General features: G+C 43.8%; 3 protein-coding genes, 2 long non-coding RNA genes and 1 pseudogene across 7 annotated transcripts; 4 read left to right on the forward strand and 2 right to left on the reverse strand.

Moving 5' to 3' along the window:
- Positions 1-5490: 5490 nt before the first annotated feature.
- Positions 5491-12398, forward strand: LOC120670583 (tRNA(adenine(34)) deaminase, chloroplastic-like). 2 transcript variants are annotated; one of them, XM_039950719.1, is made up of 4 exons: positions 5491-9967; positions 10063-10150; positions 10612-10739; positions 11828-12398. In XM_039950719.1, exons 1-4 carry the CDS (start codon positions 5658-5660, stop codon positions 12099-12101), a joined length of 4800 nt encoding a protein of 1599 aa, XP_039806653.1. In that variant the 5' UTR covers positions 5491-5657; the 3' UTR covers positions 12102-12398. The 2 variants fall into 2 exon arrangements, 1 of the variants encoding a protein (XP_039806653.1); XR_005673256.1 differs by having other exon boundaries at positions 5537-9967; positions 10612-11266; positions 11828-12329.
- A 5016-nt stretch (positions 12399-17414) lies between these two features.
- On the forward strand, positions 17415-21103 carry LOC120670079. Its single transcript, XM_039950067.1, has 8 exons — positions 17415-17669; positions 17826-17902; positions 18418-18521; positions 18642-18905; positions 19815-19985; positions 20073-20179; positions 20320-20569; positions 20656-21103. Exons 3-7 carry the CDS (start codon positions 18468-18470, stop codon positions 20567-20569), a joined length of 846 nt encoding a protein of 281 aa, XP_039806001.1. The 5' UTR covers positions 17415-17669; positions 17826-17902; positions 18418-18467; the 3' UTR covers positions 20656-21103.
- A 446-nt stretch (positions 21104-21549) lies between these two features.
- On the reverse strand, positions 21550-25622 carry LOC120670081. Of its 2 annotated transcripts, XR_005673044.1 has the most exons (3): positions 25005-25606; positions 23382-23501; positions 21550-23281 (listed from the first exon to the last, which is right to left on the reverse strand). It is a non-coding gene; the product is annotated as an uncharacterized LOC120670081 (long non-coding RNA). The 2 variants fall into 2 exon arrangements; XR_005673043.1 differs by having other exon boundaries at positions 23382-25622.
- Positions 25623-25747: 125 nt separating this feature from the next.
- Positions 25748-28684, forward strand: LOC120670080. The gene is made up of 3 exons (XR_005673042.1): positions 25748-26520; positions 26749-27341; positions 27598-28684. It is a non-coding gene; the product is annotated as an uncharacterized LOC120670080 (long non-coding RNA).
- A 2363-nt stretch (positions 28685-31047) lies between these two features.
- LOC120669162 lies at positions 31048-39737 on the reverse strand (annotated as a pseudogene).
- On the forward strand, positions 32129-37207 carry LOC120669615 (phosphate transporter PHO1-3-like). Its single transcript, XM_039949414.1, has 14 exons — positions 32129-32489; positions 32699-33035; positions 33588-34002; positions 34085-34133; positions 34230-34301; positions 34402-34531; positions 34611-34731; positions 34840-35089; positions 35178-35282; positions 35370-35414; positions 35658-35810; positions 36147-36425; positions 36512-36648; positions 36731-37207. The coding sequence occupies exons 1-14, from the start codon at positions 32175-32177 to the stop codon at positions 36816-36818; spliced, it is 2496 nt and encodes an 831-aa protein (XP_039805348.1). The 5' UTR covers positions 32129-32174; the 3' UTR covers positions 36819-37207.
- Positions 39738-71634: the final 31897 nt, after the last annotated feature.

The following is a 71634-nucleotide window of genomic DNA, read 5'->3' on the forward strand; positions in this document are numbered from 1 at the left end:
TGTCAAAATGTTCTCAAATTTTTACAGTAATCTATTCATCTATGTTGTAGTACACTGTCCAAAAACTAGCCTTAGTTCATGACTACAACAGGAGATACATTTGTGTGCTATTTAATCTAATCTTTATCCTAGATTAAAATAGAAGCATAACATGAACATGTGACTGTAACAAAAGTTGTAGGTTTTGACATAAGGATTCCAAAACATTTTAGTTTGCATTTTTATGATTTTTATACGATTTTATATGGAATTTACAAGTTTGCTGTTTTTGAAAACAAAAGAAAAAGAAAACGAACTTTTGCATCTAGGCCCCTGGATTTCTGTTTCTTCTCACGGGAGGTCCTTGGTGGACAGAACAGAACAGGGGAGGGTCTACGACGCCATTTCCAGTGAGGTTCGGCCCCGGCGGCGAGGGGGAAGTTGGGGAAAAGGGTGAGGGGGCTCGTGCGCACCTGCTGGTGGTCTCAGTTGGGGCTGAGGTGGCCTGTGGTGGCTTGTCCGCGGGCGCCGGCGGCCGGCGGCGGCCCTGTGTCGCGGCTGCGCCGCTCCGGCGAGGGAGAGAGAGCGAGGAGTGGTCGGGGAGCTTCAGGGGGAGGTCGTGGAGCGATTCCCGGGTTTAGTTTGGGCGAAGGGAGACCGGAGGTGGGAGCTCCGCGGGAGCATGGCGACGGCGGCCATGGGGTGCCGCGGCGGCAGCTCGCCGGTGGCTTGGGGTGGTGGTGGAGGGGTCGGGGAGGACCAGTGAGCCAAGAGGGACTCGTTCCCGGGGGTGGCTCGGGTCAAGGGAGGGCGGAGGAGGGGGCTCCGCGTGGAGGCCGTGGGCGGCGGCGCCATGGGCGCGACGCGAGCTTACCCGCGAGCAGCTAGAGCAGGGGTCGGGCTGCCATGTCGAGAGAGGGGAGGAGAGCGAGATGAGGATGCAAGCAAGGAAGGGAGCGAGGGCACAGGGGAGGTGGAGAGAAGGCGCACGACACGGCTCGGCGCATCGTCGTCGTGGCGCGTCGAGCGGCCATCCTCGACGTGCGCGTAGGGAGGTAGCGCCGCGTGGAGGGGTCGAGAGCTTTCGGGAGAACCCAGGGATGGGGAAAGGCTGGGGGCGCGTGGCCGACGGCGAGACGACGACGCCGTCACGGCAGGAAACAGAGGAAGGGGATGGAGTTGATGGCAATATCGTAATTAACTCGAAGTTCCAAAACTTCATTTTGTAAACTAAATTTTTATCCATTTTCTTTACATCAAATGAAAAACTCTTGAATACCAAAGTTGTTCAAAATTTCGAGATCTACAACTTTCGTTTTAGGCAAAAGTTCATTTGAAGCTTCCTTTGAAAGTTAAAATTTGAAACTTGAGTGCATTTGAAAAGGTACTATATACTTCGAAATTCAAAATTTCCTCCCATGGTTGTGTGATAACTCGAAAAACTTTGAACACAAAAGTTGTTCGTCTTTTGAAAACCTATAACTTTGGTTTTGGGCAAAAAAATTCGTTTGAGCTATATTTTAGAAATTATTATCACAGCAGATGGGTTCGAAATTTGAAATGTAGTTTAAATCTTTAAAAGCCATGATTCAAAAGACTTGTCATTTCATGTGTGAAATTTCATTTTCTCACTTTGACTTCAACTAGACTTTGGTTTATCATGACGTTAGTGACATGCTAAAACAATTTCATATGTAAACCTTTATTGGTTTGTGAGTTATGGATTGCCAAAGTGCATAAACATGGGCACATACATACACACATACACATGCATGCACACATAAATGTATTCGATTCCATTTTTCTTGGTTGATTATGTGTAAAATCATATTTAATATTTCTCGCTTAGTCTTTAAAATTCTGGGATGTCACAACAAATCTTACCCATAAAATTTGCTAAAAACCACACTAGCTACACATTTACTTGTCATGATCCTTATCTCATTATCACATAAAGCATCTAAAGAAATCATTACTAATTATTTTCTCACTTCCTTCCTATCCTCTGTTCATCATATTTAACTTCATCTTTTTTGGATTCATCAATAAGCTTTTTGTAAGTGTTGTTGAGGTGAACAATAACACGCAATAAAAAGAAAGCTCAAGAATAATGGCACCATCCGACACATACTAGAGAATAATAAGTTTCCTTGGCACTTAAAATATGTCAAAGTTTGATGGTATATCAGACGATTGAGTTTAGGGATGCCTTGTTTGTGATTCACCATGTGAAAAGTTTGTGATATATATTCTCCATTCCACAATATCAAACACAATGATCACAAAGATTATTTCACCATGTTTAAGAGCATTAGCACCTTCAAAATACAATCTCCTCCTTCATCCACCTAACCAAACTCCAATGTAAAACTAAACCCATAACCACAAAATTGGACCACATAAGCCAATAACACCTCTATTAATGAAATGTTAATATGGATGTTACAATATTAGCTAAATTGCCTAATGGGAAAAGGGGTTGCGAAATCAAAATCAAGACCCTCAGTCTGAAAATCTTTCAACCCTATGTCGGAAGGAAGTTGGTCCTTCACCCTAGAACCTAGAAATTGCACTTGGAGAGCTTGCTTAGAGTAAGTAATATAACAGGTTGTAAGCAGACTAAATGCTGATGTGAAGGAGAGAGGAGAGGAGAGAGAGGAGAAGCAGACTATTGTGGGGCTTGGCAGTTTGACTGCCAACAAAGAAAACTATATGTTAGAGATGTTAGAGTTTCTAAGAATAGGAGGCGCCTAAGTGGGGTACAGAGGTAGGAGGCGAGCTCGTCAAACCGCCAGTCACTTACAATCTGACCCCACTTGACAGATTAACACCGTTAGCTTCAAATCTGTTAAGAAGGGCATAGAGGTATAAAAAAGTTTGCGTGAGGGTATACTAGTGCGATCAACTTTGTAAGGGTATGAAGGTAACCATAAATTTTCGTAAGAGTATACAGGTAACCACAATAGAACCAATCGTCTCGAGCATCCCTATCGTGCTCGAGTGATCAGTCAAAAGTGGCAGTTCAGTTAGGCTGTGTTTAGTTCTTGATTTTGGAGTGCCAAAATACACTATAGCACACTGTAGCACTTTTCATTTGTGTTTGATAATTATTGTCCAATCATTGATTAATTAGGCTCAAAACATTCGTCTCGCAAATTAGAATCAAACTATACAATTAGTTTTTGATTTATCTATATTTAGTACTCTATGCATGTACCTCAAGTTCGATGTGATGGAGAATATTTTTTTAGATTTTTGGACTTTGGAGGCAACTAAACACAGGCTTAGGCCATGTTTAGATCCAAAATCATAAAATCCAAAATTTTTGTAAATCGCCTGCATGCTATACTAAATATAGTCGAAAAATAAATCGCATTACACAAATGGACTGTAAATCGCGAGATGAATCTAATGGCCTAATTAGGATGTGATTAGACACTAAATTACTACAGTAAAGCTACAGTAAACATATGCTAATGATGGATTAATTAGCCACATTAGATTCGTCTCGTAATTACTTCAAATGTTGAAAAATTCCCTTCCAAAATCCAAAGTGAACTAAACACATCCTCACTGTACGTTTGATGAAATCTATGACGTGTTTGGTTTGGGGTGTAAAAGTTTTCGCGAAAACTTTTTGGCCCTTTGACCACTAATTTAGAGTATTAAATAAAGTCTAATTACAAAACCACCTCAACAACCCTCTGTGTAAATGTTGTCGGTCGAAACCCACCGGCGAGCAGCAACAGGCAACACGAAGAGCCGGGAGGTCGCCGGGGCGCTGGCAGGCACTGCTCCCTCGTCGACGGCCCGCAATTCCAGCAACGCGCCGCGGCTTGTGAAGACGCAGGGCGTGCCACCTGACCTATACCCGATCAGGAAGGTGTAGACGTGCTTGCGATGATTGACCTGCACACACAAACACGTGAAAACGTAAGTCCGAGCCGTGGTCGGCTTCCCGGGACGACTCTTGCATCGGCTTTAAAGAGCCGATCGAGTCCCGGTGTCAGATTGGATCTGTATTTATCCGGATATTGATGAATAAAGCAAATAACTGTAAAGCTACTTCAATTAAATCTAATTGATATAATCCACAACGGTAAAGGCTTCACTGCTAGATCGGAACATCCTACACGTGACTGGGCCTAATAAACGTAACAGATAACTAAACCATAACCAAAACAGAGGCCTAAGAACTAGCAAGAGCCGATTCCCAGATCAATTCCCTGTTAAGACTAAAGCAAAGCATCTAAGACGCCACCGGATCGTCCAATCCGTTTGCAAGGCCTAACCTAGCAGATATTACGCCAACTCTTAAGAACAAGAGCAAACCGTAACAGATCAGATCTACTAAACATGAAAGAAGCAGGGTGTCGTCTCTGTGCAACTAATCCTATATGACAAGAACTAGCATAAGATTGAAACGTGACTGCACAGAGACAACATGATATTCGTAGATGATAAACAACAAGGCGCGATAGATCTACTAAAAGTCATGCTACGAACATCAAGATAACTAGCATTACTCGCCATAAAAAACGCTTCAGTACGAGTAATACCAAGGTAAAAGCAAGAACAACGCTGCCCTGATCACGAGAAGCGATCAGGGCAGCATGGCGCTTACTTGGATGAAACCCTAGGATTAGGGGTGGCGATGCGCCGAGATTGTTGTTTTCGAGACATGATGACGCTCTCTCTTCATGAATAACATAGGGTACATATTTATAGTCCGGAGACTTGGGAAACAATTTAAACTAATCTTGTCCCGATCGGACTCTATCTCTAATCTTAAACTAAATCTAAGATACATGACCCATGTGGCCCAGATGCTCACGCAGGAGCCGATTTACAAGTCTTCTTCAATCTTCTGCTTTAAGGCCATCTTGCTTTCGGCCCATAAATTAATCCTGTTAATTTATGACGATAACAGTAAATCTCGTGACGAATCTAATGAGGCCTTTGATCGCGTGATTAGATGATGGTTACTGTAGCATCACTGTAGCAAATAATCAATTAATTACCGTCATTAGATTTGTCTCGAAAAATTACACCCATCTCTGAAAAGATTTTGCAAATAGATTTCATTTAGTACTCCATACATACGAGATTCTCTTCTCGAAAAACGTACGCGAAAAATTCACTGTAGAAACCAAACAACGCCTATGTCTTTCAGATCTGATGATAGGGAGTTTGCAGCGTGCTAGTGAATAGTGACAGTTTAACCGCTAATTATGGTGTCAAATAAAGACAGTTTACAAAACCAACTTCAGAACCCCGCGCTAGTGACCCTGAAGAATCTAATGAGGCCTTTGACCGCGCGATTAGAGAATAGTTACTATAGCATAACTATAGCAAATCAGCAATTAATTAATGTCATTAGATTCGTCACGAAAAGTTACACTCATTTCTAAAAATTTTTTACAAATAGACTTCATTTAGTCTTTCATGCGAAAAAAATTCTCTTCTAGCGTTAGGATTGTAGCGCCAAACCAAACAAGGCGATGCTACTGCAGTGGGCACGCCACCACAGGGCCCCACGGCGCCACGTCACAGAGAATCCCGCGCACGGCACACACCGCCAGCTGCATCCCACCCAAACCCCCTCCGATACTCCGGCGGTTGCCGGAAGCACCAGGCCGCCGCCGGCGGGGGCTGCCGCGAATCCCTTTCCAGCCGCCATGTACAGCTCCTACTCCGCCGCCGCTTTCGCGCTCAGGGCAGCTAAGCCGTCCTTGCACGCCCATTCCTCCTACTCCTACTCCTACCTCCCCTCCCACCACTGCCACCGCGACGACGCCGACGAGCACCGCCGCCGCCGCCACCACCACCACGAGCTCCTCCAGCAGAGCCCGTACCTCGCCCCACGCTTCCTGCTCGACGGCTGCCTGCTCCGCCATTCGGCCCACCTCCTGCTGCTCTCCGCGGGGCTCCGTCCCGCGCCGCCGACGCACCCGCATCCGCCCCGATGCTGCCGCCGGCGAGCGTCTGCGAGCTGCTGCTGCGTCGGCGGCAGCGTGAGGCCGGTGGCTGGACAGGTTTCGTGGCAGGTGGAGGCGCGCGGGTGCCGGTGCTGCGGCCACGGCGCTGAGAGGCCGGATCTTCCGGCGGTTTGCCGGCGATTGGAGGCGGGCAGGTGCCGTCGCGGTGGCTCCGGAGGTGGGAGGTTGCTTGGAGCTGGTTTTGGACGGCGGGATGCACCGAGGTTGGTAGGGAGGGCAGTACGGCAGGAGGTGTGGGAGTACGAGGGGGGCGAGTGGCCGCGCAGGAGGTATTTGACGGAATGCCATGATGATTGGGAGGACGAAGAGGACTGTGATCGTGGTCAGTTGGAGGTTGTGCGTTTAGTTAGGAGGAGAAGGGAAGATGATGATGATGACGATGACGATGTCTGTCGATGTAGGGATTGTGTTTGGAGAAAGGGCCTGGGAAGCTATTACAGTGGTGAGGATGCGTACAATGGCCGGCGGAGGGAGAGAAGAGATGTGGATGAGGACCGGCGCAGTTTCAGGGATTCTGACCGGAGGCGGCGGCAGCAGAGGGGGTACCATGACGACGAGGATGATCTTGACTTGAGGCGGCAGAGGCAGAGATGGGAAGGGAGAGATAAGAGGGATTTTGACTTCGATGATGCAGTAGACACGAGGAGTAGAAGGTACCGTGGTGATGGAAGGGAATATGACCGGAGAAGAGAAAGGAGAGACTTTGACTCCGATGATACGATTGATATCAGGAGGGCTAGTCAGCATGCTGAGGATGTACGGAAATCTGATCGGAGAAAAGGGAGTAGGATTGAGATTGATGATAAGGTTGATGACAGGAGAGAAGGGAGGCGCTTTAGCAATGATGATTACAGATATGTTTTGAGACACGAGAGAAGTGAAGATGCTGATGGAGAGGATGTTTCACTCTTGAGATCACATCATCGGAATAACGAAGAGATTGATTATGATGAGCAAGACCTTGCTGAGCGCAGGTACTACTCTGGAGGGAGGTCTCAGAAGTCTGCCAGAGCAACTTCATTCCATGAGGATGATTCAAAGAGGGCTTCAAGTTCGAGAAGCACAGTTGAGGCAAGACGTGCAAGGCAGGAGGAGAATTCATCCTCAAGGGTGAGGTTGCATGACAATGTAGACCGACGAACTGAGCAGACATATGAAGAGAGAAACCAACGGCATTCGGTCGGTCGGTCAAAAGATGAGAGAGATACATATGATTATGATGATGCACGGTTTGTCAGAGTAACGGATGCTAGGACAAATACGCAAGATGTCAAGGTTATAACTGAGGATGATTCTAAATTGACATCCAGTTCAAAGAACACGTCCATTTTGAAGCACAGCAGCAATGTAGATCAGCAAGCTACAGTACATAAGGATGAATCAAGGAAGAGCTCGCAGAAGATAATGGAGATATCAGAAGTCCAAGATTATCGCACTGAACATGGTTCTAGCTCACAGAATTATCATCAGGAAGATAGAGGAAACTATATTGAGAATAGATCTTCTGTTCAAAATTCTGCGAAGATGGCTAGCGACTGTAGAAGACAAGTTGATCAGGAGAGCCTCATAAATGTAACAACTGATAGCAGTCACAATGTCAGCAGTGCCTCTCACTCACAGAGAAATTATGATGAAGTAAACCAGACGGATATTGATGGCAGATCTACTTCCTTACAGAATATAATTCACGTTACAAGAGATAAGAAGAGGATTGTGAACCAGCAAGTAATACATGAAACAGATATAGACGTACAGAATATTACACATGTTGATGTTTCGAAGATTCGTGCTAGTGATACTTCCACGTCTAGAAGTTCACAAAGTCACTCAGAAACTAAATCAGATGTGAACCCAACTTCCAACATGAGTTTCATTAATAGCACAAGGAGCCAGGAAAAGGAAGTGTACCAAAATAAGATCTTTGCTAGTAATAGTGCCATGGTTAGGGGTTCACAAAGTCATCTCGGTTCTGGACTTTATGATCAGTTTCACTCAACGTCATCTACTAATATTGCTGACAACAGAAAGGAAAGTCAAGAACAAGTTGAACTTAATATTGCCAATGCTAGTAATGCTGTTGTAGCCAGCACTTCGGGCAGTCATCTCCAAACCAGAGTTGATGATCAGTTTCAGTCGACTTCAGATGTAAATACAATTGGCAGTAGGAAAGAACAAATTGATCCTGCTAAGATCCATGCTAGTGATGCTGCAGTTGTTAGCAGCTCACAAGGTCTTGTGACTAGAAATGGCAATCAAGTTCATACGGCATCAGCTGTACATTGGCCAAGGGAGAAACAAGTAAACAATGATAAGCAAATTACACAAGTTTCTAGTACAGAACGAAATGATGAACTAGGAAGAAAATTTTCTGAAACCTCTCATGATTCAAGAGATAGGATGGTAAGATCAGAAGATACACATGATAACATGGATTTGATCTGGCTACAGGCAGACACCAGCGGGATCTCTGATGACAAAGGCATCACTGGTCTACTGTTAGAGAGCACTGGACAGGGATCATCTATGGTTACTGCAGATATGGCACAAGGAGCAGAAGTAATGGGAAGAAATGGACAAGAAGTAAGAACTGAAACTACTGCAGGAATTATCATGCCAAGTGGTTCAAGTTCCGGGCAGTCTGTCAAGGAAAGCATGCTAGAGTCAGCTGCTCGATTAGAGAAATCTTCTACCTTTCATGTTGGAAGGTTTGTTGATGAGCTTCAAAAGGGAGTCTCAGATGCAGACAATACAACAAAGAATCATGAGAAATCCATAGTGGAAGGTACAACACGCTCTTCATCAAGGTCTAGAATGAAGGGACCAGCTGATGAGATGTGGGATGTCCATAGTACTACTTCTCAAGAGACCTTCAAGACAGCCGACAAGGAGGAAGGTTCATCAGCTGATGGAGCTACTAATTCGGCCTCCCAGACACCCAAAAATGAATCTGCTCTTGCTAGAAAAGTTCACAGGTCACTCTGGGCTTATGTTGCTGACATAATCCGTCTTGGATGGATTCAACGTGGCGACTCTCATGATTCTAGTGACAAATCAGTTAAAAAAAGTTCATCCAGTAATTCTCAGAGTACAGAGGGTTGGCTTTCTAGTCAGGAACGTGATACTGAAAGCACAAGGAAGAAAAATAAAGCAAAAGATCAGCAGTTGATAATGTCACACAGCGGAGAATCAGAACCTGGAGTGGCTTCAATGTCAAAGGAGGAATATTTTCACTCTGGTACACAGGAACTGCGAATATCAGAAACTGTTATTGAACCTAAAGTACGTAGATCTGAGGGAGACTTGTTGGCTGGAAGTTCTAAGGATGATCTACATGTATCAGAGGAGAGAATAAAACAATCTGATGTAGGTGAATCACCCGAAGGAAATATCATAGATGATAGCACACCGACTTTGATAGATGTCACAATAGGACATTTACCAGAACATAAAACTGCTACTTCATCCAGGATCACAACAAAGGGTTCAGGTGAGTTTAATACTGGTAAAGGAATGTTGGCTGGCAGCTCTTCTGTGACCATAGGTGCAACGGAAGCTGGTCGCAGTGGTGATGGAGCTGATTGGATATATAATCCTTCAGGTGTTATAACTCCTTATCGTCACCCTCAAACACAAGCAGTAGTGCCACACGAAAGTACCTCAACTAGCATCCATGAACCACCAGCATTACCTGTGGGAGGTATAAGGTTTGAAGAGAAGAATGTTGTGCAAGAGGCTCCGGAAATTATTAAAACAGGGGGGAAAGATGCGGAATTGAAGAGGAGGAATTTTCAAAGAAATAAACAGGTATTGAAGGAAACATTTGATGAATGGGAGGAAGCATACCAGCGTGATGCTGAGCAGAGGAAGGCTGATGAGTTATTCATGAGGGAAGCTTTACTTGAAGCCCAGAGAGCTGCAGATATTTGGGAGGTACCTGTTGGAGCAGTGCTAGTACAAAACGGCGAAATTATTGCTCGTGGCTGTAATTTGTAAGTTGTAGTAGTATCATATTATATAGCTAAGCATAGGCTAAAAAATTGAAATATTCACTTTGCTAACTATTCTGTGCCCTCCTTGTCTTCAGAGTTGAAGATCTCAGGGATTCAACTGCACATGCTGAAATTGTTTGTATAAGAGAAGCTTCTAACAAACTCAAGACATGGCGCTTGGCGGTAATATTTCACATCCATATTTTTCTGTTTTCTGACCGAGAAGCATAAAAAAATCCCCCCATATCGAATCATTTCTTTTTTATATATATCTTGATTTGTCCTGGGAGATATCATCTCCAACTGGTTATGACACTTAGATGGATAGCCATCTATGACAATACATAAATGCTTACATGCTATAGTTATTAGTTCATAGATTCGGGCTTCTCATATCCCTAGGCTATGCTTAATGTGTGTTGCAGTTCTCATTATATTAAAATTTTGAATCAGAAGGATCATTGCTTTTCAGCTTTCACAAGGACATCACAAAATATATTTTTTTGTGACATTTTTTGAAATGAAGATCCATTTTTAAATGCAGAACTTTGTGACCGCGAATGCACAGAAAATATATGAATCCTTTTATGCATTTATGTGTGTATAAAATTTCTATTTTAGAAATCTAATAAAAAATATTGCAGGAGACAACGCTTTACGTGACACTGGAACCTTGTGCCATGTGCGCTGGAGCAATTCTTCAAGCTAGAATCGACACTGTAGTATGGGGTGCCCCAAACAAGCTTCTTGGAGCCGATGGCAGCTGGGTTAGGTATGTTATACCAGCATGAAATTTTATACCAATCCACTTTTGTAGTTTAGGATCTTTAATCTTTGAAGCGCGACTGCAGATATTTGGGAGATAATATGGTTGAAGCAATGCAGAATGCACCAGTGACATATGGCTATATGTATGGAACAGATAAACTATCGAAATATTATTTTATTATAGAAAACAATAAAAATACTGTCATAGGATAAGAACACTAATAGGGTTCTAACCTGCAAATAATGGCAGAGTTACACATAAGACCTTGCAAATCTCGGGTGGGACCTAGGTAAATCCAACCAACCATACACTAATGTCAAGCAACAACAGAATGGTGGATGTCATGGGGAAAACTAGTTAGATCACGGCAGAAATTAGATATAGGGCCTGGTCATGGGCGTGGCTGCTATTGCATGCTGTATATGCTGACTGCAACCAAGAGGCCTGGCCAATAACAGAATAGTGTCCTAGTTGAAAGGAGATGGAGTTGCCTCTTCCTTCTTCAACAACAATTAGCATCTGCAGCAAAGGTTAGCTTTTGTTCACTTAAATCTCTGTAAAAGACTGATAAATTTTTTGTTAGGTAGCATATATGGAAGTCAGTTAAAAATGGTGCAGCAGAGCTTCCCTGATGCTGTTTGGTTTCATCTGTTTGGCCAACCTTTGGTAACCTCATGTAGTGTCAATAGGAACTGGGAGTTAAATTGTTTTTTTCTTACTTCCATTAGCAATTTAGTACCAATTGTATACATTAGTAAAACAAAAGCTCTGGAAAGGTACATTAAACAGTGTTTATGAACAGTTGCAGGTTTGTCAATGATACTGCCACGCACTAGCTTAGCTGTTCATTAGTATTATATGCCCAATGTCCAGACCAAATTTGTTGATATTGTGTTTCTCACATTTGGATGAGTCATGACTCATGAGACCTGTAGCTTTACACTCTAGTAGGGAAACAAGGTTATTCCCAATTAAAATGTAGAGTTCTTTTCATATTTCATTTTATTTTGTTGAACATAAATTTCCATTATTAAGGTGAGGATGGAAAACTCAAAAACCAAAAAAGAACTGTTCTGACACTTGTCTTTCAGGCTGTTCCCTGGGGATGGACAAACAAGCACTCTGGACTCAGCAAACCAGAGTCAGTCCGCGGGGCCTATCCATCCTTTCCATCCGAAGATAACCATCAGACGTGGTGTGTTGTCGGCAGAGTGCTCGGAGATAATGCAACAGTTCTTCCAGCTGAGGCGGCGGAAGAAGCAGAAGGCGCAGTCGCCACCGCGCGCCCACCACCAGGGGCACCACCATCCTGTCAAGTTCTTCAGTAAGATGCACCACATGTTTGGCACCATCTTCTGTCTGTAGTAGCTTTGCCTCTCTTTTTTCAGTTTTCCAATTTTCCGTATTACAAAAGTCTAGGGTTAATGTATTTCGTTCTGTGCGGTAAGTGGTTTCCACTGAGAGCTTGTAGGTATCAGTTAGTATTGTGAGATGAGGGAACCATCGTCAGCAGTTGTATTTCCTTGTGCTAATAAGGGCTGGAGCTGGTATTCCAATGTGCAGACGCCAGGTGCGCTGTATGCGCTTGTTGCATTTTTTTTGTGGCATTTTCTTGCTCACGACTGGAGGAGAAGAAATGGTGTGCGCGGTACATTTTCAGTATGGTCGTTTGCCCTTTATTTTTTTTCTCGAACACGCAGGAGAGCTACGTATCATTGTATTGATAGAAGAAGAAAAAGGAGTCATACATAGACCCAAACACACCCAACACACCCCCTTAGCCCTTCGCTACTAATCACCTGCTAAAGAAAGACACTATGACCGACCCAAACATCTAGACCTCACCCTGGATATCAAGCAAGGTAAGGCCCCTAGCTCCTGCCAAGCTCCACAAGTGCGCTTCCTCAGATGCCAAAGTAATGGCAGCGGCAACACTTGGGCTGGACCCATTAAAAACACAATTGTTTCGGTGTCTCCAAAGGCACCAGGCACCAAGGATGACTAGAGAGTTCAGACCCTTCCTTAGATCCCCCACAACTGAAGCTTCCGCCTTTTCCCACCAATCATCAAAGTTAATGTCCTGGGGCTGAGGGGCAAGCAAGATGAGGCCAAACCGCTGAAAGAGGGAGAACCAGAATTGTCTCGAGAACACACACCCGACAAGCAAATGTTGGATATTTTCTTCCTCTTGATCGCAGAGCAAACATCTGGCTGGATGAGGGAGGTCTCGTCGAGCTAGTCTGTCGGCTGTCCAACAGCGATTATGAGCAACCAGCCACATGAAAAACCGACATTTAGGAGGAGCATGAGACTTCCAGATTCTCTCTGCAGGTTTGAAGTAAACAGCACCCTGAAATAGGACCTCATATGCTGATTTTGCAGAATATTCTCCTGAGTTGGATAACCTCCAAATGTGTTTATCAGGAGTCCCAACTTGCAGTTCAACCATACTGATTGTTTGCCCTATATGCCTGATGGCTGCCGTATTATTGAATAACTGAATCATGTTCAGTACAAGAGGCAGTAATAGCACGCAATAGTTATTACTACTGAAATTTTTTCTTCACTAATTAGTTGGATGTAGCTATACCCTATCTAGAATTACACACTGTTGTTTAGATATTATTAACATGTTTAAATTATCATATATATATATATTAGTATAGTGCCAGTGCGTTGCTACATGTAATATAAATTTTCCTAAACACCTACTTGAAATCACTAATTTTTGCTTTTTCACTTCGTGTACAAGCTTGTGACAGTGCGAGGTATTGACTGTTGGGGTTAAAAAAATCCCATCACCGGTCCCGTGTGCCAAAGCACTAGTAAAGAAACGGCCCAGGTCGGCCTGAGGACCGTGTATGGCCCAGGTAGGTAGTCTTACGGGTAACGCCTCCCAGTGTCAGGACGGGACCGGGGTTCGGGGGTTTTCTCGGCATGTGTGAAAATGTCTTCTTTTAAATGTAATGCCGCGGGGGCAGCTTGCCCCCCGCAGGATCGAGTTTTTTGTGACAGTGTGAGGTATTGACTGTTTGGTTCTGATTATGATTCCGAAAATTTTGTTCGGATTTCAATTATAATTCCGATTGATTTGTCCGAGTTCCAATTAGGATCCCAATTGACCAATCAAGGAATTATTGGTTGCTTTAGAAACAGTATAGATTGGTTAGCATCATCTTTATTTTTTACATTAATGTAAAATAATGCTCGCTTGTGAGCATCTTTGGAACGAATCGAGTCAAAATTAACTTTTTTAGCTCGTTAATCTTAACTTGCCGAGCTGACTTGTCAGCCATACCTAGTAGTTTAATTTTATGGCATGAAATTCAAGAGCTAGGCAGGTCTTTTGTTAATTTCGAAATCTCACATGTAAGGCGAGAGGCAAACGCAGCAGCTCCTTCATTGCACGCCGGACTGGCTATTGGAGGTGTCGTCCGAGGATTGTAATCCTGCCTGCAATAAAGCTCTTGATGTTGCCCTAAAGAAATGGCCTTTTTGTTGCAATCTGGAATTTCCATGGTAAACCAGTGGTAATACGCCATCATATCTTTTTTTGTGAGGAATAATATCTTTTAGGAAATACCTCCCTCCTAATTATATTAATCAAAATGAGAGGACTGATTCCTTAGTACACTGTTGACAGGATATAATAGATGGGCTGTCGTCATCCCAACTATGGGACTGTTTCCACGGGTAGCACCGTTTTAAAGAGAAGAGAGATTATGTGTATGAAAAAATGATAAGTATTAAACTGAGCATCCAAATTAAATTCATATTGCACCATTATCTTTCTTATAATAAGATCTTCAAAATAGGACTACACTTGCCTATGTGTTGCACGATTTTTTTAAAAAGTATTTTTAATATTAATTAATTAATTTCGGCAGTTGGAAATAAATAGTTTAACAACATGAACAACTAATTATTTTCTACGAACAAAAAAATAAACATCACGAACATTCGATTGTATGTGATACTGATGAAAAATGAATATCGCGAACAAATGATTCCATATCACCGAACAATTTTGCCTATAAAAGCGAACAAATAATGTAGAATTATAAACAAATTAGTTACGCGCAGATAAATAATTTTACATGAATAGAAAACCCATAGCAAAAAAATATTTTTTATAAGTATATATACACGTGCTAAACAATTTAGCATAAAAAATAAATCATTTCAAACACAAACTTATGAGTCTATAATACACATAAATTAGTAACATTGAGCATAACTCGCGCATATATATATATATATATATATATATATATATACATATATATATATACATATATATATATATAAACCAACTATAGTAACATATAACCGTAGGTATGTGAACATTTGATTATATAACAGACAAAAACATAGTTGATATAAATTTTGTAAATACTAAATTATAATATGAAATAAAGATTATGTACAATGGTTATATATTCAGAAAAAATAAAGAGAGAAACCAAATAAATAGATATAAAGGATTAGAAAAAAGAAAGAAAATTAAAAAAAGAGGAGGAAATAGGAAAGAGAGATAAACATAAGAAGAAAATAAATAGAAAATAGAAAACATAAAACATAAAAAATAAAGATAATAAATGAATAAATAGATACAATGGATTAGTAAGAAAATGATTAAAGGAAAATAGAAATTCAAAGCAAAGGAATATGAAAGAGAAGAAAAGAACATGAGAACTAAAGAGAAATAGAAAATAGCTAGAAAAAATAAAGCATAAAAAAGAAAAAAGGAACATCTATAGTAGAACTGAAAAAAAGAAGAATGATTAGCACATAGTGAAAAAAGAATACATTTTAAGAAGAGAAAGAACATATATAGTCGAACCCACAAAAAATATGAAGGGAAATAAAAAGCAGAAGAAAAGATAGAAAGGGGAAAAAATACAGACATGGTTGCATACTGCTGGCTTTGCAGTGCAATTGCTGCTGCATGCATGATAGTGGACTTTCGACGTGTCAGAACAATAAAATCAAGTGAAGTACTTAAAAGTTATTTGGGCCAATTAGCTTCTGGGGCCTGCTCGTGCATCCTTCGGGTGATGGAATTATGATTTAGAGCACGCGTGATACATAGCCACGCATCACGATGAGCACTTTGCAGATGAGAACTTGTACATGGAAATGCAAGTGATGAAAAGAACTCAAATAAAAAGAAGTTTTCTAGGAGGAACATTTGTTTTTGAAGTTAGCAAGTTTATTGTGAAGTTAGAATAATGTTCTGTCTTCATAATAAATTTATTCCGTCTCTAAAAAAAATGAAAAGTCCATCTAAACATGGTCAAGTGAGGTTTTATTTTGAAGATCTAGTTGTTAGAAATACAATAATGTATGAGAATTTAATTTAACCATTTGGTCTCAAAATTATAGATTTTTCTGCTTCTAAGGTCAGTCTCAATACGCAGTTTCATGGTACAGTTATCTAAACTAGAAACTATGTAACTGTGTCAGATGAATTTCATGGTGATGAAACTCTTCTAATATCCCATGAAACTCCACACTTATCTCTTTTTGCTATGGTTGCAAAATTTATGATATTTAATGGGAACATATCTGGTGAAAACCACAATTTTCATGAAAACCCGTGCAAACCACGGCAAACAAATTTGTCTAAATTCACCAAAAAAATCACACATGTAGATGATATGATAAATCACAACCTTGTAACATATCTTGTCCAAACTCGACCTCCTTTGTGAGATATGAAAATAACAATTTTCAAGTCAGAAAAACTGTCCAAATAATTTGTTAGAAATCTATTATTTTTATATCTCACAAACGAAGTCGAGTTTGAACAAAATATTTTACAAGATTGTGTATCATCATTCATCTACATGTGTGATTTTTTTTGGTGAATTTAGATGATTTTTTTACCATGATTTGCACGGATTTTTACGAAGATTATGGTTTTCACTATATATGTTCTCATATTTAATACCATGAAACTTTCATTAAAACTGACTTAATCTTCCTTTGCACTGAACCCGATGCTTGTGTCTGCATGCTGCCTTCCCATTTCTCTGCGGTGACCGATGCATTGTTTCAAATGTATGGGCCGCTAGTCCATCACGATGAGCTGCAAAACTGGAAGATGGGACATGTAAGCTGGCATTTGCGAGTAACTGCTGGGAGTGGCGCGCGGGGGCTTCGAAGATTAGAGCATTTTCACCAGTCTCTTTTTCCCTAATAAATTATTAATATTTGAAAGAAATATGCTTCAACAGTTTTCTCAATACCGCTTCTTTTCCCCCAATATTTATTGGGTTGTTCCAATATCTCATCTCAACTCCCCTCAAATAAAAGGAGAACTTTGACTCTCCCAATATGTTGTTGTATTGGGTCGAGGTTATTGGAGAACTACAAAAGCATGTCTCCCAATAGCCTATGAAAATTGTATTGAGACATTCCAATAATATATTATTGAGAGATGTTTGTTGGGAGACCGCTGGAGATGCTCTCCACCTTAGGGCCACGGTGGCGGGCTCAAAGATAGTCCAGGTAGACTCAAAGCTATTATAAAATTTGGCCCAAATAATTTTAGTACTTCAAATTTGTAGCCCAAATCGAAAAATGGCCCAATAAGCGAATCCTAAGCCCAGTTCCGTCTCCTACGCGGTCACGCCTGACCTTCCCGTACGGCCCGCGACCGACCCTGCCCGCCTCTCCCCGACGGCCGCACTACTCCGCTTCCGCCCGCCGCCCACCCTCCCCTCCCCGGCTCACCCCAGCCGGCCACCGCCCCGCCGCCCCCTCGCGCAGCGCGCCTGCCCTTTGCGCGGCCGGCGCCTCCACCCGCCGCCCTGCGCGCCGCGCGTCTGCGGCCTGCGTCTGGTTGCTCGGTCCAGCCTGCGCCTTGCTGTGGCCGCCCGTCACCTTCCGCCGCCGTCGCCCACTGCGGCCCTCTGCCCGTCGCCACTGGTTCGTACAATCGTGCTGCTGCCCTTTCCCTTCGCTCCAATTGCAATCAGCAGTAGTGATTGATTGGTGTGTTGTGTGTTACCAGAAAGTTTAGCTACGAAGAACGGAAACATTGCTCTAAAATTTTTGGCTAGTGATTTAGAATTGTTTTGCTAGGCCTACTCTACTTTCAATTCCTGGGTTTGCCACTGCTCGCCGCCATTGCTTCGTCGGGCGCTTCGCTGGCCGACAAGGTACGTCCGCCCTTCCCCTTCCCTTCCTTTACTGCTTTGCGAAATCCAACACCCAAACCCCCTAACTTGTGCTACTGGATCTACCATGGATTTTACTTACCTACGAACTTCAACTTTTTTTTAGCAAAAGTTATTATGTACACCCATGTCCTACACTGGGTCCGCCCCTGGCTGGTGTGGATGGATATTCGTATTCCCATCCTTGCTGTCCCGTGGGAGGGTTTCTTATAGGTTATAGCACTTCGTTTCCAGTTCCAATTCAATTCATGCACGCCCCCTGCCCCATGATTTTTGCAAAATTTGGAGGAACATAACCATGCGCGCAGACCAAAATATTGCAAGGGTTGTGGTGGAAAATCGAACACGCCACATGACGTTACATGTTAATGGAGTGCGATGGTTTGGCCAAGGATCATAATTGTCTGTGCAGGGAATTACGAGCCCATGCTCTGTAGACTGTAGTGTGTACAACTTATTGCAGTTTTACATATGCTTACCGTCCTTGTTTGTTTCAGAGACACCTGACTTGAGAAGCTTCGGATTCTGGCATTCTGCTAGTCTCGCAATGAGAATCTCTGAGCAGCTGGGTAGCAGCGCCGTTGACATGCAAGTATATCAGGTTCTCTTCCCTCATGCCTTCCTCAAATTTGGTTGTGACTGTTCCAGTTTCCTTTTCTTGAACGGATTTGTGGGACTAGTGTGGTTTCTTCTCTTCCAGAATCATAACTTGCGTATACAGGGAGAGGTAGATGAAGATGGCACACTTGATAAGACAGATGAGCAGCCGACTCAATGTCTGAAGCTCGAAATAAGCGACTCCTTTCTGACATCCATTGCGCTCATGCTGGCTTGGGACAGGAGTGCTTTTCTTCAAAGCAAATATAATGATAGGATCAAATATGAGGAGCTCACAACTGCACAGAACCAGCATACGAGTGCCAAGAATTACAAAAGAGTTTCGACTGAGCTGCCTCTTCTATCACTTACCATCGGCAACAAGAAGGTATGTATGTTCAGAATATATTTCCTGTTTTGGCCTTTTTTTTTGGGTTTTTTGGATCCATACCATTACAATTATCGCACTTCGGAGATATACCATTACTATTCACGATATTGAAAAGATACTATTACCATTTCACTGTTGTTGGAGAAATGCCATTACATACCTCTTCAATGTGTTTACAAAAATTTTTGGACCAAAATACCCTCATCTTCAACCTCTGGTCTCTATCTCATTTGCCCCATCCTCTCTCCAAGCCAAAAGCTACATCACGTCGCCATGTCCGCTGCCCGTCCGTGCGTGCGTGCGCTCGCGCACGGGATGCTGGCTGGTCGCCCGTGCGTGCGTGCGCTCGCACCATGGCCGCATGTGTGGGCTCGATCCATGGACCTGGACGCAGCAGCGGCAAGGTGTCCATGAATCCATCCGTGGAACATGGCCCCCGTGGCTTGTGCTCCTCTACTCCGCCATCCTGCTTTGCTGCCGCTAGGTGAGCTTCTCCGCCGTGGAGCGGTGGAGGCAGGCACGAACAGAGCAGGGGGAGTAAAAAACACGGACGGTGGCGTCCCTCTGGCCCAGCCCCGCCCGTCAGGGGAGTGGAGGGAGAGGATGGTACTGGAGAGGAAAGCAGCGAGCGGAGGCAGCGAGCATAGCAGAGCAGGAGCTGGACACCATGGAAAAGAGGGGAGGGAGGATGATAGGAAGAAGAAGATGGGGTATTTTGGTCCATGAATTTTAAGAAACAGATCAAAGGGGTAAGTAGTAGTGTATCTTTAGGAACTGTGAAATTGTAATGGCATCTTTTCAATATCGCGAATAGTAATGGTATATCTCCAAAGTACGATAATTGTAATGGTATTTTTCAAGATCAGTGTAATAATATGTTTTTTGATGTCTCTAACCTATATGTAGTTCATTCGTACTGGTGACTGCAACATACTCGCTTCTTTCTGCTACGTAACACAGCTAGTCGTGTGCAAGTTCTATGAAAAGCTGACTAGAAGGGTTGATATCCCCTTCTCGAACATCACATCTCTTATTGTCTGTTTTGACAATGGAGGATTTGATACCTTGAGAATAAAGGTGTGGACTTTTCTACCTGGAGAAAATTAATATTGATCCTCTTTCATTGTGTCAGTACATGAAGATCTTGATGAGTCAATCATGCAGGCGAGATCTTCACTCGAATATTTCTATGCTGATAAGCCACTTCCTGGAAAGTTTACTAGCTGGAAAGTGGACGACTCCAAACAAGATAACTGTTTTCCTGAGTCAAAGTAACCGCTCAACTTTTATTTTCCCTATATTGACTCATTTTCCATTTTAACAAGCATTGAATATGGAGTCATGGTACAGTAGTTGTTACAGATCCACTTCTCTTTTATGATTCTATTGTTTCGTCTGAATCATATTTCAGATTTGTCTTCCTTGAGATAGAGAAGGGGAAGCTTGAAAAGGGTCTTGCAAAACTATTGTATATTGATCCAAGATTACAGCGTACAGTGGAATTTGCAAGGGCTACTGGTGACCAACACATGTACCAAGGCCAAGTCCAAGCTCACACACAGCAAACCAACATGTCTGCTCCTCAGCCGTTCCTATCTGTCAATGTGCTCCCTACATTGGAGGGAGATTATAGTATGTTCTTATCAACTCTTCATTCATAGGTAAGGTAGCCATCTCACTAACTATAAGCATCGTTTTTTTTTCTTTCCAACACCAGTTAACTCTTGATTTCACGCATAATTTGTAGGATCAGACCAGCTTGGGTGTATGATTCAGTTAAGATATCCTTGAGTGTGAATGATAATGCTTCTGAGCACGTAGATAAGATGATGAAACTTTGGAAATGCAATATATACTTTTTGGTAGACTAGGAAATTTCAGTTTTGCATCAACTGTATAGTGTATTGGATTCCATTATAGATGAACCAATGAATAATGCCAAGGAGACAAGAAACTTATTAGTAAATATGTCTTTGTATACTTCAGCAGTCTTGTCAGCAAGATGCAACACCTTAAATCTTCATCCGGGTTGTCAGCCATACTTGTTCACAAAAATATTTACATCCTTGTATGAGATTGTATGGAATGTCATATCATGTATGCCAGTGGAGCCATTTCATTGTGTTTGAGCTAATTTGCTGCTGTAGTATACTGGAAGGGAACTATGTATTGTGATCCACTGGACATTTTCTGTTTCTTACAGGAGCATATCAGCATAAACTGTCTGTTACCCATATGGTTTGCATGTCAGCTAATAAAATCATTTTTTATGGTTGGCGGTCGCTGTTGTTATGCAAAGTCTGCATGCACTGTTTACGGAATGCACACTCCTGGTTTGTAGAGTGCATGACTTCAGTTTGTGGCGCAATCTGGTCGGTCCCGTGTTTTCTGTGTGAGAGCACTAATGTCAAATGATTTTCCAGAACATAGGTCCCTCAGATAATGGTTTTTTCTGCTACCTCTACCAGCTGCGCACACGGGCATGATTATGGTTTCCTCTCATTTGGGGTACCCTCAGTATTTGGGTATCTGGACAGGAAGGAACAAATCTCTTTTCCGCTCAGCTGCTTCCTCTGCTCTGTATATCTGATGAAAAGTGGGGTTACCAGATAGCAAAACAGAAAGGCCACACATTACACGGTGTTGCAAATACTGACATGCATGTTGGTCGGAAAGGAAATCATAAACTGCAGCAAGAAGAGCGGCAAATCGAAGGTTTCATCATTATACTAGTAAACGTGAACTTTTTCCCTTGTGCATGAGCTCTTGCCATACTCCACTTGTACTTGTGCATGTAATCAAAAGGGTAGCAGATGATCAAACCGGATCCCACTCTAGTACATGTGAGAAATCTTCTTTCTCATATGTGCAGCATAACCAAACTTGTAGTAGAACGAAAGAGATTTGTAAATCTTGCATATTTGAAAAAAAAAAGAAGAACCAGAACAGAATGTTATGCTGCATTGCTACTCCTTTTCTCGTCTGCGGCTTCAGCAGCGTCCTCCGTGAACCAGCGCTGCCTGAGCGCCTCCGCCGGGGTGAGCCTCTGGTCATAGCTCAGGCAGCAAACCACACAGGACCTTGGGCCGACAGCGGTTCCAGCAGGCTCTTGAACACCTCCGGGTCGGCATAGTAGACGATCTCGTCCCGCACCGAGATGAGGACGCTGCGGAGGCTGCTGGGGCCGACGAACTCCATGACGAGGAAGAGCCTCTCCTGCTCTCTTTTTTTTGTTGTTGCTGCTTTATTTTTGTCTCTCTCCTTATCAATTTTGTTTCTGACCTACCTCATTTCCTCGTATATTAAACAAAATGTCCAGTTCAGAAGTCAAGGATGCGCACCCAAAGATCCAGTGTTGTCTTAGTGACTTGGCTGCCATGAACCATGAAATCGACCTGTCAGTCACGTTATCTGGATGCAGTCATATAATTTGGAATTTTGGATCAGACCATCGCTGCTGATCGGTGATCTCCTCCCTAAAAGAGAACTAATTCTAGATCTTGGCCTTATGCTGAATTCATTTTGCATTACATCTGTTGCCTCTCATGCATGCATTTTTAAGGTCCACTCAAGTCTACAAATTTTGTCCAAGGTTCACCCGAGATGGAAATGTGAAACAGCATGCCTTATTGTCCGGAAGTATATTTGTGAGATTCTCTCAAATACACAGGACTAAACAGGACTGAAAAAAGTAGTAATAACTGGCACCCCAAATTGTTGCCCATTATTGCAGAATATCTTATCACTTCGATAATTCTCGAATCAGGAATTACTTGTCATGCCTGCCTGCTTGTATGTTTCCTTCCACTTTCGTGGCACGCCCATAATTTCCGGTATTTCTTATCACTGCAGAACTAAATAGATACTCGATGTTATCAAGAATAGAATAAATATAGTTTATTCTTCAGTATATTACTGTCAAAATATGCTGAAAACATGATATATTATTGTAAAAGACAAAAGTTGCTGGCAAAAGAAGAACCAAGTTGGTTCATTGCATCACATGGAGCATAGACACTGGCGAGCAAGTGACGGCCAAAGCCCAAAGGTATGGTTAGAATTTAGCTTCACTTGTTGGCTGGCACACATGGCTTTCTGCAAGTATGCTTCAGATTTATCTAGACCAACTATATGAAGGTTAAAATACTGAGGAATGTGAATTGTGTAGAACCAAGTTACCAGGCGCCCGGGTTTATTCAGATTTATATCTGTTAGTTTAGCTCGATCAGAATTAGAATCTTCATTGATAAGGTGGCAGACCATAACTTGTGAACAGATTCTGCAGCTGTGGATATCCATATTCTTATCAACTCTTCCAGTACCACAATATTTAGCACATGTTCGATCCGCACCGATGGAAATGGCTTAAGAACCTACGCACAGTATAAAACAAGAAATCTCCACAATTATTCATTTGATGTTCACTACAAATTTGGCATTATTCTCGGCATATTACCTTGCCCTTGCACTTACAGTATTGTAGTCTGCTCAGGATTTGAAAAGTGTATCTCCTTTATGGCGAGTGGTTGGGAACAAATCATCTTATCCTTCATAGGTTCATGTTGAATATCTCTTCCCCAAATATATTTATTTCTGAAAAAAATAGAAAAGTAGGACTTTTTTTTGTCGGCATTCAGCAGTCAAACTGCACAAAGGAAATATGGTTTATTCTTTGGCATATTAAGGTCAATACTGTATTCAAATTGTCATGTCGATAGAACAGATGATTTATCTGATGAGCTGATAAGAGTTCAAATTGACTATGCCATTCTGATATGTACACACACACGCGCGCGCGCACACACACACACGCTTCTGATAAATGTGTTCTATGTTAGATGGAAGGGGAAAGGAGGAAGATGGCTGAATGAAGATATATATTCAACATCCCCAAATGGGGTATATATAGTACATGAGAGCCTAAACCCTATACTAGAGTACAATGACAATAATACCCTTAACACCCCCTCAAATGCAAAGCATATACAATTGCATTTCATTTGGAAGAGAGAGAACACTAAACACTAGACTTAGACACATTACAACACTAAGATAATTGAAAACATCCAAATCCAAGTCTCCAATATGTTGCAATGGCATGCGAGTCTTGAAACCTTGCCAAGAAGAGAAGCACAAAGGTAGAGAGTCGTGACGATGAACGTGCCTTAGTCAAAGAGTCGCGAACTCACGGAGGAGGTGATAAAGAGCAGCAAGGTGCAAACGGATGAGCCATCGCCGCATAGATCCAGACGGGGTCAGAGCCACACATCTGGACAAGTCTAGGCCACATAAATCCATGACAACCAAAACTACAGTAGCAGTCTTAGGCTACAGGACCGAAAGGGAGAGTCGTATTGACAACGACTAGAAAGTGATTGTCCAAAAGAGGTGGACGACCATAGAGGAAAAGATACTGTTTGGCAAAGGTTTTGTGGACTCGAATGGCAAAGACGAGTTGAAGGAGCAAGATTAGTGGATCCAGATGGACAGCACAAGGAATTAAAGACGAGATACTGTTGGGTATTTTAGCATCACGAATAAATCCGCAAGCGCACGGATACTGTTGTAGTTTTCACCTCAGAGTATTCCAAGAGTTATCGAATCCACTGTGAACGTGTGTGCACTAACTTCTATTCTATTCGATCCAATGACACACCAAGATAGGTAGAAGGGTAGAGAGGATTCCTAAGATAGCACTATAGCTGAGTTAAAGGTCGATCTCTCGGGCACAATACTTGCTTCGGGTATCAGCTTACACTTGGTCTGCCAGGCAACTACGGCCAACAGCTCTACTCTATATCCGAACGTGGAGGATTACAAAGAACCAATAAGATTGTCACAACATATGGCCTATCTCTAAAAAGTTGTAGAATATAAGGCAAACGAAGGATAACCCTTAGCCTAGACACCATGTCTACGTTATTGATTACTACTGTAATCTAACAACGTATGTCGACCCGTACCAAACTACAGCACTCCATATAAATACGAAGCGACGAACCCGTGAGTAAGAGAACTGATCTCACTCAACTTCAAGTACTACTTGCATCTACTATACCAAGTAAAATACTAGAGATAGGAACCACGAATGCTTACTGAGCACTGAAGAATGTAGCAACATCCATAGAGGTACAAACTCAGAGAAGAATGCCCGCCCCAACACTTCTCACGAACTACTCCCTCACTCTCATAGAGGTACAAATTGGAGAAGAGCGCCGAAGTCCGACGCCCCTCCTGAGTACCTCTACCCTCTCCCTATTCCAGATCACTAACTAAGCAAGGCTCTAAGCCTCTCTTGAGGGGGTTGATCACTTGATGGATGTGTCTCATTTGGAGTCCCTCCCCTCATATTTATAGAGGGGGTACATGGTACTTTCGGCTCGGGAATGTGGTGGAGTCACCTAAAATAGACATTGTGAGCAAATGAGGAGCTGTCACGTCGAAGACTGAAGGTTGGTTGTGCCACCCACTGGTCAGCCGACCGAGGTGGTCGGCCGACTAGGTTCTGACACCGAACCGGCCCAATTTTTTCTAGGAAGTTGCTTGGTAGGTTTAGGTCAGTTATGCATGCCTCCACGCTGTACTAAGTCGGTTGCATGTGTTTTTGGGCCCTGCAATCCGTGTGCCTGCGCCTGATTGGTCGACATCTTTTGTCTTGGATTGAGAAATGTGTTTTCTTGCTCTTGAGGTGTGTTTTTTTCTATTATTACACTTGCATACAAATATTTATCAGCACTTGTGGAAATGGTTAGTAATAAACTCCTACCACTATATTAATGTTCATTTTTTATGTATTTATACATGATTTGACGGCTTAAAATTGGTACTTAAGAGCCGTCGACACGTACTAGCAGCAAGTAAAGAAGACAACGTGCTCCGGTGCTGTGCAGAGCAGAGCAGCGCACCAGCACCATATCATGGCAGAGCACGGCAGAGCAGAGTGGAGCAACAGGGCGGATCCATCCGCTTGGATGAGGGCCCATCCATTTGGTCATAGACCCTTGCAGCGGTGGCTCGGCGGTGCGGTGCGGGTGGCCTGGGGGCGCAGCCTGGGGGTCGTGGCAGCCGGTGAAGGGCACGACGCGGAGATGCAAACAGCACGGGGGCAGTCGGCGCAACAGCTCGGTGGCCTGTGGAGGTGTCGCGGTCGACGAGGCGTGCGGTGGAGACGCGGCGGAGGGCGGCGTGCCGGCGAGGAAGATGGCCGGGGTCCGGGAGCCGGGCGTGGGGGTCCGGGAGCCGGAGGAGGACCGCCGCCGTGCGGCTCCCCAGCGGCAAGTCAGAGGAGGGGGCCAACGACGTCGAGCTCGGGGAAGTGCAGATCAGGTCGGTGACGCTCGATTTGCGCCTGGAGACGCCAGATCGAGGCCTGGCGGCGCTCAATCTACGCCCGGGGGATGATGAATTGAGGCCAAACGGCTGTAGAAGGTGGAGCTACGTAGAAGAGCGCCGACAGCCAGATAGGCAGAGGTAGACATGCAGCGACTTGCTTGCTGCTGCTGCGACTCAACTATGAGAAAAAAAATAGGTTTGGTGCTCAGGTTGCTGCCCTGTGGGAAACGACGAACTCTGATACTGTTAGAATGAGAGGGAAGGAGATGGCTGAATGAAGGTATATATTGAACATTCTGAAATGGGGTATATATAGTACATGTGAGCTCAAATCTTAGACTAGAGTATGATGACAATAACACCATTAGCATTCTATATCTTGTCTTTACATTTCAACTTAATCAAAACCTCTCATTCATTATTTGAAGTACTACGGAACGATTCAGAGAACATAGATCCGTTTATACTCAGTATTTACACCTGATTGTAATCTCGTTGGCATCTTCAGCAGGGAACTACCGGCAGCTCACGTGGAGCACCAAACCACCTATCAGCAGCTAATGGTGTTCATGACAGGAAGCTGCCCGTGGAGGTTCTGGAAGAATAGATGCAGTACATGATATCCATTGATCGAAGGTTCTTAATAGTACATCATCTAATAGCATCTGATGAGATGCAATTGATGATGTGTATCCAACTACCAGCAAGAGTAAGGTATAATCTTCAAAGGAACTGATTCTTGCATGTAGTGGTCCTCAAAAGAATTTGCATTCAGTACTATATGTCTATGTATAATAGAGCTTGTAAGTTGCAAGACAGGAGATTAGGATGAGATTAAGAAATGAAAAATACTGATGTCACTTTCTTGGCTGTTTCAAGTAGCACTGCTACATTTATCTCTGTACAAGACAATGTAAGAATCCGAAACAATTTTGGGAATCCTATACCGCAACAACATGGACAATGAATTCATAGTGACCATGTGTTTGTGCTGGCTGACAATTGGCAATATATTAAGCGGTGCCGAATAGCCAAGGAAGCTGAGGAACATATTGCCAACAAATTTTGATACCCATATGCAGGCATATCGGTTTGCATCAGGTAAAGTGGCATTTTGGAAGAACAAATCAGATATGCTGCCTATTAGGACAACACTAACGAAAGAAAGCTACTGATTTGCTTTCTACTTTCTTATCTTAAATTTTTTCGTGGATATCATCAGATTTTCATACCAAATAGTAGGCAGAGATTGGCTTTAATTTTATTTACACAAAAGTACTCCATTTTCTTGTTTTCGTATCAGATTCCATCTGGTCGATCCACGAAAATGATCTATTGGAACTATTGATTTTTGCAGAATGATATTCAGTTAAAGTGTCACTCGTCTTCATGAACTAAGGTGACATGATATAAAAGAAATATCTGCTACAAAGTGGACAAAGGAGACGATGCGCCGCATCGTTCACCATCATTTGAGCTCAACTCTGGAAACCTGACACTTTGTAGAAAGGAAAAGTGGCTACACATCAACAGGTCACTGATGTCATAGTTTGCCTCCAAAATGTCTGAAGAGCATGGACTAGCTGGCTAGCAGCTACTTGTCATGGGTGGGAAATGCAGCATAGCTGAAACATGTCAGTTCTAATCACTTGAAGCACAAAACTGCAAGGATGTCAAGGCCTTAAAATGTCAAGAATTTTTCATCAGTGCCAAAAATAGCATACCATTAAAGTAGAGTTTCCCATACCTTAAACCAAATTAGACTCGTGCATATAAGAGAGAACAAAAGGTGAAAAACTGAATATTGCACCACAAGAAGTAGACATATTTGCTGGCCCTCTGATCTTCATCAAGGAAACAAAAATCTCTAGCACCTAAAGTAGAGTTGCACATGGCCTTAGACAAGAATATCTTGCAGGTGTATAAAGATGAGATAGCAACCAAATCCATGATATGTTCTTTTGCAGGATGTAGTGGGGAGAACAAAAGGCATGCCATAGGACTCAGTCCAGCAATAACAATTCAGTAGAGACTTGTATAGATAGCTCAAGGGACTGATTGGGTCATATCACTCATAGCTTGTCTGAACGGATCCAATGGCATCTTGTTTGCTTCCATGTTATATTGTTGAATTCTCTCCCAACTAATAATTTGTGTTAATCAGAAATTTATGAGCTATCTTTGGTTAAAGATGCATTGAGTTATCCCCCCACCCACACACACCCCACACACACAACCCCCACCAAAATAACAACGGTAACTGGTGTCCTTGTGACATTGACTAGAATATGACTACTCTGAGATCACTATCAGTCGCACTAAATCATCTTTGTTCTAAAAAGATTTACCAAAAGCTTTTGGTACATGATCGAATTTTTGTCATGACTCAGTGTACTGCATTTTCGGAAATATATTGACATTGTCAAGGACTCCCAGCAATTTAATGAATCAAATTCCTACAGTAACATATCATTAATTTCCCTTTTAGCTGACAACCACTTCTCAGTGGAAATCCATAAATCTAGTCGTCTTATAGATTGCAATATCAAGATGTCATTCCTGATGGTTGCCATGTTAACCATTGTGGTGCACCCCTTTTTGCTGCGCGGGCACCTCTCCATGAAGCACCGGAATATCCCATCAAATATTCTCCAAAGTTTAAAAGAGCTCTCTATGGTCTACGGGCTCAATGAATTAGATACTAAGATTTGCACTGCTTTGCTTTCCCTGTTACTAGTGCAGGATATATGAATGCATGGATTCATTAAGAGAGCACTTAATTGGTCTTTGAGGGTTAGCTGTTCAAATGCCTTTTCAAACATCCTTTATTAAGCCCTTTGCGAAACATCCTTTATCAAGTGCTTTTCCTAATAAAAGAAAATTATTGGCAATGCAGTTTACAATAGAGAGGCCTGAAATTTTAAAAGTTGACCAGTAGAACATGCAGTTTCACCTGCGCTTGAAAAAGGAGGACAATGGTTTGCATTGCTGGATCACAATCTAGGGAACAGATAGGCCGTGCCAACCCCTCTTTCCATAACTGGCTTTTACTTGCTTGTTACTGGACTGCACTCTCGGCTGCTACTGCAAGTTCGCAACGTCTCAGCAATAAAAAAAAAAGTTCGCAACGTCTGGACTTGTGAATTGATACATGGAATGTGTAGATTTTTGCTAAATAAGCAAGCTTGTGTTAGTTCAAATTATGGTAAATTTACAAAACATAAGACTAACATTTTCAACATAGACTAATCTAAATTTAGCTCCTTATTGTCATTTAATACAACATTGCTAGTTAAACTTAGTTAGAGTAGCTTTTAGGTTTTGTCAGTCAAAGGTTCTTGTCCTGAGAATGTGGACTGGAGCGTTGGCAAATTTTAGGTTGCGATAATTGAACCTTTCACTAACAAACGCACTGCATCATTGTTACTAAAAAGAAGATGTGTAAACATCAGGGAAACCGTTAAAAGAATCAATAGCTAAGTGAAAAAAAAGTTGGTACCAAGAAAGTAACTGTACTCAGATACTTTTGGTCATTGGCCATTAGGATGGTTCCCTGTGGTGCAACCTGCCAGTTGGTGGTTACAGAACCCCAAACAAGTAGTGCGGGGTAGTTCTTATGCTCCTAGGAGTCTGAGTGCCTATTGTTACACTGAATCCTCCAAGGTACTAGAATTACAAATTTATTACTGCCTGATGATTTGTTGTTGCTTAACCCTGGTCTGTCCATGCTCCAGATTTTATCTGGAAAAGAGAAATGATCGTGTCACCATGATAAAGGCATCATAACAAGTCCAGTCACTGCAAATAATTTAGAGCTGAAAATAAAGGGGTAATCTTTTATTGGAGAAAATAGAAGCCGTTGTTGCTTAGCACAAAAGATTTTACTATTCATTTACTGCCTTTCCATGAACACTCTTTATAGACTCTCCTATACTTTTGTGTAGTTTGTAGGATATCGTTTTTTAAGTGGCAAAGCAAGAGATCATGTTTTAGGGTGCGCTTTAGATGTTATTGCTATTAATTCTCTTAAAAAATTCCATTGTCCACTTCATTTGTCCATAGCACATTTAGCTAACTGTTAGGTGCGTCTTGGAGGAGCTATGCATACATCTAGTTATGGATAGCCCTGGTCGCTGATGTCCGCATTGACCAATTAGTGTCTGAAAACTAAATGATGATAAAAGGAGTTTCTATAACTTTATACCGACGGTTTGTCCATCGCTGTTTTGAGGCTGTAGTGTGGTATTACTGTAATTTCACTCTGTATAGTTTAGGCATCTAATCCATTAGCTCCCATACCGAGCTAAGGGACCGATCTCCTTGCCTTCTTTGCCGCCAATACAACCCGCTGGCAGTCCCTACTGGACACTTGCTGCGCAGTCCCTACTGGACACTTGCTGCCCTGCCCGGGCTGACCCTTGCCGCTGCCACGCCATCCTACCTCCCCATGCATGAGGCATGACCCCCATTCCTTTAAGGGCAGCACCCGTGAACACCTCCTCTGAATTCCTAGAGCTAATGTTGCCAGCAGGCTCGAGTCTACTTCCCCAAATCATCGAGAAAGTGAGTAAGAAAAAAAAGGTGTATGGGAAGTTATGTAAATATTAAAAAAATGCAATTCAAATAGAACTTGGTGGTTTGTCCTTAGAACTTTTTGTCATGCAATTTTACCATGACAAATATAAAAATATATTGTTCACTGGTGGCATTGTTTTCATACTAAAGGGCGAGCATGGCATTTGCATGACGCCAACACATTTGCGAATGATGGCCAAGCTCAATTAGACAGAAACAGGGTGAAGCGCAGTGATCCAATAAATATTGTATAAAACATTTTCTCTATGGATCTCTCTAGTCTCTATGGAGTATGAAAGCATCCATTTATCCAGTATATGTTTTACATCACCAGCTGAAAACTTAATTTAAGTAGACCGATGTATCCAAAGGTGAGTATGTGTTCAAAATGAAGAAACTACAAATAATATAGCAGCTGATGCAGAACTTAGTTCTACGGCTATGTCATAGTGCCAAAAGGAGGTAGTCATTGTCAATCCATAAATGAGGGTATTGCAAAAGAGATGGGCAAGGCTGCACTAAAAAGATGCATGTATGTTTTCCTTTCTGACAGATACAAGTACATACATTTGAGCGGCTCCATAAGTACCCGGAACGTATCTTTGGGAGAATGGCCCTCGAGTAATAAGCAATTAATCGTCCAAATTCCCCTGAAAAAGAATCCAACAAATTCAATTCGCAAAATTTTGTTACATTCCAATGATCACACTTGGCTGCTATTTAAAACGGTGCTTCTATATGTGATACCCGCATATTTTGTTTTTATAGTACTGGAGCATGCATTTAGTTCAAACACATCAGAGCAATCACAAACCTTCTGAAGCAGCAAAATGAACTCTGTGTTGGCGCGCAGGCAGAGTAACATGTCTGACAATGGGCCGTCTGAAGAATCACCACGTTTTACCCGTTGAAAACCACTGACGATCTCGAATGCAACTTAGTCGCCCATACCTGCGTGGACACCCATTTTTGCCAATTACCCCATCTCTGTGCACTCTGTTACATGGCAGCCATCACCCACCTTACTTTCCAGCAAGGAAGGAGAGACAGCATCTGGCAATTGCACTACGCGTCACTCCATCCTATCTATAAAAGACCTACCCTCCCTCCCACTTCCCCTCTCCTCTGTCCACTGGAATCCAACACAGCAACTTACATGCCCTGATGCCCAACCAGTGATCACAATTCACAACAGCTAGCTAAGCCTCCCCATAGGCAACAATTCCTCCATCTTGTTCACAGATACTTTGGAATGTGCTAGCCTCTCACCATCTCACTCTAGAATCCTATTCCGACTCTAAATTACCTCCAATGAACACCACAGCACACTCCCATGCACATATAAGTACACCCCAAACCATGGCCTCCCTTGAGACACCACCCACTCACCATTGCAGAGCACTGCACTGCTACTCCCTCTGGTTTCCAGCAGGGGCGCCAATGGTGAAGTTCTCCAAGCAGTTCGAGGCCCAGCTCGTGCCGGAATGGAAGGAGGCCTTTGTGGACTACTGGCAGCTCAAGAAGGACGTCAAGAAGCTGCAGACTGTGGCCGGGGGTGGTGCCGTGGTGCCATCACCGTGGTTGCACCAAAAGGCACCAGCCACCGCTCACTGGGTGATGAGGTTGCCGTTCCTCCACTCCCATGGGCACCACAGGGAGCCTGCTGCCATTCAGGCATGTACCAACTCGGTTAGCTGAAGCTCCGTTTAATACTGCAGAGCCAAGTTGAAAAGAAATTTGAATAAGTTGCTGCTGTTTTATACAGTAGCTGCTCATGAGCATCTTTCCAGAGCCATATCTGCAGAATCTCTACGCAGAACAGCACAACAAAAGCAAGTGGAAGCTAGTGCTACGGTAACTAATATGCTCCACGCGCAATGCAGGTGCACAAGAAGCTGATGATCGACGGGAGCATCGAAGGTGCAGTCACCGGGGAGGTTTACGAGACAGGGGTGGCAAATGGGGCCGGGTTTGTGGACGCAGAGGCCGCCAAGGCCTTTTTTCAGAGGCTGGACCAGCAGTTGAACAAGGTGAACAGGTTCTACGAGAGGAAGGAGGGGGAGTTCCTGGAGCGTGGCGAGTCGCTCAGAAGGCAACTGCAGATCCTCGTCGAGCTCAAGGCCGCCATCACCCAGCAGCAGCAGGCACGGCGCGGCGGGGGGTCCTCGAAAGGGAGCGCCGACACGGATGATCTCTCCATTTCTTGCTCCATCCAGCTTGGTGAGAATAGTTGCATATCGCTCAGCCACCTGATGAAAAAATATTATCTTTGGCTTCATCAGATAGGAAAGAATATTGCAAATGGCAATATTGGTGGGCATCTGGGCGTACGTGATCAATCCAGCTGCTTTGCCTTGACCGGACTGCACTAACAAAATGACCTCTGCATTAGTCCTTTGGTAATGCCACTGCAAATTGCCTTAATTCGACATATGCCATCTGGAAGAAAGCCCTTCCAGCTGAACAAGGCATATTGCCTTAATCCGAGACATGCAAATTTACTAATGATGTACACTTTTGGAAACCTCTACTTTGCCATTAGTAAGGGCAAAAGGATGAGATTTGTACAAGCAATGGCATATCTCAGATTAGGCCTTTAGTGATGAGAATGAGATATCTTAGATTAAGGCAATTTGCCATGGAAAATAACTAATTATCCCAAAAAACGGCAGAGATCAGGTTAGGCATCATTGGGCATCATTAGTAACATTAATGCAATACACTAATCCTGGCATGGCATCTCAAAATTACAATCTCTAAGGGTCATCGCAGAGCAAGAAGAAGATGGCCAAGAAACAGTAACCAAAGATGTAACTGCTAAAAGCACAGATGAAGGACTTGAGGACCAGCTCTCCATCTCTCAAGGTCTTGGTGAATCAGGGAGACTTGGCAGGCCAAATGAAGAAGCTGCCCACAAGCTGAGGACGCTCTCAGGGAGGGTGGTCACCTGCCAGGGCAGGAACGTGAGGATCAACATCCCAGTCACCACGCCGTCAAGGACCGTCACAGCCATACGCGAACTACTGTTTGAGGACATTCTGAGCCAATCAAAGAAGACTGGCACACATGGTAGTGATAGCAATGAGAAATTGAGCATCAACAAGAGAAAGTTACGCCAGGCAGAGAAGATGATCAGAGGTGCTCTGGTTGAGCTATACAAGGGATTGGGATACCTCAAGACTTACCGGTACACAGCTGATTTTGCAATATGGCATGTAATTCAACCTTTTGTTATGTGGATACTGACAAGGAGAGCACACTTGTTGCAGGAGCTTGAACATGATGGCCTTTGTGAAGATCCTGAAGAAATTTGACAAGGTTTCTGCTCATATCTCTTGCTCTCTGATGCCATATCCTGAAATTTATCACATATAAACACTTCTGACAAAAAAGGTATTTTTTTTCATGTTTCAGGTTACAGACAAGGAAGTGCAGCAAATTTACCTCAAAGTAGTGGAGAGCTCCTACTTCAATAGCTCTGACAAGGTATTAGGCAACGAGGAAGCAATTCTGAGAAGCTTTCAATAAATTCTTTCTATCCAATCTCCAAAGTTCCTGAGTCCTGACTGAAATTTCGTTTTAATAGGCAATCAGGCTAATGGATGATGTCGAAGAGCTCTTTGTGAGACATTTCACTGAAGGTGACAAAAGGAAAGCAAAGATGTATCTGAAGCCAAATCAGAGGGAAGAATCACACTCTACCACGTTTTTCATTGGTAATATTTTTTTTAATAAGGTTTCATTCCATAATCAATGTCGATTTCCAAATTTTAAACAGACCTGTCAAACATCCAGGATTATTCACTGGAGGCTTCTTAGCACTATCCATTGGTTACTGTATCATGGCACACATTGCTGGAATGTACACTCAGGAGTCTAATAAGGTGTACATGTCAACATCCTATCCTGTCCTTAGGTGAGCACCAAAAATGCCAATTCAGTTGCTGCTACGTAGTTCTTGGAAAAGAAAAACTGCTACAGTTTAGACATTCAATTGCTGACACTATGTTATCCTAATCTGTAGCATGTTCAGCCTCTTCTTTCTGCATCTCTTCCTCTATGGATGCAACATTTTCATGTGGAGAAAGACACGCATAAACTACACATTCATATTTGAATTCGCACCTACTAAAGAGCTCAAGTACCGTGACGTTTTCTTGATATGCACTACTTCCATGACTATTGTTGTTGGTGTAATGTTTGCGCACCTGACAATCATTGTTAAAGGAAATTCATCAAGTGCAGTCCAAGCAATACCGGGGTCCCTACTTCTGGTATACACTATTGAACTCAACAAATGCGTTTGTGTTTACATTTGGAAATTTTTATGCCCTTATGAGGCTGATGCTTCTCTTTATTCAGGTGTTCTTGTCAATATTAGTCTGCCCCTTAAACATCATCTACCGATCGAGTCGTTATCAATTCCTTAGAGTTCTCAGAAACATCATCCTGACCCCCTTTTACAAGGTAAGTTTCTTAAGGACAATTGTTTAAGATGGCATCCAACTAAATTTTATATAAGAACAAGCTGGTAAACTTTTTGTTTATATGCAGGTTGTCATGGTTGATTTCTTCATGGCTGATCAGCTCTGCAGCCAGGTAATAAATTAAAAAAATGCTAAAGCCTTTTCAAGTTCACTTATGCAAACTTAAGCTATACCCTACAAGCCATAATGCTCAGAAGTATGTATTTTAAACATAAACTGAAGAGGGTGCATAAAAGTGGTTGTACTACTATAAATAATTAGATGAGTTAATACTTAATAGGCTACTACATGCTCAAGCATAAATGATTATATCAGTAGCAAAATGTCTAAGCATGTAATGACTGCTGACAAACAGGTACCGGTGCTCAGGAGCCTGGAGTATTTGGCATGTTACTACATAACAGGCAGCTACACAACACAAGACTATGGATACTGCACAAGGGTTAAACATTTTAGAGACCTGGCTTATGCAGTATCCTTCCTGCCTTACTACTGGAGAGCCATGCAGGTATTGTCATTTTGAACAGCAACATGTTCTCCAAAATGTATATTGGACACAGAATTTAATTGTAATGTGATCAAGGAACCCAATAAAAATATAATATTATCAAGTACTTTTGGGGATAGATCTTCTACACATATGATTCTCATATTTACTTTTCAAAAATAATCTTATCAATGTACTTTTGGGGACAGATCTTCTATAAATATTTAGTAACATCGATAGTCAAAGTTCCAAACTATATTTATTTTTTTTAAAAAAAACGTTACTTTGCGACAAGAGGTAGTAAGATTGAACATGACTTAACATGTGATAGTACCCTTCTTTATTGTTGTCCTACAGTGTGCAAGGAGATGGTTTGATGAAGGGGATATAAACCACATTGTCAACCTTGGGAAGTATGTGTCAGCAATGCTTGCTGCAGGAACAAAAGTGGCCTATGAGAACAATAATAGTCCTGGATGGTTGTCACTTGTTGTCATTGTATCAAGTATTGCAACTATCTACCAACTGTACTGGGACTTTGTCAAGGATTGGGGTCTTCTGCAGTTCAACTCCAAGAACACTTGGCTTCGTAATGATTTGATACTTAAACAAAAATACATTTATTACTTATCCATGGTATGTTCTCAAATAATTAATATTTGCATCAAGACATTCAAAGTAAAGATAAATATTTCACTTACAGAGAATCAAATGTTGTACAGGGTTTGAACCTTGTCTTGAGACTTGCTTGGCTTCAGACTGTCATCCACCCTAACATTGGAAGCCTGGATTCTAGAGTAACTCTGTTCTTTTTAGCAGCACTTGAGGTGATTCGACGAGGTCACTGGAACTTCTACAGGTAAATTCTTTTAGCAAGTCAATCTATACATAGGAACTTTTCAATTTGAAATAAAACTAAATGAAATAAAAACTTATGTCAGGTTGGAGAATGAACACCTAAACAATGCAGGGAAGTTCAGAGCTGTGAAGATCGTTCCACTTCCTTTTCACGAAGTGGCAGAGGACTAACAAATAGGTTCAAAATACAAACCCTTCAGGTGTAACACCAACTAATGCTAGAAAGCATGCACTACAGTACCATAATAAGATTCATTTTTTGGGGTCAGGAATAGAGGGCTCCCAATGGAGAAGTTGTATGCTAGCAACAAACAGTTTACATAGAATGCAGTTCCTAAAAGTTTCCCAAGCAAGAATTGGTACTGATATCGTATGAAATTGACAATTGTTAGTAAATCCGAACGATCAGAAGCAAAATCTCATCTCTAATGTTGTTCTTTTAATCTTTTGGCATCTCAACTACTTTGTATTTCCCTTTGCTTCGGAAATGTAATTATATCAAATTAATGGAACTTCTAATCTTTCACATGTATAAATTACCTGTTGAAAGAGGTTTGGAATTGCTTTCCGGCTTGCAAAAAGTGTAATTTCTTTATCAGACACATACAAATTACAGTAGAAACAAACATAACTGAATGATGTCAATAATGAATGATTAATTTAGAAACCAGAAAATATATAATGAAGATATGGACTGTACTCATACTAACCTCCCATTGTAGATAAAGAAGGCTTTGAAGCCTCAAAATAGTGTTTGTTTGCTTTTGTGTAAGATTATGCATCTCTGTGGTTTCAACATCATGAAAAACTTCAGCTGACAACAAAGAAGAAAGTATCACTATATTTTCCAAAATTACAGCACACTAGATACAGTTTACAACATAGGCAGCATTGTAGAATATCGCACCTCCAAACATAAACTGAAAGTTTATAACCATGTCCTGTGCCATAGAAAGATTTGCACCAGGACCATATCAGGTCAGTTCTCTAGGATGCAAGACACACGATACTTTACATGCACTCATGGATGTCTTTGTTCAGTTTGTTGATTTCTTATGACTGAGTCCACTATGCTTCACTGCAACTATGGCGAGTGAACTCCCTCTAGTGTTTTGGAAGAAAAGCACAATCAACAAATCTTATGTCACTCCAACTTGAACGCATCTATATTCTGTGATAATTGTTGTGCATCAATCCTACTACTTCATGTGTCCTTTCTTGCTAGCTCAGTATTGAACATAGTATGATTCCAGACTTTCTCATCCCACATGTCAACTGAAGCATGAATGCTTGATAGTTGATGATATAATGTATGGTGAAGGATCCTCAGGTCCAATTTCTAGAACCTTCCTAGATGCGATTCTTGCTAGATGCTATTCTACATGAAGCTAGCAAAGCTTCCCACACTATTTGGTCTGGTTCGCAAGGCATAGCATTAAATTAAGTCTATCGCATCACAAAACCTTCCAGCACAGCAAATTGATCAACCATACAGGTCTAATAGCCACAACCCTCATCTCTTTGAAGTAACCACAACCCTCTTTTACAAGGCCCATTCGGCTGCAAGATTATAGCAGGACAAAAAAAGCATACTCATATGGGCAGACCTCTTCTTCTTGCATCAGATCAAATAGCCAAATGGCTGCCTCCTCATAGCCATGGTATGCAAAACTTGTGAGGAGTGCATTCCACGTGATGATTCGTCTATTGCTCATTGAATTAAATCTTTAATGCAACCCGGACACTTAAGCAATTGGCATACAGGGTTATGAGTGCATTCTCTACAGAACTAGCATCACTAATACCTAGCTTCATAGACCTTGAATGGATTTGCAATCCAACAGCAAGATTTGAGGTGGTAGAACAGGCTCGCAGCACACTAGTGATGCAAAAGACTCGGGATCCTAACCCTCTCTGGAGCATTGCCCTAAAGCACATGGGTACATCTTGAGCAAGACCATTTGGGGGCATAACAAGCTAACAATGCCGTCGATGATATTATTTTTTTTCTCCCATAAGATTAAATACAGTTTCAGCACTAGTGACAATGTGACACCACCACATCTGTTATAAACAGTGATGGTAACATTCAGCAGTAACGCATCCAACATGATGAAAGTTTTTAGGCAATAATATTGTACCTCCCTTGCCATCCTCAGGTGTCCGAACGATGAACAAACTTGCAACCAGGGGCGAAGCCAGAACCTGGAACCACCGGAGTCGGCTCTGTTAAATACCGGGGTCAAACACATGTATGAACAGTGCTGAACAGTATTTTCCCTTTGATTTGACGGATTTCGTTGGGGTCCGGCGACCCCAACGGCAAAGCGCAGCTTCGCCCCTGCTTGCAACAGACTCGTGATAGCTGACTGGTCAAATGCCATAGTTTCCATTATCATCTCCCTGCAAACTCCAACTGCCTCCATATCTTATCCATTCCGTGCATAAGCTCCAAGCACGGAATTCTTTGAAAAAGCATCGTGCCTTATACAGCAAAGCAACCTAGCTATCTCAACAACCCCTCCGCATTAGCCATACATTGCCGTCAAGGCAGTCCCCGAAGCAGTGTCTACCTCAATCCCCATATTCAGCAAGCAGCCATGAACTTGCGTTCCCACGGGTAGCAAGTAGCAACTCAGGCATTGGTAGGTCAAACCCTCGATACCAGCATTTTCTTGCACGGTGCAAGCGTGGTTGGCCAGGCAGGCACTCATGGTTGTCCAGCTCATGACGCTCAGGTGCGGTGCAGAGAATGACCGCCCGCCACGACGAGCCACCCACCCGCACTCGCGTACATCTCCTGATGTCCACAGCCGCCGCCACGACCAGGTCTCATCCTCGTCGACGCCAAACTTTCCCGTGCGAGCGAACCTGCGCTCGCAGTCCCAGCGCGAACGAGTCGGGGCGGTCCAAGCTTCCGCGCGGCATTTCGTCGAACAGCCTGCGGACATCGGCGTGGTGGGGGTAGGCGAGGAGGAGACTGTTGCAGAGGAAGGTGGATGCGATGCATCCGATCTTGATGGCCTCGCCGTGGACGGATTGCGGGTGGCGGAAGCCGCCGCGGAGGATGGCGGCAAGGTGGCCGTGCATCTGAGTTCGGGAGTCTGAACGGAGGGAGGTTGGCGTTAGGGAGGAGATGATGAACACATGATCATTATAACTATTTTAATTTGTCGAAATAAAGTTTCATGGCCAAATTACTTCTCAGAGAAATAGGAAGATCCTGATTAATTCGACATGATACGGACAGTGACTTGTAAACGAGGCCTCGGATTCATGCGCACCCAGACTTAAAAAGTGATTCATGCTTCTCAGTCTGCAATGAGGATTCATGCCCATCTAAATTGTACAGGAGGCCTCAGATGCATGCGCGCCCATAGACTTAGATTGATTCATCAGTCTGCAATGAGGATTCATGCCCATCTAAAAGACTGAAAGTGCTGCATGCTACATGAAAATTACTTCTGAACCAAATAGGGAGAATCAATGTTAAATTCAGTTGCAACCAGTACAATCTAGATCAGCGAAGGATATGTGCAAGCTAATGAGCCGTGTATACAAAGTGAAATTAACTTGGAGCCAAACTGACAATCAACAGTTACAGACTAGATTAATACTCTATTCAACTTGGTTTAATTCTTCAGCAGGAAGGAATAGTTGTGACTGAAGCTTCTATACGATCGAGGCTTGTTAGCTTCTTGCTATAATTGATCAGATAGCATGGCCATCAAACCAAAGAGTCTTTAACCTCTATACCCTTGAGAAAGTTACTCTTGACCTACATGCCCCTAAAAATATCAGTTGCACTTGTATACCCTGCCGCTAATCTTTTTTCACCCACGTACCCTTTTGGACCGAATGGTGTGTAACAATGGCAAACGGAGTTGTAAAAAGACATTTTTGCCCCTGAGCTGCTGAATAGAGCACCGGACTGGTCAGGGAGGGAGGTTTGCGCGCATGGGAGTGGTCAGGGGGGTTGGTGCGACTGGGAGCGTGTCACAGAACAGTTCAAATAATACCAATCAAGTGCAATAATTAACACTTAAACTCAAACCAGAATTACTGTACTCAACCAGTACACTCAGACCGCCTGCTGTAACCAGGATCGATTACACAGGAACTCTCGCCAAAAGACGAGCACAGATGATTACCGGCAACAAAAGCGTTTAAAGTCATTTACAACCCGAGTTTAACAGAAGCACCAACTTAAACTACAAAAAGTGTTTACAAACTAGTTTTACAAGTCAAAACTCAGAGTTCAAACGCAGCGGAAAGCAATTTAGAGTTAAAAACAAGCTTCAAAACAAAACGATAGATAACGTCGACGACAGAAGACGAACTTCACATTTTGCCCACGGATGTGAGGCTCACCTGCCCGAACTTCACGGAGAAGACGGGACCCACTCGACCGACCAACCCGGAGGAAGTGGTTGACCGATCCACGAGGCGCAGATCTCTTCGAAGTCCTCCGGAACGTAACCTGCTAAAATATATGGTAACAACAACCCTGAGTATTCTAATACTCAGCAAGACTTACCTGTCCATGGGTATACTTAGCCCAATAACTAGACATGAAAAGCTTTTTGGCTCTGTAGTTTGTTTTGCTGAAAAGCTACTAATACTGGATCCTTACTTGCAATATTTTAGCTCAATTTAAATTTATCAGGTACCAACTAGATTTGCCTAAACATCTAGAGCACACATCTTTGATCACATTATCTTTTCAGATTACCACAGCTAACATTCTCAGTTCAAACTCATTCCACTTCTTTACTACGATGTGACAGAGAGATCAAAGTTCTCATATCCGCGAGTCACGGCGAATCGATTCGATTTAACCTTGCAAGGTGGACCTAACACACACGTCACATATAGGCCCCGTCGGACCCTACGTGGCAACCCTTCACATATGCACACCGAATAACTGAACTGCCCTGCGACCCGGGACTGCTAGCCCCACCGATACCATCGAAGGGTCAGCCATGAGTTTGTATACTAGCTCCACTGGTGAAGACAGTATCAAGTCCGGCTACCGGTGCACATATGGTACTGAGCTTACCGGTTTCGACTACATCCTACTTCCGGCATGTGGTTTGTACTGTTCAATCCTCGATCGACACAGGTGGAGGCTCACTTTCCATAACTTCCATATCCATAACCAATCCATCTCCGCCCGGTCTCCATTTTTCCTTTCTTTTTGTCAAAGATTCATTCTAAAGCAACTTTTTTATAAGTAACAAGACCTATATCTCGCGAGTGACAGGAATCACTCGTCTTCTACCGAATCCTAATTAAGCATTGCAGTACTAACGACCTGTATACTAGTAGAGTGACTGAGGAAACCTAGGGATCATGCATCTAAGGTTCCAATCAACTCCTAGAAACCTAAATGCACAATAAATATATAACAAATATTGAATACTGAAATTAAGGGTTATGCACCGGGGCTTGCCTTGCCAGTCAGCGGGGTTAGCGACTTCTGGACCTGGCTCGACGGCTGCTTCGGCTCATTTTTCCCCTGCTTGCGGCTCCTGGATCGGCTCAACGGCCAACTTGTAGACGGCTTCGCTCGTGTCGTCTACACGTATGAAAAAGGATGCCAATCAATAATTAAACTAGTGCAATGAAATGACACAAGAGATCGTGATGCAATGATAACACCGAAGAAAGATTTTATGGCAGCGCAAAAAGGAAAACTGCGGCTAGGAGCGAACACGTGCAGGAACTCAACTTGCTGACATGAATAAATCACAAAACTTTACTAGCATGAAAATAGATGGATAACACGTGCAAGAAAAATTTATTAGCAAATATTGAGAAAAGAAAACACTTATTTTGCTACTAGCTACAATAAATCGAGCATAAATGGATTTGCAACACACCCAAAGCTTTTACCCATAGAAATTTTTCAGTGAACTACACATACAAAAATTAATTTACTGAATAAATTTCAAAATTTTCAGAGCAATAGAACAACCGGTATTAAATAAACTAGGTTAAACACAAACTGAATTTTTAGCAGGGGCAAAATTGACATTTACCAAGCACAAGTATTTTTGTTCTGAAGATCTCGATTTTAGAAACCTAACAAAATTTATTTTGCATTTTTCTCACTTTTCTATATTTTCTTAAATTTTTCCTAGCTTTCAGCTACAATAAAGAAAAACAAAGCCAAACAAAACACTAAAAGGGGTGGGGGCTGACAGCCGGGCCCCACATGTAAGGGAGCCCAGGCTCGCCAATCCCTCCTCTGCTTTGCCCGCTCGGGCCGTGGCCGGCCAGCGGCTATGCCGAGCCGCGACCAAGGCGGCCCGAGGGTGCGGGGGCGCGCGCGCAGGGTGCGCGCGGCGTCGGCGGCGGCGCACGCGGGCCGGAGCGACGGCGCGGCGTCGGCGGCGGTGTTCCGCCGGCGCGGGAGCCTGTTGGTGGGACAGGCGGCGGGGTCACGGTCCGCGGGGGCTGGCGGCTGCAGGGCGCGCGGCAGCAGCTTGCAGGCCAGCGCAGGGCGGCCCTGCGGCGTGCGCGCAGTGGGGCGGCCGTCCATGGCGGCACGGCGGCGGTGGCGCGAGATTCGGCCAGGGAAGGGGTCGGGAAGCACGAGTGGGTCGCAAAGGAGCTCACCGGAGGTTCGATTGGAGCGGAGGGAGGCGGGAAGGTGGAGCTCGACGGGAGAGGGCGGAGCTCGGGTAGACGGCGATGGCGGACGGCGGTGGCGCAGGGCCGATTCGACCTGGTTGTGGCTCGGCCGAGCTCGGGAACGGGCGGAGGAGGTGGAGGGCGAGGTGGAGCGGCTTGGAACGTGAGGAATCGAGGCACGGCGGTGAGAGGTGGCCGGAATCGGCACCGGCGCGGCGAGCGGCGGGGCTAGGGTTCCTCGGCTCCGCTGGGAACTCAGTGCGACGCGAGGAAGGGAACGAGCAGGCAAAACAGGACTTGGCGATCGACTCGGCAGCGGAGAGTGCTTAAGCGGCGATGGGTTCGCCGGCGTGACGCGTGGCGACGCGGACGTCGAGATCGGCGGGGCTCTGTCCAAAACAGGGGAGGTACAGTCCGAGTTTGAGTGATTTTTGATCAAGTTTTGACCGTCCAAAACTCAGAATTTCCTAATGGCAGTCGAATTTTGGCCAAAATAAAAGGTGTAGAGGAAGAGAAGATGCACAACTTTTGTTTTGGGCGGAAGTTGATTTGGAGCTCGGATCAACGAGAAAAACATCGTCGAACACGGCTAAATCAATGCTTACCGCGCGATCTCGATTAACGCTAACGATGAACTTAAGTCCGTAATTAGCGAGTTAACCCGCGATTAGCACCTTGATTAACACAGGGGTGTTACAGCCTTCCCCCCTTAAAAGAATCTCGTCCCGAGATTCACGCACGAGAAAACGTATAAGATGAGATGGGGCATTTGAAAAGTACCTTGATGAGCATTTAAAAAGTCCGGATACTTGGATCTTAGAAACTCCTCTTGCTCCCAAGTAGCTTCATCTTCGGAGTGATTACTCCATTGAACTTTGTAGAATCGGTTGGTGGTGCGACGAGTAACTCAATCCTTGCGATCAAGTATCTTGATTGGATGCTCAGGATAAGTGAGATCAGATTCTAACTGAATGGTGTCACTATCAATAGCTTCAATTGGAACTCTAAGGCACTTCTTGAGTTGCGATACATGGAAGATGTTATGAATTGCCGAAAACTTTGCTGGAAGATTCAACCGATATGCTACAGGACCACAACCTCTCCACAATTGGGTATGGACCAATATAGCGAGGAGCTAACTTTCCTTTTACTCCAAATCTTTGCACGCCTTTCCATGGTGAGACTTTCAGATAGACGTGGTCACTGATTTCAAAAACAAGTGGGTCACGCCGCTTATCCGCATAACTCTTGTAACGGGACTGTGCAATCTTCAAGTTTTCTTGAATCAGATGAACTTGTTCTTCGGCTTCTTTAACCATGTCAGGTCCAAAAATAGTCCTCTCTCCAACTTCGGACCAATTCAGTGGAGTACGGCATCGACGACCGTATAAAGCTTCGAATGGTGCCATTTTAATGCTTTCTTGATAGCTATTGTTATAAGAAAATTCAGCTAATGGCAAGCATTCATCCCATTTCTGTGGGTAGGCTAAAACACATGCGCGGAGTATATCTTCTAAAATCTGATTAATTCTCTCTGTTTGGCCATCTGTTTGAGGGTGATAAGCTGAGCTACGGATCAATCGAGTTCCTAAACAAGTATGCAATTGTTCCCAGAAGCGAGCAACAAACTGGGTCCCTCGATCTGATATGATAGTCTTTGGCACTCCATGTAAACATAGGATGCGATCCATATACAACTCGGCATACTTCTTTGCTCGATAGATTGTTTTAACTGGAAGAAAATGTGCGGATTTGGTCAGGCGGTCTACAATGACCCAGATCGAATCATAACCCTTTTGAGTTCGAGGTAAACCGACAATGAAATCCATGCTGATGTCTTCCCATTTCCATTCAGGAATACTCAAGGGTTGCAACGTTCCAGCTGGTCTGAGATGACTAGCTTTGACCCTACGACAGATGTGACATTCTGATACATACTTGGCAATCTCTCTTTTCATCCGAGTCCACCAAAACTATTGTTTCAGGTCTTGATACATCTTGTTGCTACCAGGATGAATTGATAGTCGAGAGGTATGAGCTTTATCAAGAATTTGCTTTCTGAGTGCAAAATCCTTAGGCACCACTAATCGGTTCTTAAACCATAACACATTTTCACTATCTTGGTGAAAACAACTTACTTTCGAATCTCCTTCTGATAATCTCCTCTGAATTTCCTTGATTCCTTTATCTTTTTTTTGTGCTGTGATGATTAGATCACGAAGAGTAGGAGCGAGTTCTAGATGGGCCAGTGTGCCATGTGGTACAATGCTCAAGTTCAGCTTTTCCATTTCAAAGCAAATAGACTCGCTTAATGGTATAGCTGAGATGCAATGACAGTGAGCTTTGCGACTTAGCGCATCTGCAACTACATTCGCTTTACCCGGATGATAATGCACTTCAAGTTCATAATCCTTGATCAGTTCCAACCATCGCCTTTGGCGCATGTTCAAATCAGGTTGAGTAAAAAGATACTTAAGGCTCTTGTGGTCAGTGTAGATGCGACAAGGACTACCCAAGAGATAATGCCGCCATATCTTCAGAGCATGAACTACAGCAGCTAATTCCAAATCATGAGTTGGGTAGTTTTCCTCGTGGCGTTTGAGTGACCTAGACGCATATGCAATCACTCGGTTCTCCTGCATCAAGACACAACCAATACCAATACCAGATGCATCACAGTATATGTCCAATGGTTTTGATGTATCGGGTAGAGCTAGGATAGGTGCAGAAGTTAAGAGCTTTTTCAGAGTATGGAAAGCCTCTTCACATTTGTCACTCCAATGAAATTTGACACCTTTCTTGAGTAGCTCGGTCATAGGCTTAGCAATTTTTGAAAACTCTGGGATGAATCGACGATAATACCCAGCTAATCCTATAAAGCTGCGGATTTCTTTAACTGATGTTGGAGCCTCCCAATCCAATACATCTTGAACTTTTCTTGGATCAACTGAAATACCCTCTGCAGATATGACATGGCCTAAGAAAGGAACTTCTTTAAGCTAAAATTCACATTTGCTGAATTTTGCATACAGCTTGTGCTCTCGTAGACGTTGAAGAACAATATGAAGGTGCTTGGCGTGCTCTTCTTCATTCTTGGAGTATATCAGGATGTCATGAATGAATACCACAATAAACTTGTCCAACTCAGGCATGAAGACCGAATTCATAAGATACATGAAGTAAGCTGGAGCATTAGTCAATCCAAAAGACATGACTAGGTACTCAAATAAACCATAGCGAGTGGAGAAAGCAGTCTTTGGAATGTCCTGAGGTCTGATCTTTATTTGGTGATAACCGGATCGAAGATCTATCTTAGAAAATACCTTAGCTCCAGCTAACTGATCAAAGAGAATGTCAATGCGAGGCAATGGGTATTTATTCTTGATGGTAACCGTATTTAGAGGCCGGTAATCAACACATAACCTCAAACTTTGGTCTTTCTTTTTCACAAATAAAGCTGGGCATCCCCACGGTGATGAGCTTGGACGAATGAAACCCTTATTCAGTAGGTCTTGCAATTGTACCTTCAGTTCCGCCAATTCATTTGGTGGCATCCGATATGGCCTTCTAGAGATAGGTGCTGTACCCGGTTGGAGTTCAATAACAAACTCAACGTCCCGATCAGGTGGCAGTCTAGGTAAATCCTCTGGAAAGACATCTGAATAATCGCACACTACAGGTATGTTCTCCAAGCTTTTACCCTCCAATTTATTTATGGCCAGATTGTGTGTCTTGTACTTGGTCAAAGGTAACACCATAGAACCATGTGCACTTGAATTGATATGAACAGCATGCGCCTGAGTATCCAATACAACTCCATGTGCCTTCTTCCAATTCATACCCAATATGATATCAATCCCTTGATGTGGGAGAATGATAAAGTTGGTCGGAAAGATTCTCCCAGCCAAGTTGATTGGAACCTTTCTTGCCATTTGGTTTGTGATTATTTGACCACCTGGGGATTGAATTTTATATGAAGTATTCATGCACTCAATTTTCAATCCGTGCCTATCTGCACAAGCCTTACTAAGAAATGTATGCGAAGCACCAGAGTCAAATAGAACCCTAATTGGATGATCATTGAGGGAAAATATATCCGCCATCACATGTTCCCCTTCTGGCACGTCCTCACAAGTGCTGTAACTCACACAACCATCTTTAAAATCAGACACCTTCTTTTTCTTAGTTGTATTGCTAGAACCTTTTCTCGGCTTGTATGGAGTGTAACAGATATCCTCTGAGTGATGGCAACCCTCGACTAGGTGATGCTTGCATGGATCAGGGTGGGAGCGAAAAACATGCTGCAATACGGGTTTCTTTTGATCCAACTGTGGAGGAGCCACAAGTTCAGGCATCCCCTGTTGTAGTTGATATTGAGTTTGGGAAAAGCTAGTGGGCACCAGGCGTAGGCGTTGTACAACATTCCCAGAAGACCCAATAGGTGATTTCTTCCTCTTTTTCGCCTTTTCATGCTTCAGCATCGCATCTTCTTGGAGAATAGCTTTACTGACCAAGTCACTGTAGCTGGTAAATGTTCTCGCTGCTAAACGCATGAGTAACTCAGTATTTAACCCTTTCTGGAAACAAGCTTGCTTCTTTTCATCGGTATCTACGTGATGTGCAGCATATTGTGCAAGATGATTGAAAATATTGGCATATTCCATCACCAATTTGTTCTTTTGTTTCAGATTTAGAAACTCCTCCACTTTCACTTTTATGAAACCTTCTGGAATATAATGTGCCCTAAAAATCTCTCTAAATTCTGACCAGGGAATCTGTCTCTCTGTTGGTTGCATAGCTAAATGACTAGCCCACCATATCTTTGCCGGGCCTCTCAGCTGTTGCGCTGCAAAGGCAGTCTTGTCCACTTCTGTGCAATTAAGAATGCCAAACTTGTCCTCCATGGTGAGAATCCAAGCATCTGCCTCAAGGGGATCATCGGCCTTGTGGAATAGAGGTGGTTGGGTGGCAAGAAAACCGACGTAGTCAGTTTCTGCTGGTGGTGCTTGTCGACCTCTGCCAGCATTGCTTTGCACCAGTTGCCTCAACAATTCGGTCTGCTCATTGCGGTCGGCGATAAGAGCCGCAATAGCCTGAGTCAAGGAGGAAGATGGTGGTGGCTGTGCTCCTTGACCCTCATTTCCACGGTTAGCAGTGTTGTTATTGCCCATCTGCAAAAGCACCATCCCTTGGTTAGCCATTCCGCTATCGGGACTAATCCATGCAAATAAAGAATGTGCATAATTAATATGAACACACAGCATGAATCGTTCCCTTCGCGATATGGTTCACCAAGAGAACAAAATGGTTTGCTTCAGTTGAAACCGCATCTAATCGGTTGAACAGCAGGTTGGTAACTCGGCTAGCTATAACGTCGCAGTCTTAAGGTTGCACAACTATTTACTACGAAGCGACCAACCAACTCGAAAATGCAAGATGCATGCTCGTTCTATCGTTCTCACCCAAACAATTTCCAATTATGGTATACGAAGACGACCAGTGGCACAATTACGTACTCTCCCTATATATACTAGTCGTTCCTACGATCAAGGATTCATAACGTGCTTACGTAGTTAGTGTTCCTGCAAACAAACCAAGACAACAAGAGAGAGATATAAATATCCATTTCTGGACCCTTCGTGCCAGCACACACGAACGACCCCCATGTGTCCTACGCCACACGGGTAACGCATATGCAGTTTCCCACATATTCACACATACATTACCATCCACTATAGAGATGGCACACAAATGTTCGACGCTGAATGGGCAGCGCTGCATACGTTACCGAAGCAACGTATTCACTTCCCGTACAAATTGCCTTACGGGACATCCAAGGGTACACGTGTCCCAAGGTACACGGTTATGACCAACTGCATAACGAGTCTTCACCTCGTAACATTGCCTTACGAGATGGCCGTGATCACAATCACACGGTAATAAATCCACACTCCACATCAGGCGGCAGATAGCGACAGGCTCGTTTGAATTGAGCCTTATCACCTCCTCGTATGCTCAACATACGGGACCCGCGCACGTATGAAACACGTGGGCTATTCTAAGGACTGTCAGAATATTCACCTTGCTTACCTCAGCGTAGGTGCGTCGTTACAGAATAGTAGTTGTGCATAAAAGTAAGGTTTAACAAGAAGTAAATGCTGGAAGTGCTGGAATAAAATAGATACTTAGATGCCACCTAACTTATAGAACATAATTAGGGCATACAAACTATCTACTCTATTCCTTAGCGCATCAAGCGTCAACTTTTTGAAAACCTAGAATTTTTGCAAAACAAGGTTTACTTAACGTAGTTAAGTACGCCAGTAATCACCCCCCAGTGCAATTAGCTCTGATGCCAGCTGTCACAGAACAGTCCAAACAATACCAATCAAGTGCAATAATTAACACTTAAACTCAAACCAGAATTACTGCACTCAACCAGTACACTCAGACCGCCTGCTGTAACCAGGATCGATTACACAGGAACTCTCGCCAAAAGACGAGCACAGATGATTACCGGCAACAAAAGCGTTTAAAGTCATTTACAACCCGAGTTTAACAGAAGCACCAACTTAAACTACAAAAAGTGTTTACAAGCTAGTTTTACAAGTCAAACCTCAGAGTTCAAACGTAGCGGAAAGCAATTTAGAGTTAAAAACAAGCTTCAAAACAAAACGATAGATAACGTCGATGACAGAAGACGAACTTCACATCTTGCCCACGGATGTGAGGCTCACCTGCCCGAACTTCACGGAGAAGACGGGACCCACTCGACCGACCAACCCGGAGGAAGTGGTTGACCGATCCACGAGGCGCAGATCTCTTCGGAGTCCTCCGGAACGTAACCTGCTAAAATATATGGCAACAACAAGCCTGAGTATTCTAATACTCAGCAAGACTTACCCGTCCATGGGTATACTTAGCCCAATAACTAGACATAAAAAGCTTTTTGGCTCTGGAGTTTGTTTTGCTGAAAAGCTACTAATACTGGATCCTTACTTGCAATATTTTAGCTCAATTTAAGTTTATCAGGTACCAACTAGATTTGCCTAAACATCTAGCGCACACATGGTTGATCACATTATCTTTTCAGATAACCACAGCCAACATTCTCAGTTCAAACTCATTCCACTTCTTTACTACGATGTGACAGAGAGATCAAGGTTCTCATATCCGTGAGTCATGGCGAATCGATTCGATTTAACCTTGCAAGGTGGACCTAACACACACGTCACATATAGGCCCCGTCGGACCCTACGTGGCAACCCTTCACATATGCACACCGAATAACTGAACTGCCCTGCGACCCGGGACTGCTAGCCCCACCGATACCATCGAAGGGTCAGCCATGAGTTTGTATACTAGCTCCACTGGTGAAGACAGTATCAAGTCCGGCTACCGGTGCACATATGGTACTGAGCTTACCGGTTTCGACTACCTCCTACTTCCGGCATGTGGTTAGTACTGTTCAATCCTCGATCAGTAGTGCCAACAACGGTACGGTCCTCAATCGACACAGGCGGAGGCTCACTTTCCATAACTTCCATATCCATAACCAATCCATCTCCGCCCGGTCTCCATTTTTCCTTTCTTTTTGTCAAAGATTCATTCTCCAGCAACTTTTTCATAAGTAACAAGACCTATATCTCGCGAGTGACAGGAATCACTCGTCTTCTACCGAATCCTAATTAAGCATTGCAGTACTAACGACCTGTATACTAGTAGAGTGACTGAGGAAACCTAGGGATCATGCATCTAAGGTTCCAATCAACTCCTAGAAACCTAAATGCACAATAAATATATAGCAAATATTGAATACTGAAATTAAGGGTTATGCACCGGGGCTTGCCTTGCCAGTCAGCGGGGTTAGCGACTTCTGGACCTGGCTCGACGGTTGCTTCGACTCATTTTTCCCCTGCTTGCGGCTCCTGGATCGGCTCAACGGCCAACTTGTAGACGGCTTCGCTCGTGACGTCTACACGTATGAAAAAGGATGCCAAGCAATAATTAAACTAGTGCAATGAAATGACACAAGAGATCATGATGCAATGATAACACCGAAGAAAGATTTTATGGCAGCGCAAAAAGGAAAACTGCGGCTAGGAGCGAACACGTGCAGGAACTCAACTTGCCGACATGAATAAATCACAAAACTTTACTAGCATGAAAATACATGGATAACAGTGCAAGAAAAATTTATTAACAAATATTGAGAAAAGAAAACACTTATTTTGCTACTAGCTACAATAAATCGAGCATAAATGGATTTGCAACACACGCAAAGCTTTTACCAATGGAAATTTTTCAGTGAACTACACATACAAAAAGTAATTTACTAAATAAATTTCAAAATTTTCAGAGCAATAGAACAACCGGTATTAAATAAACTATGTTAAACAGAAACTGAATTTTTAGCAGGGGCAAAAGTGACATTTACCAAGCACAAGTATTTTTCTTCTGAAGATCTCGATTTTAGAAACCTAACAAAATTTATTTTGCATTTTTCTCACATTTCTATATTTTCTTACAATTTTTCTAGCTTTCAGCTAAAATAAAGAAAAATAAAGCCAAACAAAACACTAAAAGGGGGGGGGGCTGACAATCGAGCCCCACATGTAAGGGAGCCCAGGCTCGCCAATCCCTCCTCTGCTTTGCCCGCTCGGGCTGTGGCCGGCGCGTGGCCAGGCCTACCGCGCGGCGGCGTGCCTCGCCGGCGGTGGCCGGCCAGCGGCTGGGCCGAGCCGCGGCCAAGGCGGCCCGAGGGTGCGGGGGCGCGCGCGCAGGGCTGGGGTGCAGGGGTGCGCGCGGCGGCGGCGGCGGCGCACGCGGGCCGGAGCGACGGCGCGGCGTCGGCGGCGTCGGCGGCGTTCCGCCGGCGCGGGAGCCTTTTGGCGGGGTCACGGTCCGCGGGGGCTGGCGGCTGCAGGGCGCGTGGCAGCAGCTTGCGGGCCAGCGCAGGGCGGACCCGCGGCGTGCGCGCAGTGGGGGCGGCGCGGCCGCGGCGGCGCTGCGGCAGCGGTGGTGCGAGATTCGGCGGGGGAAGGGGTCGGGAAGCACGAGTGGGTCGCAAAGGAGCTCACCGGAGGTTCGATTGGAGCGGAGGGAGGCGAGAAGGTGGAGCTCGACGGGAGAGGGCGGAGCTCGGGTAGACGGCGATGGTGGACGGCGGTGGCGCAGGGCCGATTCGACCTGGTTGTGGCTCGGCCGAGCTCGGGAACGGGCAGAGGAGGTGGAGGGCGAGGTGGAGCGGCTTGGAACGCGAGGAATCGAGGCACGGCGGCGAGAGGTGGCCAGAATCGGCACCGGCGCGGCGAGCGGCGGGGCTAGGGTTCCTCGGCTCCGCTGGGAACTCAGTGCGATGCGAGGAAGGGAACGAGCAGGCGAAACGGGACTTGGCGATCGACTCGGCAGCGGAGAGCGCTTAAGCGGCGATGGGTTCGCCGGCGTGACGCGTGGCGACGCGGACGTCGAGATCGGCGGGGCTCTGTCCAAAACCGGGGAGGCACAGTCCGAGTTTGAGTGATTTTTGATCAAGTTTTGACCGTCCAAAACTCAAAATTTCCTAATGGCAGTCGAATTTTGGCCAAAATAAAAGTTGTAGGGGAAGAGAAGATGCACAACTTTCGTTTTGGGCGGAAGTTGATTTGGAGCTCGGATCAACGAGAAAAACATCGTCGAACACGGCTAAATCAATGCTTACCGCGCGATCTCGATTAACGCTAACAATGAACTTAAGTCCGTAATTATCGAGTTAACCCGCGATTAGCACCTTGATTAACACATGGGTGTTACAGAGCGCCTGGGCAGGGGTGCATCCGTGAGAGGTGATTCAATTTTTTTATATTTCAGATCTAATAAAAAATAAACATAATGAAAATAAATAAATAAAATAAGAATAAAGGCATCCGTGAGGAGGGTGAGCGTCCATCCTATTGTGCTATTTTTTTTAAAAAAAACTCAGATATAACAGCGGACATAGAAATTTGATTTGACAATTAAAAAAAATAGGAATATGCCATAAGCATATAGAATTTAGGTTGAAATATGCCATAAGCATACAGATATGCCGACGTCCTCAAGTAGGAACAATCTAGCATGCTACCTAAAATTCCATAGGCTGGTCCTCAAGTAAATGCCAATTCTACCTAAAATTTGTAACTTTTCCTCCACTGAAGCAACAGTAACATTTACTCCACTGAAGCAACTGGCACAAGAACCTGGAGGAGACAAAGGAAAAAAAATCAGGAAATGTCAAACTAATTCAGGCTAATAAACAATATTCGAAAAGCATGAGTATTCTATCAAAATAGTAGCATTGGCAGAAGCAGCCTAGGTGCTGCTGTTTGAAATATGAATATTACCCTTCTAATGAATGGCAGAGCGCCTGCCCATTTTTTTAAAAGAATCATATCAACAGTCTACCAAAGACTCGATGATCACCCATAACTGATAATGAACAACATTTGCAGGGCAGTAGATTTGCTACATTGTTAATGAGAAATATGAACATATAATTGAACGGAAACAAGGTTGCAGAGAAAATGTGCTTTTTTTTCGATGTTTATTTGGAGCAGATCCTTGTTCTATGACCACAGAAATTACCACTCGCATTAAGAATTAGACGAATGCTTAAAAATAAAATACCTTGAAGCAAGAGGGCGCCCTGGGAAATCTTCTGGAGAGCGGCTGGGCTGCCCCCCTGGGCGAGGGCGCGCCCTGCGGCTGCCGTGCGCGCAGCCGGCGGCGAGTGCGGCCCTACCGCCCGGCGCGCGGACGCGCGGCTCCGAGCGCGCCGAAAACGGCGCTCCCCTGCCGGCGCTCCACGCGGCAGCGGCTGGGCCGAAGGCCCCGCGCCGCGGCGGCGGTTTTTTTATTTTTATATTTTATATTTTTGTTTTTTACAAAAATATATTTTCGATTTGGAAATTTACAGGAATATACCCCGGCCGCCCGGCAGCGGGGCGGCCGGGGTACATTCCTGTAAATTTCCAAATCGAAAATATATTTTTGTAAAAAATAAGAATAAAAAAATAAAAAAATAAAAAAACCGCCGCCGCGGCGCCCCACGCGGCCCCGCACGGGGGGATCGCCCGGCCTGCGCACGGAGGGAGCGGCCCGCACTGCAGCAGATCCGGTGTCCTGCGCACCTGTAGTGAGCGCCGACGGCCGGTGGCGGCTGCCCCTAGGGTTCCGGTGAGAGGGTCGAGAGGGAGGAGATTAGTCTCGGCGCGGTTCAACTGCGGGAGGAAGGGTGAAGAGACATTCAACTCATAAAGGGCAATATGGTCATTTCCGTTGCTAAGTCCCACTTGTTAGGAGTGCTTCACCGTTATCTTGTGACGGCAGATGGATGGAAGGGTACACAGGTAAAAAAGGATTAGGAGCAGAATATACAGGTGCGACTTATCTTTTTAGGGACATGGAGGTCAAGAGGAATTTTCATAAGGGTACAGAGGTTAAAGACTCTCAAACCAATGGCCTGGCTATATGTGGACCCGCCTCCTCATTGTTTTCCCCATCATTGTCTTCCCCATCTTGCATAAACATTGGGATCAAACTGATCCAAAAATAAGTCTTCAATTTCTTTTTGTGTGCGTGCAGGATATTCTAGATTTCGGTAGCAGTGTTCTTAGGTAACGCAATCTCCATCTAATTTTATTGTGTGTTCGTTGGTCAGTGGTTCAGACTTTAGAATTGGAGATTGGCAATACTCTTAGAACTCTAATACCTGCTATACTGTTTGACTGTCTGCACGAAAAGTGAAATGTAAGTTTGTGGCCCAGAAAAGAGCGACTGATTTGCTGCACTGTAGACGTCTGTTTGCACTTGTCAACTTACTCTGTCTTCTTAAAAGAATTAGGCAAACAACATTAATATCCGGTCAGCAGTCTGCCAATGCAGATTAGTTCTTCCTGGTATTTCCTATACAACACAAGCTGATTGATCAGTTAAATGTTTTTTCTTGATTAGTTGAATCGATCAGTTGAAATTTGAAAGCATCTTCCTTTTCAAAAAAAAAAAAATGAAAGCATCTACATGCCACTGGGTTGTGTCCTCGAGAGTTGTATATCACAACCACTGCATTCATTGCGCCTGTGAGCTCATTTTCCTTGTGTCATAAAACTACTCTAAACTAAACTCAAATACTTCCATTTGTGCTTAGTTGGTGATGTGTTCCTGGTGAAACTGCAAACATTGCATGACAAGTGGACCACAAAGTTTTCGGATATATGCGATGGGTGCATTAGGATGTGCTCGCCAGAGTTCTGGTATTCAATTCCTTGCTGAGTGAATTGGAAGATGCTTTGCCTGAACCACTCCATGGACCAGTTCAACCAGTTGTCTGAAATATGAGTTCATGTTTGAGATAAAGTTGCCGTCAACACTTTACTAATAACTTGTTTTCTGGTTAATAGAAGGTGAATCTTTCTTGGACATCTATCGACAGGAGTTGTCAAGCTCATTGAAGAAATATCGCACATCTTGCACTTCTGATAATTAATCAAAGATAAAGTTAAATATCATGTACAATCCTTCGGCTTGGTACTCCTGTAGGTTCCAGTGTGAGAATGTACCAAAGATTTATTGGTGAAAAAAGAGTGTATTTCATATCTGATTGGTGGGTAATGTGTAATTTCAAACACACTATTTCTATGAGCTGTGAGGAGCAAATTTAGAAGTATTATTATGCAGATGCCTTCTTTTTTTAGGAGCTTTTGCATTCTTATCTGACCCCAATTTTAAAGGGTCTTTCAGACTTAATAATTTTTCATTCTAAAGGTAGATGTAGCTACGAATACATATTTATTGTAATATAATCTTTTATTTGATTTTTGAAAGATACGTGCGTGCCGCACGTGCACCATACTACTTAAGAAATGCACCATACTACTTAAGAAATAAGTGTATGTTTTTGTTACGACATGATACAATATTTCATATGATATGATTATGGTTCTTGATGCAGCAGAGATCAGAGGCTGAACGGCGAGTTCAATTAGCAGCAAATGGAGCACGTGATCGTTACGGGCATGTGCACATCAAGACCCGATGATCCACAGCAACAGATCGGCAGTGCGCATGGAAAACGGGCTGGCAGGGCGATAGAATGGACCCATTCTTCATGGTAGCAGGGCGTGTGTCCTCCTTGCAACAACCGATCGGCGACCGTCATCCCTGGGAATGGATCAGTGACATGGCCATCCATCCCTTGCAACAAGAGAAAGAACTGCAACATGCTCCATAGTAGCTGATAGCAAATCATTGGCATGCAATTTTTTTCGATACCTTTCGTTCATGTAACTCGTAGTGCTAATGAGGTGGCCCATGTGCTGGTTCGATCGGGTGAGCAATAGGCTTATTCGGTCTTCCCGCTTTGTATCCCTGGTTTCATTCAGGAAATTCGGTACTCATCTTTGAGCGAATGAATAGAGACAACCTTACTAAAAAAAATCACCCTAAGGGCGTTCCACATGCCTAGCAAAATGAAAGTCGATCTAAGTAATTCATAAATGAAACCTTTTGCTCCCTCGTTTGGTAACGATTGTAGCATTAATGGCTATAATTGAACTGTTTTGAGCTACTCAACAAGGTTTTAGTATAATTTGGTGGTTAATGAATTTCTTGTGACAATATGTGATTTCTTTTAAACATGTGTGTACGCATGTGCACTCTACTAACTTGTACATACCATTTACCTATTTTTATGATTATACATTTTTTTTCATATTTCAAAATTTTTTTGTCTATTTTCACCACAACTGAGACCTTGTCGCTCGTTTCACCATAGGAAAAATTCTATATCACCCCCTCACCTATGGGGGGTGGACTACATAATCTCCCAATCTATAAAACGGTCTATATCACCCCCTGAACTTTTCAAAACTGGTCAAATTACTCCTAAAACAGTTTTGAAAAATCATAGTAAATCACAAAAAAATCATAAAATGGAAAATCCAATTGTGTTAGACTCCAAATGAGTAGATCTACACAGTAAACATATAATATGATATGCTTTAGTATATTTTTTTACAACTATGAAGAAAATTATAGATCTAAAGCTATAACAAAAAAATATACTAAAGCATACCATATTATATATTCACTGTGTAGATCTACTCATTTGGAGTCTAACACAATTGGATTTTCCATTTTATGATTTTTTGTGATTTACTATGATTTTTTAAAGCTGCTTTAGGGGGTAATTTGACCGGTTTTGGAAAGTTCAGGGAGTGATATAGACCGTTTCATTGGTTGTGGGTTATGTATTCCACCTCCCATAGGTGAGGGGTGATATAGACTTTTTTCTTTCACCATATATAGTTTCTTATATTTGTGGCAACTAAAATTTGGTGTGATTATTTTTTTTGCGATATTCTTATTTAAACACGTGCGTGCCGCACGTGCACCCTACTAGTTGAGAGATTATGAAGATAGCGTTGGTGATTTTTTTTTTCAAGTTACTCTAAGATGATTGCAGATGCTGCTCAGCTTCAGTTGCCTTTGCTAGGCGAGGCAATTGGTGATGTGCTAAGCAAGAGTCGGGAGCTATCTTCCACTCCTAATCAAACTGGTTTTGCGTCCAGTGTCTAATCAAAATGAATTTGATGAGGACAAGTTAGCGGTTCGGAGAATTAGAAAATAATTTCATGCCTGGGATTCAATAATTCTTCAACCTACTCATTCCTCAGTCTCCAATATCTTATGACAACAATTTAGCATTCGGAAGTTAATTAGCACCTGGAAAAATCGTAAAATAACACAAAAAGGATAATTTTTTGATTTTGCATGGTGTAAATTGTAATTGATGTGCACGGTTTTTGGTCTGAGAAACAACACGGTGATAGTTTATCTGTTTTGGATTTTGAAAATTTAACATATATTCAGCTTGAGTAATGGAACATTGACATCCCGTTCCTCATGAGGAAGTTTTTTTTTTGGGTAATTTCCTCATGAGGAAGTTGTTTTGTCATCAGGTACACAGCTGGTTCAATCTCCAAGCAAACTAAATTTGGTGAGGACGTGTCCTGATGGGGGGCAATGATGTCCATTTATTGAGAAGAAATGAGTAGTTGGTTAGTTTACAGTTGGAGAAATTATAAAAAACAAAGAAATTAATTTTTGAATAGACATGGACAAGATGTGGATTTTGTTTTATTGCTGAGTGTGTTTGATTTGAGAAATTAAATGAGGTGACAGTGATTCATCCGGTTAACTTTGAATATTAACTAATGTATTGTTTTCCACACATGGAAATATAAACTATCAGTGTTGGAATTTGGCCCATTCACAAGAATTCCAAAATAACATCTGGCTGGTTGGTTTAGTCCCACTAAGCAAGTGGAATTCAACTTAAATATTAGAACACTTTTCATGTACTGAATGGAGCAATTAAAAGATGGAGTGTGTAAGTTTTTGCTAAACACACACAAATGCATGTGCGCGCGTATTAGCGTGACTTGTGACTTGCGAATTGCGGTCGTGTGACTATAATTCAACACGTATTTTGCCACTTATGTCTCTCACGTTTAAACCGTTGTGCACTAATTAAGCATTAATCAATGTTCGGTTAATTCCATATTACCTAGTTAATTACCATGATTATTCTGAATGAGTTTTAATATCTTTATAGACATTATCAAAGAGATAACGGCTCCTTGAGGGCATCCGTGGCTCTATAAGTGGACTGAAAGCCACTTATGTCTCATGTTTAAACCGTTGTGCACTGATTAAGCACTAATCAATGCTTGGTTAATTCCATATATTTATAGGCATCATCAAAGAGATAATGATTCCTTGAGGACAGTCGTGGATATATAAGTGGTCTGACAGTCTCTCAATTCCTTGCTATATTGCATCCCGCTGTGCTATGTTATCGAGCTGCTGGATCGCGCCGGCCCTTCCTTTGGCGTGTAATGAGGAGGAGGGTGAGTGGTATCTCCGAGCCCTTGCCCTTTCCTTGGTGACAATAAGGTTTATGGGCAGCCGCATCTGCGCAACCTCTCAAAGTTATTCGTCTTCCTTCTGCGCTACCTCATCTTCGATCTGCACAACAACAAATCGTCACTGCAGCAACACCCTAGCGACATCAACCCAACAGTTAGTCCATGTCGCATCTAATTTTAATTGTGTTCCTCTATCTGCTGCTAGGACTAGCTCGCATCATGTATTTAATTGTTTATAAAATATATCTCAAACTAAAATCTGGTAATAGAATAATACATATATTTCTAACAATGTGATAAAGAAGAAACGCTCCCGCTAAAGCAATCATAGCAGCTCCGGCACATATTAATTTAGCTCCTTCGCATGTCGAGTCGTGGAGACTTGATTATGTTTCACGCTTTTCCCTCGCTACTCTTCTGCTTGCTTGTGCAGGGCCGCTATGATATTCTTAATATTTAGCGGTGACAAGATGTCGAGCAGAATTATGTCTCTAGGAAAAGTGTGAACTAAGAATATCTTCGGGTTTAAGCACCTCTAGAAGCTTGTCGATATGATCCTTTAACCTATTTAACTTAGGGAAGTTTCTTACATGAGTGGAATGGAAATTAAAGGAGTCTGGCTCGGTCTTCAAAAATATTTATAGAGGTAGATTTGCGTAAGTGTATTTATAGAAAGTTAACAAATGAGTGTACGTGCTTTGTGAGTGTCTGAGTTATACTGTGTAATCATAAAAAGAAATTTAAAAACTGAAAAAATTAGTACTATTATAGTATTCTCGGTATACAGCTGGCGAATAAAAAATATAAATGCAATTGTCTGGGAGGTCCTAGTACACCACGATGAAAAGAATGACTTCAGTTTATTTTAAGAAAGCACTTTTCAAACTCAGTTGCTCCGCTTGGAATAATGATTTTTTTAAAATATCCTCCACCAGCCAACAAAAAACGCTCGGTTCGGCTTGCTGTGGCTGTTAGATGGTACTGATTTGTTATAAGAGAAAAGTAGCTGTAGCAGCACCGTCCAAATTAAACCGGCTTAAGTGCGCTAACCATCATCTTAATGCTTAATCAAGTTACTGTGTACTTAAAACGGTGTAATCTGACAGGCTGTCGGGTAAATCCCGATTAAACTACTGTATTCCAGGATCACAATTGCACTAGTAGACCCGTACAAAGACGAGCACATGTGATACCAGCATACAGAAATCTTCAAATTAATTTACAACACAGGTTTTACATAAAAGCTTCAAGTACAAACGACAGAGTTCCAAAGCACAACAGAAGTTTAAAACTGAGTTCAAAATACAATACGATAACCACGACGATGCTATAAGGTGAGCTCCACATCCTGCCCACCGATGTGACGCCAACCTACCCGATCTTCACGGGGAAGACGGGGCCCACTCGACGGTCCACCCAGGAGGAAGCGGCTGTCCAATTCAGGACGCACATACCTCCTCAAAGTCAGCGGGAACGCAACCTGCTTAGAAGGGTTACAACAACAACCCTGAGTATACTAATACTCAGCAAGGCTTACCCGACCTTGGGTATACTTAGCCCATTACCTAGACATGCAAAGCTTTTTGGCTCTGGAGTTCTTTTGCTGAAAGGCTGCTAGAAGTGAATCTTTACTTTCAATATTTTAGCTCCAATTAGTACAGCGAGTATTAACTAAATTCGCCTACACATCTAGAGCACACATGGTAGATCAGATTATTTCTTCAAAACAACAGGTACAACATTCCATCATTACCTTTCAATACTTATTCCACTTCTTACTATGATGTGACGCAGTGACCAAGGTTCTCTTAACCGAGAGAGACGGCGAATCGATCTGATTTAACCTTGCAAGGTGGACCTAACTCACACGATACGTGAAAACCCCGTCGGGCCACACACGTCAACTGTTCCCATCATCACCCCGACGTCTGAATCACGCCTGCCAAAACCCGGGTGAAGGGTCCCTCACGGCGAACTCCCAGAGAACTCGGAGGCGACATACAATCCAACACCCGCCATCATCCCACTCCCAGAATAGCAGGTCGCGATTCAAAGTATCGTTGCAATTCAGGTAATTAGCTTACCGGTTTCGACTACCTCCTACTTCCGGCATGTGGTTAGTACTGTTCAAACTCGGTCATCAGGGCCAACAACGGTACGGTCCTCAATCGACACAGGCGGGAGTTCATTTTCTTATCTATTCCATAGCAATACTCCAACTCATTCCCGCCCGATCTCCAATTCTTTTTACTCATCAGCGCATTTCAAAGCCATAGCTAAGGAATCAAGATCCTAAAACTCGCGAGTGACAGTAATCACTCGACTTCTACTGAAATCCTACTTAGCAGAGCATTTCTATCGACACCTGTATACTAGTATAGACCCACGGTACCTAGGGAAAACATGCATACTATGGTTCCATACAACTCCTAGAACATAAATGCACAAATACTTAAATAATAACGTTGAATACTGAAAATAGAGGTTATGCTCCGGGGCTTGCCTTGCAGGTCAGCGGGGTTAACGAGATCTTCTGGAGCGGGCTCAACGGCGACCTCCTGCTGCTCTTCTGCTTGTGGCTCCTGGACCGGCTCAGCGATCAACTCGTAGGCGACTTCGTTCGCGGCGTCTACACGAATAAAAATATGCCATGCAACCGTTAGGACACAGTGCGATGCATGTGTGCTTATGATGCGATGCATTTCAAAACGATGAAACGCTATGCGGTTCAGAAGTTCAACTCATTTTAGCCTGAAGTGTTTCCTTCAAAACAACAACTACTAAACTAGCTTAGGGTAGCATGGAGTGAAACAAAAACTAGCTTTGCTGAAGTTACACATGCATGAAACAATTAACTAACAACATTAAAAAGGAAAAGAGCACAGCTAGGGCAATATAAAAGTAAAAACCTAACTTGCATACATGATCTATCAACAAAATTAATCAGCTTAACGTGAAAGCAGTAAAGCATGCCACCCAAAATTTTCCAACATTTAACGACGATCGAGAGTATTCATTTTAATCCTAGAAAAGAAATTAAACAACAATAGATCCACACACTTGCACATAGACCATGCACTTGAAACTTTTTCAGTGAACTACACATGCAAGAATTAAGCCTCTGCAAATTTTTCATAATTTTTAGAGCAACAGAATAAGTGGTAATAATTAAACTAGATCAAGCACAAAACAAAATATTAACAGGGGTAACAGTGACATAATTCATGCTTGAGTATTTTCTCCCTGAAGATCTCGATTTTAGAAACCTAACAAAATTGAGTTTGTATTTTTAGGATTTTTCTGCATTTTTCTACAATTTTTGGAATGTTTCAGCCATTTAATAAATAAAGAGAAATAATAAAAGGGGGGTGGCTGACAGCCGGGCCCCACTTGCCAGTGGGCGCCGGCCCAGCTCACCCCCTCCCCTGCTTCGCTCGCTCGCGCGGCCAAGGCCGGCGCGGCATTGGCGGGCTCGTGGCGGCGCTCCCCGCTGGCGGGGGCCGGCCGGCGGCGCTGCGGCGGGCCCCACGGCCAGGACGGGCAGGCAGGGTCGGGGGTGTGCGCGCGGGGCGGGGAACAGGGGCGCGCATGGTAGGGCGGCGGCGTTCCGGCCGCTGCGAGGCAAGGCGGCGGCGGGAGCAGGCGGCACGAGCATCAGCATGGCCGGGCGGCCTCGGGGCGCGCGACGACAGCGCGCGGCCCCGCGCAGGGAGGCCCGGCGGCATGCACAGTGGGGGCGGCACGCGGTCACGGCGGCGCGGCGGCAAATCAGCGACGATGACCGCGCAATCGAGTGGGGATGAGGTCGGGAAGTAGGAGCGTGGCATGGGGAAGCTCACCTTGGACTTGTTTTGCGCGAAGGAGAGCCGGAGGAGGGTCGTCGGTGTGGAGGTGGAGCTTGTGGCGGACGGCGGTTCTCCAGACTCGATTCGGCCGGCGTAGTGCACGGCCGAGCTCGGGAAGATGTGGAGTGGGTTCGGGGCGAGGTCGCGCAGCTCGGAGTGCAACAAATTGTGGTGGGGCGGCGAGGAACGGTTGACGCAGAGCTCGGCGGCGGCTCGAGCTCGTTTCTGCTCCGCGCAAGCGCAAGGAAGGAGAAGGGCGAAGCGAAAACGAAGACGTCTCTGGGAAATGATAAGGCCGAGCTTGAGCGGCGTCGGGGTGCGATTGCCGATGTGTGGCGTCGCTCGCTAGCGGCCAGACGCCGGTATGGGCGGCGTACGAGCATAGCAACGAGCACAGGAGAGGAACAGTGCACCAATTGAATCAATTTGACTCGAGTTTGACCCGATTTTGACTGGCCAAAACTCAAAATTTGATATGGGAATGTAAAATTTGGCCAAAATAAAAGTTATAGAGCAAAAGAAGATCTACAACTTTCATTTTGGGCGAAAGTTGATTTGGAGCTCGGATCAAGGAGAAAAACGAGATCGAACATCGCTAAAACAATGTTTAACGCGCGAACTCGGTTAACGCTAATGATGCGCTTAAGCCATGATTAGCGATTAAACACGTGATTAGCGAGCATGATTAACACAGGGGTGTTACAGCCTTCCCCCCTTAAAAGAATCTCGTCCCGAGATTCCGGCACAAGAGAATTTAAACCGGCGGGAAAGGTTCAAAGATGTAGTACCTGGATGAGCGTTTAAAACTCCGGATACTTGGATTTCAGAAATTCCTCCTTCTCCCAAGTAGCTTCATCTTCGGAGTGATTACTCCATTGAACTTTGTAGAATCGGTTGGTGGTGCGACGAGTAATTCGATCCTTGCGATCAATAATCTTGATAGGGTGCTCAGGATAAGTGAGATCGGACTCTAATTGAATCGAGTCACTTTCCACAACTTCAGTAGGAATTCTAAGGCACTTTCTGAGTTGTGATACATGGAAGATGTTATGAACTGCAGAAAGATTTGCCGGAAGATCCAACCGATAAGCCACAGGACCGCATCTTTCCACAATTGGATATGGACCGATGTAGCGGGGTGCTAACTTCCCTTTTATTCCGAATCTTTGCACGCCTTTCCAAGGTGATACTTTTAAATAGACATGGTCACCGACTTTAAAGACGAGTGGATCCCTTCTTTTATCCGCATAGCTCTTCTGTCGAGACTGTGCAATCTTTAAGTTGGCTTGGATAAGACGGACTTGTTCTTCGGCCTCTTGAACCATGTCGGGCCCAAAGATAGTTCTTTCTCCGGTTTCAGACCAATTGAGAGGTGTACGGCATCGACGATCGTATAATGCTTCAAATGGTGCCATTTTGATGCTTTCTTGATAACTATTGTTATAAGAAAATTCAGCTAATGGCAAACATTGATCCCATTTCTGTGGACAGGTTAAGACACAAGCACGGAGCATATCCTCCAAAACTTGATTTATTCTCTCGGTTTGGCCGTCTGTCTGAGGGTGATAAGCAGAGCTGCGAATCACACGAGTTCCTAAGCAAGTATGCAATTGTTCCCAAAAGCGAGCAGTGAATTGGCTTCCACGATCAGAGATGATAGTCTTGGGTATACCATGCAGGCATAAGATACGCTCAACATATAACTCAGCATATCTTTTTGTGGAATAACGAGTACTGGCTGGAATAAAATATGCTGACTTGGTTAGTCTATCGACCACAACCCAAATAGAATCGTAACCCTTTTGAGTTCGAGGTAATCCGACGATGAAATCCATGCTGATATCCTCTCATTTCCATTCAGGAATGTTTAAGGGTTGAAGAGTTCTAGCTGGTCTGAGATGACTAGCCTTAACTCTCCGACAGATATCACACTCTGACACATATTTGGCTATTTCTCTTTTCATCCGAGTCCACCAAAATCGTTGTTTAAGATCTTGATACATCTTGTTCCTACCTGGATGGATTGATAACCGTGAAGTATGGGCTTCATTAAGAATTTGTTTTCTGAGCTCAAAATTCTTAGGCACCACTAATCGGTTCTTGAACCATAACACATTCTTACTATCTTGGTGGAAGCAACTCACTTTAGGATCTCCTTCTGATAGTCTTCTCTGAATTTCCTTCACCCCTTTATCTTGCTTTTGTGCCGTTATGATGATATCATGAAGAGTAGGAGTAAGCTCTAGATGAGCCAAGGTGCCATGTGGTACAATACTTAAGTTCAGTTTTTCCATTTCAAAGCAAAGAGACTCGCTTAATGGTATTGCTGAAATGCAATGACAGTGAGCTTTGCGACTTAGTGCATCGGCAACTACTACATTTGCCTTTCCCGGATGATAATGCACTTCGAACTCATAATCTTTAATCAGCACAAGCCATCTTCTTTGACGCTTGTTCAAATCAGCTTGAGTGAAAAGATATTTTAGACTCTTGTGATCAGTATAGATATTGCACAACGTACCCAGAAGATAGTGTCGCCAGATCTTCAGAGCATGAACCACAGCTGCTAATTCAAGATCATGAGTAGGATAGTTTTCTTCATGATGCTTGAGTGATCGAGATGCATAAGCAATCACTCGGTTCTCCTGCATCAAGACACAGCCAAGTCCTGTGCCCGAGGCATCACAATAGACATCAAATGGTTTTGTAGTGTCAGGTTCGGCCAAGATTGGAGCTGAAGTGAGAAGTGTTTTCAGTTTCTGGAAAGCTTCCTCACATTGGGTACTCTAATAGAATTTGACACCCTTCTTAAGAAGTTCAGTCATCGGCTTCGCAATTCTGGAGAATTCTGGGATGAATCGACGATAATACCCAGCTAAGCCCAAGAAACTGCGAATTTCAGGGACTGAAGTTGGGGCTTCCCAATCGAGTACATCCTGTACTTTACTGGGATCCACATAGATGCCCTCAGCAGATATGACATGACCGAAGAATGGCACTTCCTTCAGCCAGAAGTCACACTTGCTGAATTTGGCATAAAGCTGGTGCTCTCTCAGACGCTGAAGTACTATGTGAAGATGATGAGCATGTTCTTCCTCATTCTTGGAGTAGATCAAAATATCATCAATGAAGACCACGACGAACTTGTCTAACTCCGGCATGAATACCGAATTCATGAGGTACATGAAGTAAGCTGGAGCATTGGTTAATCCGAAAGACATCACCAAATACTCGTAAAGACCATAACGAGTAGAGAAAGCTATTTTTGGTATATCTGCCGGTCTGATTTGGATTTGGTGATAACCAGATCGAAGATCTATTTTTGAGAATACCTTAGCTCCAGCTGGTTGATCAAAAAGAATATCAATACGAGGAAGTGGATATTTATTTTTGATGGTGACTGCATTTAGAGGTCGATAATCCACACATAGCCTCAGCCCGTGATCTTTCTTCTTTACGAACAGAGCCGGGCATCCCCAAGGTGAGGTGCTCGGTCTAATAAAACCTTTATCTAGCAACTCTTGCAACTGGACTTTTAATTCAGCTAACTCACTTGGAGTCATTCTGTATGGTCTTCGAGATATGGGCGCTGTGCCGGGCTGTAACTCAATGACAAACTCAATATCCCGATCGGGAGGCATGCCTGGCAAGTCCTCCGGAAACACATCGGGCTATTCACAAACCACCGGAATTACTTCTAGAATTTTCCCCTCAAGATGGTATATGACAGTGGTTGGAATTTCACGCTGGGAAAGATGAATATCCATAGAACCATGCGTGGGAGAGTTTAATTGAATAACACGAGAGGATGTATTGATGATAGCACCATGTTCCTTCATCCAATTCATTCCAAGTATGACATCTATCCCCTGGCTTGGAAGGACAATGGGTGTGGTCTGAAAAATCATCCCGCTCAAGTCAAGGGGAACACCTCGAACTAATTGGCTGGTACTTAAGTGTGCGCCTGGTGTATGAATAATATACAGCCTTTTCATTTGAAATACGTGCAAGTTGAGCCGTGTTACGCATGCTTGACTAATAAAGGTGTGAGATGCTCCCGAATCAAATAGCACAGTAACAGGGCAGTGATTAACGGAGAACATACCCGCCATCACTTGGGTGCCCTCCGGAACTTCCTCCAGAGTGGTGTAGTTCACACAACCAGTCTTGGCAGGTACAACCTTCTTTTTCTGATCCTTCTGGCTAGAACCTTGACTCAGCGCAGGAGTCTTGTAGTTATTCTGCCGAGGTGGCAGACGGCAGTCACGTGCAAAGTGCCCCAGGTTACCGCAATTGTAACATGGGTAGTTGTTGGGGCGAGGACCTTGTAGCATTAAAGGCCTCTGCTGCTGTGTTGTTGTTGTTGCTGTGGTGGTCTAGCGACCCAACGGCCCTGCTTTGGAGGACGGTTTGCAGCCTGCTGATTCCCTGTCTGAACCAGCTTGTACCTCTGGGGTGCGTTGCTGGAGGATCCCACTGGTGCCTTTCTCTTCTTATCAGCTTTATGCGCCAGCGTGGCATCTTCCTGAGTAATGGCCTTATTAATCAGCTTAGTAAAGTTGTTGCATGTGGTGAGAGCTAGCTTGTCCTGAAGCTTTGTGCTAAGTCCCCTCCTGAAGCAATCTTGTTTCTTCTCATCAGTATCCACATGAAAACCGCCATACTGGGATAACTGATTGAAAGTCTGAGCATACTGGAGCACAGTGTTGGTCCCTTGCTTCAGGGCTAGGAACTCTGCCATCTTTCTCCTCATCAAACTTGTAGGGATGTGGTGGGCTTTAAAAGCTGCCACAAACTCATCCCAAGTGAGACGTTTACCAGCGGGAAGTAGAGCCTTGTGATTGACCCACCATATTTTTGCAGGTCCTCTCAGCTGTTGTGCTGCAAAGGCGGCTTTGTCCATTTCTGCGCAATTGAGGATGCTGAACTTATCCTCAATAGTGCCAATCCAAGCATCTGCCTCCAGGGGATCATCGGCCTTGTGGAACAGAGGTGGCTGGGTGGCCAGAAAACCAACATAGTCAGTTTCTGCTGGTGGTGGCGGGGGAGCGTGTCGACCTCTGCCGGCATTGACTTGGGCTTGCACCAGTTGCCTTATCAATTCCGTCTCCTCGTTGCGGTCCGCGATAAGAGCCGCAACAGCTTGAGCCAAAGAGGGAGGTTGTTGGGGCAGTGCTTCGTGATTCTCATTGTCATGATTATCACCCATTTGCAAAATAATCATTCCCCTGGTTAGCCATTTCGCTATCAGGACTAATTCATGCAAATAAAGAATGTGCATATATAATATGAACACATGGCATGAATCCTTCCCCTCGCGATATGGTTCACCAAGGGAATATAAACTAACTTGCTTCAGTTGAAACCACCTCAACAAGATTTCAACTTCGAAGACAACCAAAACACAGCTCATCGGTGAAATCTAATACCACCGGAATTAACGAACTAAGGCAGCAACCAGAAAGATCATTAACATAAGCAATTTACACTATGCAGCCACGCTGCTTGATTTGAAACAAGGTTCAGTACATTACCAAGCCGTGCTACGGGCAACAAACTAACATTAGAGAAGGGTTCACAAACGACCCGAGAACACACCACTACTAAAAGAAGGGTCTCGCACGACCCGGCTACACACCACACTAGCAAGGGGTTATCCTACATGACTTGAACTACTGAGCCACAAAAGAATTCTCAACCCAAGGTTAGCCTAAAGCACTATGTTGGTCATTCTACTGTTGTCAGTCGAAACCCACCGGCGAGCAGCGACGGGCAACACGAAGAGCCGGGAGGTTGCTGGTGCGCTGGCAGGCACTGCTCCCTCGTCGACGGCCCGCAATTCCGTCACGCGCCCGGAGAATGTGTGAAAGCTGGGCGTGCCACCTGACCTATATCCGATCAGGAGGGTGTAGACGTGCTCCGAACAGTTTCCTGCGTACAAAGACACATGTAAATGTAAGTCCGAGCCGTGGTCGGCTCCCCAGGACGACTCTTGCATCGGCTTTAAAGAGCCGATCGAGTCCTGGTGTCAGATGGGATCTGATTGTATCCAGATATTATAAATAAAGCAAATAATTGTAAAGCTGCTTCAATTGAATCTAGCTAATCTAATCCACGATGATAGAAGCTTCACTGCTAGATCGGAACATCCTACACATGACTAGGCCTAATGAACGTAACAGACCACTGAACCGTAACCCAAAACAGAGGCGTAAGAACTAGCGAGAGCAGATTCCCGGAACAATCCCTATCAAGGCTAAGATAAAGCATCTACCACGCCACCGGATCATCCAATCCGTTTGTAAGGCCTAACCTAGCAGATATTACGCAAACTCTTAAGAAAAGAGCAAACCATAACAGATTAGATCTACTAAACACAGAAGAAGCAGGGTGTTGCCTCTGTGCGACTAATTCTATGCGACAAGAACTAGCATAAGATTGAAACGTGACTGCACAGAGACAACATAATGTTCGTAGATGATAAACAACGAAGCACAATGGATCTACTAAAAGCCATGCTACGAACATCAGGATAACTAGTACTACTCACCATCAAAAACGCTTCAGTACGAGTAATACCAAGGTAAAAGTAAGAACAATACTGCCCTGATCGCAAGAAGCGATCAGGGCAACATGACACTTACTTGAATGAAACCCTAGGAATAGGGGTGGCGATGCGCCGAGAGTTGTTGTTTGTGAGTCGTGATGATGCTTTCCTTTATTAATAACAAAAGGTACATATTTATAGTCCGGAGACTTGGGAAACAATCTAAGCTAATCTTGTCCCGATTGGACTCTATCTCTAATCTTGAACTAAATCTAAAGATACATGGCCCATGTGGCCCAGATGCTCACGCAGGAGCCGATTTACAAGTCTTCTTCAGTCTTCTGCTTTAAGCCCATCTTGATTTCGGCCCATAAATTAATTCTGTTAATTTATGGCGATAACACATGCCCCCTGGTTTTGGCAATGATAGTTCCAAAACTAATCTGTCGCTTCATCTTCCCGTTAATGCTCATTAAACATACTGTAACCACCAAGGAAGACGCAACGTCTCTGCAACTGGCTCCTCGTAGAACGTGAAAACTGCTGATCCATCTCCCATCTTTCGCTATTTAACCTCGTCCCGAATTGGCTCTTCTTCACAGCAAAATTCCTTCTTCCTCCCGAAGCCAATAGCGCAGAAACCCCAATCCTCCAGCAGCCATGGCCATCTCCTCTTCCTCCGGCTCCAACTGTTTTGGAGATTCCTCTTCTTCCCCCTCCTCTCCTCCTTCTTCTTCCTCCCTCTCGGCCTCCTCCATCGACTCTATTCCAGAGAGCCGAGAGCCGACCCCCGAGTGGGACCCAACAGCAGCCTATGAGGCGCTGGCTCCTCTGCACTGGGACGCAGAGGAGTTCGATTTCGGGGTCGCCTCCGAGGAGGACGAACCCACAACTGAGGGGGAGGAAGACCTCCAGTTCCTGCTCCATGAGGAACTGGAAAGCAGCGAGGACGGCGCATTCTCCTGGGAAGGAGCCGACTCCTCCGAAGAGATCGGCTCTTCCTCCAGTGACGACACGGCGGCAGGGGGAAACCCCCACCAATTCCTCAAGGCCCCCTCAGAGGGGAACGAAGAAGGAAGCAGCAGCAGCAGCGGCGGACGAAGCAGCAGCAGTGCCAACGACAGCGGCAATGGCGGCAGCGACGACGACGATGATGATGATGACGACGGCGGAGACGCACCGTCGCGGAGCCCGAAGCATCGTAGGTATTCAGATACCTACGACTGGTAGATGTAGGTAGCATTGTAGGAATAGGATCACAAAGCCGAAGGATTGATTCCTTTGTAAAATCGGCTTTCCTTGTAATAAACTTTCCTTTAATGAAATCAAGTTTCCTCAATTTTATGTGTCTTCGTTTATTTCTCAAAAAGCCGATGGCAACGCATCAGGCTTCTATAAATATCCAAGAGCCGACGAAATTCAAACTAGGAGCAACCCGCACAAGAGTAGAATATCGCTTCCAGCTTGAACCGAACTCGACGAACCCTCAAATTCGATTGTAATTCGAAAACCAAATTCTACAAATCCGAGCAAGAACTCTCCAAGCAGCCGAAATTCGAATCAGAACCCACCACAATCAAACCCTAAGTCAACAGATCTGAACCATGGCGGATTCTGTAGTTCAGACAACAAGTTCTAATGATGCGGCAACTCACGGCCTGAAGGTAATATTCGGCCTAATCCATTAATTTTCCTCAGCTTATCAAACTTCTGAATCTGAAACTCTGAAACATGACACCACACGCATATTTCTGAATTTCTGAACTTCAGGTGTCAGACATCCTTCTACCGCATCCCTCTAATCCAAAATCTTTCTGTCTTGGCCCACAAACCCATGAAAACCCCATAGATTTGATCTCTTGTGAAGCAAACAGGATCCCTTTTGTGAGTCAAAACATCGATTTGTACCTCTGGGCCGACTGCTTAAGAGCCTGGCCTAATCCACCTGAAAGCTGGATTACATGGTACAACAGAGTAGCAAAAACTCATATGCCCTTGTGGCAAGATTTGAACAT

This window comes from Panicum virgatum, chromosome 4N (assembly GCF_016808335.1).
Source record: "Panicum virgatum strain AP13 chromosome 4N, P.virgatum_v5, whole genome shotgun sequence".
Lineage (NCBI taxonomy): Eukaryota > Viridiplantae > Streptophyta > Magnoliopsida > Poales > Poaceae > Panicum > Panicum virgatum.

Excerpts from the sequence above, each read along its gene's own strand:
- LOC120670583 (XM_039950719.1), top strand. The coding sequence starts at position 5,658 with ATGTACAGCTCCTACTCCGCCGCCGCTTTCGCGCTCAGGGCAGCTAAG. Across the intron at positions 10,151-10,611 it reads TCAAGACATGGCGCTTGGCG|GAGACAACGCTTTACGTGAC; the intron begins GTAATATTTCAC and ends AAAATATTGCAG. Across the intron at positions 10,740-11,827 it reads GCCGATGGCAGCTGGGTTAG|GCTGTTCCCTGGGGATGGAC; the intron begins GTATGTTATACC and ends CTTGTCTTTCAG.
- LOC120670079 (XM_039950067.1), top strand. The coding sequence starts at position 18,468 with ATGAGAATCTCTGAGCAGCTGGGTAGCAGCGCCGTTGACATGCAAGTA. Across the intron at positions 18,906-19,814 it reads TTACCATCGGCAACAAGAAG|TTCATTCGTACTGGTGACTG; the intron begins GTATGTATGTTC and ends ACCTATATGTAG. Across the intron at positions 20,180-20,319 it reads AACTGTTTTCCTGAGTCAAA|ATTTGTCTTCCTTGAGATAG; the intron begins GTAACCGCTCAA and ends ATCATATTTCAG.
- LOC120669615 (XM_039949414.1), top strand. The coding sequence starts at position 32,175 with ATGGCCTCCCTTGAGACACCACCCACTCACCATTGCAGAGCACTGCAC. Across the intron at positions 35,283-35,369 it reads TCCTGACCCCCTTTTACAAG|GTTGTCATGGTTGATTTCTT; the intron begins GTAAGTTTCTTA and ends GTTTATATGCAG. Across the intron at positions 35,811-36,146 it reads ACTACTGGAGAGCCATGCAG|TGTGCAAGGAGATGGTTTGA; the intron begins GTATTGTCATTT and ends GTTGTCCTACAG.